General features: G+C 37.3%; 2 protein-coding genes across 4 annotated transcripts; one reads left to right on the top strand and one right to left on the bottom strand.

The window, feature by feature from the left end:
• Positions 1-31427: 31427 nt before the first annotated feature.
• ccdc85a (coiled-coil domain containing 85A) lies at positions 31428-57831 on the bottom strand. 2 transcript variants are annotated; one of them, XM_081350664.1, is made up of 4 exons: positions 57332-57831; positions 55845-56814; positions 34438-34495; positions 31428-33314 (listed from the first exon to the last, which is right to left on the bottom strand). In XM_081350664.1, the coding sequence occupies exons 1-4, from the start codon at positions 57569-57571 to the stop codon at positions 33299-33301; spliced, it is 1284 nt and encodes a 427-aa protein (XP_081206790.1). In that variant the 5' UTR covers positions 57572-57831; the 3' UTR covers positions 31428-33298. The 2 variants fall into 2 exon arrangements, with proteins under 2 accessions (XP_081206790.1, XP_081206791.1); XM_081350665.1 differs by having other exon boundaries at positions 55854-56814.
• Positions 57832-59513: 1682 nt separating this feature from the next.
• Positions 59514-61751, top strand: soul2 (heme-binding protein soul2). 2 transcript variants are annotated; one of them, XM_081350662.1, is made up of 5 exons: positions 59514-59615; positions 60617-60755; positions 60847-60973; positions 61062-61230; positions 61318-61751. In XM_081350662.1, the coding sequence occupies exons 1-5, from the start codon at positions 59569-59571 to the stop codon at positions 61490-61492; spliced, it is 657 nt and encodes a 218-aa protein (XP_081206788.1). In that variant the 5' UTR covers positions 59514-59568; the 3' UTR covers positions 61493-61751. The 2 variants fall into 2 exon arrangements, with proteins under 2 accessions (XP_081206788.1, XP_081206789.1); XM_081350663.1 differs by having other exon boundaries at positions 59563-59597.
• Positions 61752-72089: the final 10338 nt, after the last annotated feature.

Below are 72089 nucleotides of genomic sequence, written 5' to 3'. Positions count from 1 at the left end.
CCTACTCACCGCATTCGATTACAGAACCACAGAGATTAAATTCTTGGAAACAGTTTATGCTCTGTTTTTATCATTTGTTTCAGCCTAAATGATTTTTGATTGTTTTTTTATGTCATTTGAGATTCATAATTGGAAATCCATTGTCTATTCCATCCATTTAAACCTTGAGCACAGACCCCCTGCATAAGGAGAATGCCATTATCTCGCTCTGCAAACCCAGACAGTAATAGGGAAGAACATTTTTAAATGCCTGCACTAACACAATCTGATAGGACAGAGTTCCTCCGCTTCTCCTGCTCTCACCTCCTCTCCAGTGCTCAGCACAGCCCTTCATCGATGTGACAGAAATGTATCCTCCTCCCAGATTGATCTGACTTGGGCTCGAATCGGTGACATTTGCTGAGGCACGAAGCCCACTGGTAATGAAACGACTCCGACAGCAGTCACAGCTGGCTGGGTCCTGTGTGAGACGTAGAATTGCACATTATAGGAAAATAACATTATCTCTTCTCTAAGCTAGACATGATTATAAGGTTTTTCACAAATGTGGAATTCATGCAGCTCAAGTGCTGCTGTCCTTAAAGCCAAAATGGACCATGAGCTAATTCATGTTCAACTTTTCAGTTTAATCTTTGACTCATTGCTATTCCAGGGAAAAAAAAAAAAATAATAAAAAAAATAATATATATATATATATATATATATATATATATATATATATATATATATATATATATATATATATATATATATATATATATATATATATATTATTATTATTATTATTATTATTATTATTGTTATGTTCTAATATTTTTTAATGAATAAAATAGCTATATTACATAGTTCATATAAAGATCACAGTGAAATAGCATTTGTAGCATAATATAACGTAATATTTTCCAATATAACAATGTTTATATAGTTAAACCTTTCATTAACATTGTATCATTGTATAATAAAATATATCTGTAATGTATAGTGCATATACAATATATAGGCCTACTCTTTAGTGCAATGTATAATATATTTTGTAATGTTTTTATCTTTTTTCTTTTCTTTTTTTTTTTTTGTCTTATGCTTCTTTTAGTGTTGCTGGACCAAGAAACATGCTCATGAGATTATACAAAATTCATAGATGCTGGTTGGAAATCTATTTTTCTGAAACTATTGATCATGCATTATTTATCTGTAGTGTCAGAGGTTATTCAGCTTCTTTACAGTAATGATTACTCCACATTTTCCTTTCAGATTCAGCAAGAATAATGAATAAACTGGATTATGAAAGTTAAAGCTGTGGGTTCACATGTCAGAAGGGTCTCACTCTTCAGACCATGAGATGAAACTTTATCTGATGTGTCTTATTGGATTTGTGCAGTTTTCACTGGATTTATCTAATATGTTAGATGAGGGGAAACTCTGCTTGCTGTCTGCAGTGGGAAAGTCTCATGCTATAAAGCCTTAATTCATCGTTGTGGATTTTTTTGTGAATGTATTATTCATGCATCTCTATGATGGCCTCAGTAAAACAGTGTGACTATAGCTCTAACGAGCTGCTCTAGTCAATTAATGCTGCATATCCATAAAGCCGAGCCATACACTGGGGTGAGACATCCTATATGCCACAACAGCAATTATATCAACTCTCAAAATGCCACTGAAGGAAATATTGCCTGTTTTATTCTACTTGCAGATATGAACTTAATATATAACTTTTTTATCTCATAATACATACAATCAGTGAATTTTCCTTCTGTTTACCCATTAACATCAGTCTGTTAATGGCTAATTGCTCACCCTTGTAGGCCTTCTGAATCAATGAACTCTGAGATGAGGAACTGAAACACACCCGCACACACCAGCACAAGCCTGTAATGACGCCGAATTTGCTGTTTATTTTGATGGATTAGATTTAAAATCACATTCAAAAGCACACAAACTTAGCAGACAGGTGATAGATACCTTAATGAGGGCCGTTCAGGTCATGGCACTGTAGCAGTCATTAGATGTCCAACTAGTGACCAGACTCATTTGTATTCACTTTGTTGTCCATATCATGTGTGCAGAAAGACAAATGACTTTTTCCTTGGTTTATCTCAGAACTGACAGTGGTAAAACAAAGAACAAAAGACGGAACACTGACATTTAGTAGATATACTAACAGATCCCTGTAATAGAGTGGTGCAGGGATGACGTCAAAATCCCGAAGACTAATTCGCCATTGATTCCTTTGAGATTTTCCTAAGGGTATTTATAATGGGGATTTTTCAGTTTATGACTAAAATAAAGCTTGTGGTAAACATATCTTGATGATATTTTGACGTTCTGTTCTACATCGTAAGCTGCACAAGTATTTATTTTACAAATGAAAGAAAAAAAAAAAAACATTATAAAAACCCATATGACAATCTTGAAGGAACCAGTGGCGAATTAGACTTCCTGATTCTGACATCATCTCTGCACCACTCTATACCTTCCTTAAGCGTTTCACCCACATTTATACTCTCTCATGCTTAAATGATGTAAAGCAGTTAAAGAAAGGTGATCATTGTGGAAATGGGCTTTTGATTTACAGTATGCTCTCTCTGAAAATAAATTAAATTTACACATACAGTATATATTATGCACATGCATGCAAACACTGAATCACGGGAAATGAAGCTAGGTGAATGTTAGATCAAATAGGCCATTGGGTTCATGGTTTGGTCAGGGAAAATTATGTTAGCTGTACACACTTTTGGCGCTTTTTTTATGTCGCTCATTATTTTGCATATCTCATTATGCGTTATTACCATTTTCAAAACAAATTCACCTAATGAAGCCATAAAATGTCACGGCGATGCAGAATGTTATGGTAATGGTCCAGGCACATAATGCCTTTTCCACACATCTTCTCTGGGGTGACCTTAGAAGAAAGCTGTCCTGTTTTGAATTGCTAAACACAGCCATGAGAAACCCTGGCTCTGCTTTAGAAGAAATAAGAGTGGTACGGTGGAGAAAATGCAGAACATGTTTATATCATGACATTTCCCCTCCACCTGTCAGTCATCTATGTACTCGTGTGGTGGGTCATAGATGCAGGGTAAACCAAACATTTCACCTCTGATTGCCTAAAATGCACTGGGAGCAGTTGAGACTAAGCATATGGGTGTGATAACCTCAATAAAATATAATATAAAACCCATGATATCAGCGCTCTGTTTCAAATTGCCATATATAGGCATTGGTGTGATATCTGGTCAAATATTGATTTCAATAACTTCTTCTGGAATATACAAAGTGACTATGTAAATTCTAATCCAGAAAAAAAAAATGAACTGAGGATTTTGAATCTTTTCAACTGACTTAAAAAGAACCTGTTCATTAATTTAGCAAATTGGACATCACAGCTCATGCTGAGGAAAACGCACGTCAAACCTTAGCTGCCACACTGCAAATGCATGGCTGTGTATTTGAGGTTTTGCTTAAATGAGGGTCAGTTTAATCTGACCCATGATCAGATGAACCAGATTAGGTTGCCTAATGCACAATGTGGACTGCTGCTACATCATGAGCACACTGTAAAAAATTAAACCGTGATTTTTACAGCAAAAAAACGGCAGCTGTGGTTGCCAGTACTTTACCGTCAAAAATACGGTAGCAATGTTATTGGTTTTACAGACTTAACTTAAAATTTACAGTAATAAACCGTAATTCATTATCTGATATTATGTGAATTTGACGTCCTATTGAAGTATTAATATCTGTTTTGTACCATTGTAATACACTGATAACCAACAATCACAGCAGTGATGAGAGTCACATGATCAATCAAAGCTCATCACAAGCAGCTCTTCCACAATAATAGTAACATTAACATAATGGAAGCTGCACAGTGTCATTCACACAAACATTAAACACCATCATGGTAACACACATGAAATTTAAAAAATGCAATAAACATTAATTTAACAACATTAAATGTAACATAAAACCCTAATGTATGTAACTGATTAGAACAAACTAAGAAAACTATGAAGAAACATAGTTATTTTAACAAAAATAGATCAAATGTGAAGTGTCACGCAGGGAATTGTGGGAATGTCAATTTACGGTTTTTCACTGTAAATTATACAATGAGTTGTTCTTTTTCACTTTCAAAATCTGTAAATGTAATTAAAATTACATTAAATGTACCATTAGATCTATCACAGTTATTTACCGTATATAGTACGGAAACTTTCTGTTAACCAATTAACAGTTTTTCACTGTAGCATTTTTACAGTCTTTTACCGTTAAAATCACGATAATTTTTTATATGTAATCACAGCATCTTTTCTTGGCCCCATGTCACAATAGTACACCCTTGATCGCAGAGATTTAAGAACCAATTTTGAAAAGATATGATTTACACACTTTTCCCAGAATTAATGTCATATCATGTATTAATTGAGTGTCATTATGTCAAAATCTCAATATCTTCACTGCACTTTCTTGCACTTAACCTCTGTTGTCCACTTGTTGTAAACATTCTTTAATGCTTGTCTTGTTCATGGTTAATTAAATAGAGGAAGCATTGCCCTGCTTTTATGCCTGCTGAACAAATGCAATTAAATTCTCATTGGAACTTTATTTATATTTATGTCTCCTTGTCTGCCATTAGAATGTCTAGGCCTGACACGTCATTCTCATATTTAATCACTCCATTTAATCTCTGTATGTATTATCTATATTTAGCAATTTTGATCATTTGTTACATAAATTTATACAATTAGTTCTGTCCCGTCTGTGCCTTAGGATGTGTTCAGACTGCAGGCAAATCAGATTTTTTTTTCTTTTTAGGCTGACTGTCCGCACAATTAATTGCAAGTGATCAAATACGATTTGTGTGTCCAGACATAAGCAATCTATCTGAGTGGGTTGCTTTGATAATGACTTAGGCATACCCACGTATGACATACCATTTGAACACCGTATGAATACTTCCAGTATTTCCCTCACAAGTTTTGGAGTTATTGTTGTGTGTCGTGTTAAGAGTGATGCAAAAGACAATTTTAAATATGATTTGAGCAGCCAGAACGTCCAGACTGAGATGTATCTGTAAGAATCTGATTGGAATCGCATTTCAAACCACCTCCATATGTGATTTGAATCAGATTTGAAAAAATCAGATTGCGTGTGTTTTTTGCCATCCAGACCCATCTGGATAAAATCTGAACATGCAAAAAATCTGATTTACGCTGGCGGTCTCAACATGGCCTCAGTGGTGAGGATTCTTCAGTGACTCCTTCTGCAGGTTACATCGCTATGCCGTAACGTAGGTAGCGTCAAGTGACTTTCTTTAAAAGTGAGTCACAGACTTATCCATTCAACCGATTCAAACACTGATTCATTCAAAGACCAAAAGGGTGACTTGCTGAATTCGGAACCGCATATTAGTATACTACTCATTGTCACGAATGTTTGGAATGGTCAAGAATGGTCAAGGAGAGAGATCAGAATGATTTTATTAACAAAAAACTCAAAACAAAATACTAAACACTCAAACAGAATATTAAGCATGTACAAGCAACGAGAACAAACAATGAACTGAAAGAAACACAGAGCTTAAAGCAAACTAATCAATGAAATGAACATGTGCACATAATAATCAAATTGACAGGAAACCATAGAAACTAACCGAAAACAAGAAACTGAACTAAGACGTGTCAAACCCAAAACAAACGCATATTACACTTTACACTCATGCTACTTTTACCATATTTTTCTATGGCTGAAATAGTATTAGTATATGCGGTTCCAAATTCAGCAGCTGTTTTTATATACTGTATGAGTCAGAGATTCCTTATAGTTTAACCAATTTGTTCATAAAACACAAATTCTTTCAGGAACGTTTGGATCTATTTTCTTTTGCAGAGCAAATATAGATAAAGTATCTGCCAATAATTTGTCTAAAATGTGTGTTCCTCAATATTAACTTATCAGTTTTAACTTATAATAGAATATCACCCTCCATAATATTACATATTATATTGTGAGATGGTCCATATTTAGTGTTACTTTCTCAGTTCATCTGTTGAAATTAAAATTAAGTGAATTTTAGCTTATCAGAATTTAGTTGTTTACCTTGTACAGAATATTTCTGCAGATAATCAAAAACAATAGCTTAGATATTAAAAATATCTATGTTCATTTCTGTGTGCCAGTATTTCTCTTCAAGAGAAGCTTTTGCAAAGCCGCACAAAATAAACAAACTGTCAGATCTGCTTGAAATGAACGCTGATGGCTCTAAACCAACACACTGTAGGCCTATTCCTCTGCTAGCAGTTGCTCATTAATTTCAAAATCAGAATCCGTCTGTCTCTCGCTTCATGAATGGACAGGTTGTACTGATGTTTTACAGCAAGGGGCAGTAAACCTTGCTAGAACTGTCAGAACTGTGAGAAAACACTATGCCACAATTCTTCCTCTAAAACTCTGTTCGAAAATTTTATTGCATGGAGCTTTTCCTGCATTCAAATACCAGCTTTTTTTTTCATAAGGCTTTATGAGTGATGGTGCCCCAGTGCTTTCAACTTAATGGCATGTGTTAATGACATGCCACATGGGAAATCTGAAGCTTTACATGCTGATTAATCTTTAAACAGAGGTGGATAAAAGGGGTTATTAAGAGAACACCCATTTTAAGGATCTTCACAAAGTATTAATCATCTTCACGCTTATCTAATGGCCTGATTGCGAAGCAGGACGTACGTAAAGATAATGAAATGCTTATCGCGGGTCATGAGATTACTTTAAACCCATTATCTTCTCTGCACTCTATAACTTTAGTCTTAATGTGGTATAATGTGCTGGCTTTTATTTTGGAAAGTAGCTTTTATTCTGACAGGTTTAATTGACTTGTGAGTGAAGGAGTATCATCCCTCTCGATTCTTTCAAAGCCTTGCCAATCTTCGGATATTATCACATGTCTGAATGCCACAAAACAAGGCAAGTGGCTTCAAACGCATGTACTAAGATATAATTAGTGATTATTAATAATAATGATAATAATAAATGTATATTGTGTTTATACATGTATGCCCCTGCAACATATTTTAGATGAAAATTATATATAATATACTGTTCAAAAGTTTAAAAGAAGACTCTATAGCCCACCAAGGCTTTATTGATCAAAAATACTGTTAAAACAGTAATACTGTGAAATATTTATACAATCATTTTTAAATTAATTTATTTTAATATTCATCTGGCAAAGCTGAATTTTCAGCATCATTACTCCAGTCTTCAGTGTCACATGATGCTTCAGAAATCATTCTAATATGATGATTTGCTGCTTAAGAAACATTTCTTATTACTACCAATGTTCAAAATGTTTGTGCTGCTTAATATTTTTGTGAAAGCCTTGATCATTTTTTTTTCAAGATACTTTAATAAATTAAAGTTGAAAAGAACAAAATAAAAACTTTTTAACTGTACACTGTAAAAACTAAAGGAGCCTCAAATATCCTGTTGGATACTCAAGGAACTTCAAAATGTAATTTTGGTGCCTCAAAGCTCTTTCTCCTATAGTAGGGTTACTGGAGGAGCATTGACAATATTTGAGGTTCTTGCTGGAACTTATGGGATCCTTTAAGCACTTTGTATTTAGTTCAGAGGTTCTGGAGTCACCTTTTCATTACCATGAGACCTCGAAGTGCTTTGGGGGAAAATAGAGGAACTTGAATGCGATAAAAGGGTTATTGGAAGATCTTTTAACATTTAAGTGGTTCCTGGAAGATCTCTTATGTTAAAGCCAGCATCTGGAGGAACCCAATGGTTCAGTGAGGCCAGAATAAGATTATTATGATCCTATTATTATTACTATTATTATTGTTACAGGCTATACTTAAGTTTGATTCAGTATACATACCCAGATGAAAAAGACGTACTATTAAATGTATTAAAAATGTACTTGAGTGTGTTTTTAGTAGACCTACAATACAAATATACTTTTAATGCATTTTTAATAGGCTACATTTAACAGTAGCCTATACGTCTTTTTCACTTGGGTAGCATTTATTTAGTAGGCCTATAGGCCTACTTTATTAAATAATTTAAACCTTAAACAACAACACAAAATAATAATAATATTAATAATATGAAGAAGAAGAACCAGGAGGAGAGAGTTTTATTCTGTTTTATTTTATTCGAAACTGCTGCTATTCCTCTGCTGTCGTCACTTCAGTGATGCTCGCGCTGCTCGCGCGCAACAAAGATCGACGTCATCGGGTTTGAACTTTGAAAGTAACGGCTCTCCTCATCAAAGCTTCCGCCGTTTGTTCGGCTCTCCATTACAAGGTTTGTAAACTCGCCAAATATATATAAATACAGAGTATACTCACTATATATTCAAACACACATATATAAACTAAATCTATTATACATTACTACGTTTTTACAGTGTTTACCCCTCGTTTATGGCACACTATCTGGTATGAAGGTTTTAGCCGCGATGTTAAATACGTTGATCTAACGAACAAATGGAAATTATTGACTTATTGTCTTAGATTGATTTAGTCATTCAGTTCAACATATTCCTTACATCTGTGTCGTCAAATTGCTGATATAGCCTAACTAATTTAGCTGAATAACAAAAGCAGGTTAATATAGTTTGGTCTGTTTTTGTTTAGCCTTACTTTAACTTACTAGCAGCTAAGTTACATGTGCCCTCATTCTCTCAAATACCATTTTAAAGCCATTTATGGTCAATAAATATTTTGCTTTGTTCTTTTGTTTCCCCAGAACAACCATTCCATTTCTAAAATAATCTGAACATTTCAGTGGCAACACTGAATTACAGTAAGTTACCTGCACCACATGCAAGTACTTTATTACTATGAACTTTCTCTGTGTGAAATTGTATTGTTTGACTGTGTACTTGTGTTTTTTAATCAGTTATTCTCTGAAAATCTTCCCTCATGCTCTCAAATCTCATTAATGTTACTCAGAAAAATAATATCACATGTTTGGTTCACAAATAATGCTATATTTTTAGGATCTTTTCTGGGACATTTTTGGAGCTTAACCATTTTTACATAAATTGTTTCATTGAATTGAACCAGACAAGTGTACATAAGAATGGTTTCATGAATGATTTACACTATTTTCTGCTTGTGTTTCATGCAGTGTCAGCGATCGGTGACTGGGGTTGCATTATGCCTGAGATCTGCTTTTGGGTTCCACAGACAGAAAGTCAAACAGGTTTGGAACATCACAATGCTTAGGAAATTATTTAAATTTCACAACTATCAGTTTAATAACATTACTAACAGTACATTTTGTACTTTGCAGAGATCTCGGTAAGCTGAATACAAGTTTGATCAAGAATAAAAATCCTCCAGTAGACCTGAAAATCATTGAAGTGCCTGGACCATCCACCAGAAAAGAGGAAAAACAAACGGAAAACGAATCTGCTGTACCTTTTCACTTTTCTAACTCTTTAAGTACCTCACACCAACTTGGTCCCATAGTGACATTTTTGACCACAAACGAAATTACTGATCGTGTGAATTCTTATTGAAATGACTGAATTCACCAGTGAACATTCACAGAACAACAGATAATTTTACTGCACCTTAACTCTGTTTCCGGGTCGAAGCCTCTACTTCCTCTATCTTGTTTCATGAGAATACTCAACAACCATTTATGAACACTGTTGATTCAAGTCACACATTTAAGCTTTTCAAAAGCCACAGTGTACATTACAGTCTCACGGCATCCCGGACTTCAACATTTTATGAATCAAAACAGCTGAATAACTAACCATCTGAGATTTCGGTATAGAGATAAAGGTTAGGATCATAATTTTCAGGAATATTACGGCATAATGAGTGTATATTAGCACTGTTTGTTTGTTTGTTTGTTTGTTTTTGGCATCTGATAGAGCTTTTGGACTTGGAAACAGTGATGTCAGACTTACCATCGGCCTGAAACACAAATGTTTTAAAGTTAAGTGAAGATGGACATTTTTAATTAGTCAAAATGTATTTTTTTTTTTTTTACATTGTTTTATTTTGTGGAACATATGTGTTTCCATGCATTTTGTTGAGATGTCATTTCTTGTTTATCTATTGTATGGTTGATTATTCATGTTGCTTATGTATTATTCTATTTTTTGTGTATTCATTGATATTAATTGTTAGCTTTTTTTCCCATGTGCATGGAAGTGTATGTATAAAAATGAATATCAAATATGTAATAAACAATTCTTATTTTGTATTTGGTTCAATTTGTTTATTATAATAGAAGTTAAAGGTAACCATAGTAACAACATGAAATTAAATATTAAAAAAAATGAAATTTGGTTCCTGGAGGCACCCAAAGTGGTTCCACACAGTGCCTAATATAAGAGTTCCTCAGAGAACTGCCCCTTTTTAAAGGGTGCCTAGAGGATCTACAGACGGTTCCGCCGGTGTGGCGAAGTGAAGAACCCCAAAAGGTTCCTCCAGGCACCTTTTATTTTTACAGTGTAGTGTTTGTCTTTTTTTATTTTATTTGGTTTAACCTTACCATGACCCTTAACCCCACTACACAGTGATATAAATGTTTCATGTAATGATATAAATGTATAACCACAGCAATTTAAATTAAGTCAAACCCAACTTTGGTTGCCTGGCTGTAGTGAGATTTTGATTTAGATTTTAAGGATCTAACAACTTTTTTTTATTTTTTTATTCAACTTCATGCAGATTACCCAAATACTTAAGCCTAAAGGCCCGTTCACACCAAGGACGATAACTATAAAGATAACGATAAAGATATAATTCTAAAAATCGTTCTCCATATTAAAGAATAACAGAGTTCACAACTATAACGATAAAGATATGAGGAACTATATCGTTGGGATCACTTTCAGAACGATTTTTTTCCAGCTGTCGAACGATAAAACACTGACAGCCAATCAGAATCCATTCTAATTTAAAGGTCTCGCGCATTTAAAATGGATCTGGATCATCCGGGCGCGCGTGTGCTTAGAATAAAAAGACCGTTATCGGTCGTTGGTGTGGACGCATGTATAGTTATCTTTATCGTTATCTTTATAGTTATTGTGCTTGGTGTGAACGGGCCTTAATGTTGTCCTAGATGCACTTTGAGAAATTGTCCCTGTTAACTTTACCTACCATAGTTAGATTTCTTAATAATATATAACACATGCTCAAATTACCTGCTCAAATTACAGTTTTTCTTGATTGCTTAAGCACTATAACCAGGCTTTTGAACTAAAATTTCAAAACCATGACGCCATTTATCAAAAACCACACCCATTTCCCTAAACTATTAACACTCTTCCAGATTTGTTGAACTGTCACTGCAAAACTCTACACACAAATCCCTTCATTTCTTATTGCCTACACCATGTTGTAATTTAGAAAGCACTCGCATTCAATATTGTTCACTCAAGTCAGCACAGCTTCAGCTCAGTTAGCACACAATTACCCAAGTGGAAACTCTAAGAGTCAGAATTGATCACACACCATTCAGAACCTTCAATAGATTGATAAAAGGGCCAGAGTCAGTTCATTCAGTTTTGGAACAATGGATCCAGAAATACATGAAAGAAAAGGTTGAGGACACTGGAATGGAGGAGGAGGAGGAGGAGGAGGAAGGTGAAGGGCAAGGGCAAGGAGACAAGTCTCGGATGAAATCCGTGCCACTCTAGTTGTCCATGTCTTTGTCCATGGTATGACTATGAGGGAGGCTGGGCTACGAGGAAGGCCAAATTTGAGTCGCTTCACCGTCGCCTCGATCATAAGAACCTTGAAAACCAGGTAGATGTACTTCAGACTGCTCTCTACTGTATTTTTTGAGAGCTGTACTTACATGCACTGTGGCTGTTGCACTATACTACTGTAATAAAAAGAAATGCATCAAATTGCCTCACAGATAGAGTTTTCTGAATGCTTCCATTTTGTAAAAAGGATGTGTTACAGATACAGTAATACAGTTTTTACCAACTGCTTACACACAAAATCACGATCGTGTCACACGATTTTTGAAACCTCTCACTCAAAGTGCAAAACTACATGCCAAATCTTCAAAACCATAAGCTATTTCTCAGCCTTTGACTCACTTTTTGCAAAACACTACACACAATTCTCTACCTAAAACACAAAGATCTATCAGGAAGTGACTTGCTTTCCTTTTCCAAACACAACCAATCAAAATGCTACACTTATTCACCAGGTCACACAGACACACTCCTCACATGTGCAAACACTAATTGCTTAACTGATCACTAACCAATCACTGCTTTACTGTAGTATAGGCCTGGTCAGATGATCTGTTTTGAACAATGGATTCCTGGGACCCCCCGAGAAATGTGTTACAAGAAATGTGTTTAAGCAATCGAGAAAAACTGTAAACAGTGTATAAGCAATAAGTCCCTTTAAAGTTCAAGACAATTTGGTTTGTGCTGTTTTCTCTGTGGTCTGTGTCATTTTTAAAAGTCTTTTATACAAACATGTTCAATGTGAGACACACTAAATTATGCTTTTTGAAGAGTTGACAACCCTTCAAAAAGCACCATAAACATCTTCTGCAGTAATGCAAATCTTTATGTGTATTTCACTAAGATGTGCATGCTTGCCTGGTGCACTGCAACTCAGAAATCTTGATATCATATTTGGCATGGTGTTTTCTTCTGTTTTTCTAGCTATCTGCAAACTTTTTTTGAGGAAGAGAGCAAAATTTAAGTTGCTATTCATTGAAAATCATCTCCTTCACCATGGCTCTTAAAACTCATTCAGAGATAAACATTTGAAATTTGACACAACGTGTATAGCATTTTACAGCATTGATTTCAAACTGAGTGCAACTCATCTTGAGTTGACATGTTCAGTTTTGGTGGTGCAGGATAAAAGTCGGTAGAGAAGTCTCTACAGTTTAAGCGAACATGAACACTAAATGAATAAAATGACAAGTCTTCAGATGTGCAGTTTGATTTTTCAGGCACAAAGTGATGGTGTTGCTTAGAAACAGGAGTTCTGTTCTGCTTCTAATCAGGGCATGATTCCCACTGTGCTTTCCTGTCAAGTCTCGGCTCCCGTGGCGACACTGTGCCATTCTGTATGATCTCCCCTACTGGCACAACAAGAGTGCGAAGGGTGGGCAACTTCAGCTAGGACATTTCAGACACCGCTCTGTGGGTAAACAGCAGTGGTTGCATTACACTTTCTCTTTGTGCATCAATTTGACAGGCAGGGTCATATTCTGTTATACCCGTTGTAAGACTGAAAATACTGGTTGGGGTCTGAGACAAAGGGCCCTGCTAGCTAATTAACATTCGACCTCCCCCATACAGGAAGTGAGGGTCACTTCCTCTCAGAAACAACGAAGAACTCACACAAGAACATGGTTTAATGTAAATGTTTATCATTGACTGTTATGTTTTTGGTGTCATTTGAAATGTCTCAAAGTGAGTGGTACAGATATCTCATATCCAGATAGATAAAATAAAAGGAAATAAGGTTTATAGAAGTTTAGAGAAAACTGGTCCAGATAAAGTCACCCCCCTTTTGCTGAATAAGAAGCCATTTTGAGGGTGGCCTCCCCCATCCCCCCCCCCCTGTTACCTGGTCAAGGGGATAAAGGAAGGTGTGCTCTGGCTCTCGGGGTCTTCTTTGCTGGTCACGAATGGAATAGGTGGTCTCTTTCTTTCTCTCTCTCTCTTTCTTTCTCTCTCTCTCTCTCTCTCTCTCTCTCTCTCTCTCTTTCCCTTTTTCTCTCTCTATCCCAGGTGCAAACTGGGTAAGATTATTTGGTGTAACCAATGTATAACCATGTACTAGATATTTGCATTGATTGTGGAATTGATCTCTGATATCTGAAATATTAAATTGTTACATGAGACTATTCTAACTGATCTTGACATTGTTCTAAAAATGGTTAAAAGGAATAGTCAAACATTCGCTCACTTTTAGTGAGGCACAGATATTATTAAAACCTTTCATTTATGGAGTCAGATGAATTAACGAGAGAATACATAACTAAATGTATTGTATATTTAACCAACCAATACTTTGCATGAGTGAGGACAGAACACGTTAAGACCTTCCGCGCTGGTCGGACGCCGGACTTTGGGCCGATTTAGCGCAAGCTTACACCGTCATTTTAATTTTCATATTTTAATGATAAGATATTTAGGCAAGGCAAGTTTATTTATATAGCACATTTCATACACTATGGTAATTTAAAGTGCTTTACACAGAAAGGAATTAAAATATTCACAATATAAAAGGAATTAAAAGAGATATAAAGCTCTTGTTTTTATTCACATTTTAATCTTTAATCATGAAATTACAGGATGAGCATATAAGATAGATTATGCAGTTATTTATTTATGAAGAGAACAGATGAACAGAGTGTGCGTCACTTTTCATTTTCAGCACCACACGAGGATGGATTCTTTTTTTCCACAGTGACAGTGAAGGCCATTAAAGCCAGTAGCACCTCAATGCAGTACACAAGATCCGAGGGGGGGAGTCGGATCTTATATAAGGGGTGGAGATTGGTAGGTTTAGGGGTGGAGATGGGTAGGTTTAGGGGTGGGTTTAGGGATCAGGGGGTGGAGATTGGTAAGTTTAGGTATGTAAGGTGGGAGGAGTTGGATTTTATCCGACTCCTCCCCCCGGATTTTATGCTCTGCAGTGAGGACCATCTCATTAAAGCACTACCTTTGTACATGAACAGGTAAATATGAACAACGCAATATTGCAAAAATACAATTATGATTAGAATATGAACAAAACACGTAAAAAATGAACTGAACTAAACTCAATCGACTTTCTGTATCCGCCTGAACTCAAACCTTCCGCGTGGACTTATGGGTGATCGCCTGTGAGTAATCAAACACAGCAAGGGAGACTGATGCAGAGGCAGCGGTCTTTAGATTTTGTGTCTTTGCCTCGGACAGACGACTTCTCATGGTAGTTTTAATTTTGTTCTGGAGGCTGAACCCATGCTTTGCTGCCACACTGGAGTGAACTCACCATGAACTGCACAGTTACAAGTTACAATAGATCACCGTCAGTGTAATCTGTCAAAATGACAGACAGTCTTCAGATTTGTGACCTTCTATTGTGTAAGGAAACCCTTTTCTGCTATTTTATACCAAAATATGGTGTTCCTTGTTTCTTTTATTAGATTGAATTACAAAATACAATGTATATATGTATATGTGTGTACAATGTAATGAATAGCAATTTACATGGAGCATGAAGCCTCTTTAATATCCCATGATATGAGAATTTTGCTTATTGAACAGAATTGAGAACCACTGCTCTAGATAGACATTTCTCCACTAATGCTCTTTATTAAATGATGACAGCTATCCCATTATACTGTCAAACATGGAAGCCTTTCAGACTTTCCTCCTCTGTCTCTTCCACAAATACCCTTTTTTGATGGATTTTTTTTTTGTTTTTGTTTTTTTGTCATGTATCATGTGTTCACCCTGAATGGAAATGTTGTCATCATTCACTCACTCTCATGTTGTTCTTTTACTTTATTCTTTTTAACCAAAAATTTAATATTTTGAAGAATATTCTTGCAAGTCAATGGCAGTTCATAGTGGCCCTGGTTGTTAAGCTCCAAAAATGAACTATCCGTTTAATATATTAAATGTATATTGTTTGACATAAGCTAACACTTCAACCCCTGAGCTAATCTCACAAATTTCACAAACTGATAGTGTTAACATCAATTTAAAAGAACAGTTATCACATTCTGGTCATGTCTCTGTCTGCAGGATGTGTTTGTCTCTTAGTGTGATGAGGTAACGTTAAATGAAGGGTCTATTTCATCACAAGTAGTCCTTGAGCAACATCCACACCTTCTTCTGTCATCTTGTATTTGCTGACATGCTGGTGACAGTTCCTTGCTTGATAGTTGGCATGCACACTTGATAGTTTACTATGCATGCATTTAAATGAAAATATGTAAAGCCAGACTGAGGCATATTTTGGGTCTGTATAATATGTGTCTGTATTTCACATATTGCATTAAAATAACAATTCAGTAACAACGTTGTATAATATAATGTTCAGTAGTTACACAATTACACTCTTAATATTAACACTGTAATGTGACCGCTAATTACATCAAATTACCTGCATTTCTAAAAAATAATAGGATAAAGAAATTACATTTGATATATAATAAGAAGAGTAATAGCATACATTTTTTGTAAGCAAACATCAGTACAATTTTTGAGTACTATAACTCAAAAAGTACAATTAATTGTACTTTGAGTACAATTAAAAGTGAATCGGCTTGTTTTATTCATTTTGTCAAATATGAAATATGTTTTATGAAAATGTAATATCACACTATGATTATTATATTATCTTTAGGTATTTAATCATGTTTGTGCTAAATCAGAGTAGATAGGGTATCATTGTGCTATCCAGCCTGCAGTAAGACCGCATGAGCCCAGTGTGATATTTAATAAGGCTGTTTTTCAACACACTGGTCATTTTTCAGGGCATGAACACTGTCAGCTGGCAACAGTTTGTGATTAGTTTTGCCTCATACTGAATCAATCACAGTCCATTGTGAAGTCCAAAGAGAACTTCTCAATCTAATTTAGTGCCGTTTGGATCTCTGGTTTCAGGCTTTGTTCACACTGACAGCGAAGTGCAGTCACAAAATGGCCAGAAACTGTTGCTGATTTCCAGCAACATGAGAGTAAAATCAACCATTCTGTGCTTTTATGTGGTGGATTTCAGTGACTTTTTCTGCCGTTTCTGCGTCAAGTGACTCTATATATTGGTGAGTGTCAAATGATTTATTTGAATCATTCGTTCAATCATTCAGGAATGAATCAAGTGACTGTCAATAGATGTGTTCGATCTGAAGCGATGCTGTATAGACCAATCGGCGTATGACATCAAAGTACCCCGAGAACCATTATCCGGAGCCGCCTGCTCTCTAATCGCTCTCGCAGTATAGCCGCTTCAAGTCGAATCTTTAATCAAACTGATTTGTTCAAAAACACTGTTAAAGGTGCTCTAAGCAATGTCACACGTTTTTAGGCCACTTTTTTTTTGTCACATACAGCAAACATCTCCTCACTATCTGCTAGCTGCCTGTCCCCTGAACACACTGTAAAAAAGTGCGGTCTCTGTAGACAGCCCAGGCTCCACAAGCGGCAACAAAAACAAACTGGACCACGAAACATAACAAACAGTGTTCCAGCCAATAACCGACAATGACAACCGGGATGAGGAGGAGGGAGGGTCGAGCTAGCCTCCGTTTTGTTTGACAATACTTTGAACGTCAACAAGAAGTGACGTCACCCAACATCGCTTAGAGCACCTTTAAGTGTTAAAGGTGTCAGAATGACATTTCGGAGAAATTTCACGGGTAAAAAAGATCATTGGCCAATGTCAATAGTGTAGCAATGCGTTAAGCACAGAAGTCACTTTCAGACCAAGCAGCTTTCTGTTAGTCAGTGCAGGGAACTTGTGCAACCATCTTGAATAGGATAAAAACTCCTGATTGTGCGGATTCCTGTTTAATTGACTGCATATTGCTCGCCTAACAACGGTTTGTTTGAGAGCACATTAATTCTTCTGTGGCTTTGTTTGAGACTTAAAATCGACTGAAAATGTAAATTGCACAGCACTCTTACTCATATGACATGGCTTCTGCATGGCTGCAATTTATATACAAACACTCAGTTTCAAAATAGAATGACATATATTTACTGGCAGCTCTTTCTTTGAAAAGTTATGGTCAGCAGCTCACCAACGGTTTATAGTGACAGTATAGTGACCCAATGACCTGAGACTTCCAACCATCAGTCTAGCAGTGTGAGTGAAGCTTTAGTGGCAGCTTTAAAATGTGAGAATCTGTGGAAAATCAGGATCATTACAAAATGTTGCACCAGAGCTATTTCGCAAACATCAGTGCTAAGCACTGCAAAATTCCTTCCTTTTACCGCACTAGATTTCTAAAACATCAACAACCCTGTGATCCTCTTGCCGACTAGCTCAAAGCTTATTCGAGTGGAAAATTCTGTGTAGTTTTCTTTTATGTTTGATATTTTATTTCCGTCTTTGATCTCCGCTAAAGTAATGCAAGGTCACATCACCCCTTGTTTACAAAGCAACTTGCCATCTCCCTCTCTCTCCCCCTTTAATGAAGGCAGAATGTGTTCAAAGATTATGCCTGCCTGAGTTTGCCCAATTAGGACTGAGTTTGATTTATAACCCCGTCTCTATGGAAAGGTGGGAGACATTTTACACGCACCACTGACGTTGGGATAATGCGACAACGTAGTCCCAATTACCCATACACACCATTCCACATACAAACCACTACCCCCACTGATGTACTTCCATCACCTTTCCATTTGCATAAAGTCAACAGTGAGTTTAATACGCACTGAAATACTCTCTCATTACACTCAATCAAAGACGTAATTATGTTTTCCGCATTACCATCAGTTCCTGATGTCACTTAAAAATAACTTGGCTATTTCGTCATCACTCTCTGAGCGCCTCATTGCACCTGGACGGTCTTTCAAACGTGCGGGAGTGCGATCAAAGCCATGAATGTGTTGAATTGATAGAGACTATTAATAGCCAGCAGAGATAATATGTCTGCCATGGTCTGTGGTAAATGTATAAACACTTCCATTGTTTGTGTTGCTGTGCTCAGAGGAGTGGAAGAAACTGGAGGATGCTCCACTGCTCCACCAACAACTGAATATTCTTCCAAACGCACCACCCTGGGGGTGATGTCATCGCATCCGTGCGTTCCCTGCCCCCCCCATCCACTGCTTTGCCATCTACACAAATGCAGCCAATTTGTTGTTGAAAGGATGCAGTGCTGTTTTAATGTTATTTATATATTATTTATTATTTACTTATATTTTGAAATAGCAATTCATTTTTATTTCAGTTTCAGTCATTTTAGTACTTCAACATAATTTCAGTTCGTTGCCAAGGCAACATTTCTAATTGATAAGTTACTAATATTTATTTTATTTCAGCTTTGTTTAACTAACAAAAATATATTTTTTAATAGTTTTAGTCAACAATAACAACCCTGAAAGGATATTGTGCTTTTTGTGATTTTGTTTCCTGCAGTTGCAAGGTGGTTATTTTATATATTGCATTTTCTATAGGAATCTGGTTTCCTTGGTTGGTTAAAGTGTGTACATTCTGTCGTTTTTGAAGAATATTTATTTCTTTGCTTCACCAGTGGAAAGTATTGTCGGTGGGTATAGACATTGTACACCTGGTATTAGTTCATTTTTCATTTTCATTCCAAACATTTATGATATTAAGAAGATATTTGGATGCATGTCTATCTGGTTTTGATGTTGTAATTGATGTATGTAGTCCCAAAATCAAAGATCCTCCCCTCAATATCTGATCACAAGTAGTCACAGGATTTGAGATGCATGTTATGTGTAAATGGCAGTTTGTCTTAGTGGACTACATGTGATTGGTTACATTTTACAATACTACTACTATGTGTGTGTGTGTGTGTGTGTGTGTGTGTGTGTGTGTGTGTGTGTGTGTGTGTGTGTGTGTGTGTGTGTGTGTGTGTGTGTGTGTGTGTGTGTGTGTGTGTGTGTGTGTGTGTGTGTGTGTGTGTGTGTGTGTGTGTGTGTGTGTGTGTGTGTGTGTGTGTTTCTGCACATATGGAGGTTGATCTAGGCAGTGAATGCAGAGACAGTGCTGACGGGCAGATCCATCACTGGGTGAGGTGCTGAGGAAAACAGCACTGTGAAATTACACTGTTTACTGTGGCAGAAATAAAGACTTCTTCCTCTTAACCACACAGAATACAATTTAGTAACTGTCACCACACTCCATCACTCAACCAAAAGTGTGATTGGACACACAAACACAAGCTCTGACAGAAACAATGCTTATAGCAGCTTGTTTGTGTCAAAAAACAGATTAGGCAATATTTCTCTTAGGATTTGTCAGGTCTTGTCATTTGTCAATGGACAATCATGTAGTAAAGGTTAATGCTCAATTCATACCTTTCTTTTGTTTCTTATGCAGGACCAGACTGTGAGATTTGTCAACCTGAAATGCTGTTGGCAACCTTGCGTACACTGTAAAAACAGTAGTAGTTTCAAAGCAGTTTTACAGAAAATAATGGTATTCAATTCCCAATGTGTGAGCAAACCACAGATGACTTTGGCAATGACAAATATACACTATACAGTTCAAAAGGTTGGGGTCGAAGAGATCATTTTTTTATGTTTTTGAAAGAAGTCTTTTGTGCTCACCAATGCCTCATTTATTTTATGAAAAATACAGTAAAGCAGTAATAAAATATTCTTAACATTTAAAATAACTATCTATCTATCTATTTTGATCTAATTTAAAATGTTATTTATTCCTGTGACAGTGAAGCTGAATTAGTGAATAAATAGCCTTTACTGTCAATTGATCCTTCCAAAATAATATTTTTGTAAAAGTCCAAAAGAACATTTGTACATGAAGCTTGATATCAATTTTCAGTCAACACGAAAAAAATCCATTTGTAAATGGCGTTCACTGCTCACCCCCATCAATTTGTTTACAATCTTGTTGGCCATTGATTTCACTTTCAACTTGTCTTATTGATGATTAAATCATCAATTAAACCTGCATGCTACTCTAGGTATTATAGATTTGATAAAATGGCCCTGTTTTAGTCCATCTACTGCATATAAATATCAAACACTATATATTTGCATAATATGTATATGATATGTCTATTTTGGAAAATTTAGTTAATATAAACATAGGCATATACCTTTTAGCAAATAGCACGGGAATAGTGCTTTGAAAGTAAGCACACTTTTACATAAAACAGATAAAATAATTGTGTGCATGTGTGTGTGTGTGGGTGGCCCTTTGTTTTATTTCAGTAAAGTACAGCTTCATAAACATGAAATGAAGTGGGGACACATGGCCGCTGCTTTGCACATGAAACAGAACAGCAGACGCACAGAGCAGATCAAAGGGAGCTTTTGGTCCAGCAGGCTTTGTGTTGTCCCGTGTTTCCCCCCGAACTGAATGTGACACAGCTTGAGCCGGCTATTTCCTCTAGACACCGCATGAAGGGTTATTATAGTTAAACTATAACCATAAAAACATATTTTTTGTTACTTGAACTATAGTAAAAGTTAACTAACAACTAAAATATAATATAAAATATTAAAAACAAAACTTCAGGTAGTTGCAAAGGCAACATTTCTCGTTTCATTTAGTTAACTTGATGTGGTAAAATAACTAAAACTGAAATAAAAATTAATAAAACAAAAATATTAAATGACAAAAACAACAAAATTACTCAAAATCTGAAATGGAAAACGGAAAATAAAAAATTTAATTAAAACTAGAAAAGTGTCTCAATGATTCTAAAATAACACTGCTGCAGAGGGAGCATAACATCTCCTTTGCTGTAGAAAATCTGACATTATTATACATGAATGAATACAGGCAGCGTTATTGTATTTTATAGTATTGTTCATTTTTCCTAGGCTGCAGTTAGATAAGAGATCTGTGAGTTCTGGAAATGAGGGCAGCTGTCGTAATCACTGCAGGTGTTTCTCAGGTACGTCTGGAGATCAGGATGCCTGACTCATGATGTTACATCACTGAGGACATTTTACAAGGAGAAGGACAGCCAGCAGTTATAGAAGGCAAGAAAAGAAACACATTTACATCTCTCTGTGAAAAACATCTCACTCAGTTTTGTGTTTTTCAAGGCCCTGGATATTGTGTTCACTTGTGTTGCTTTAGTCCTTGAGCTTGACATCAAAAACTTTTAAATGTCAAGAAACCGACAATGCAAAGTTCTGGGAATGCAATACAAAGTTTGGACAAAGCAACGTTATATACTGCATTTGAAGAAGAACATTTTTTTTGCCACTGAAAAAGTAAAGTATCTTCTATAGCACTCCTGTGTCTACTGCACTCCAGACATACTGTCATGTTGGCATTGCCATGATCTACAATGCCATGTCACGGTTTCATGTCATTCATGAGACAGCTTTCCCTGGACATAGTAAAGTGTTTATATACCATCATAAGCACACTTAAGGATTTTGGCTGAAGGTTTTTTTTCACATATTTTATGAATACTTCACATTTATGGATTACAGCATGCAGACTTATTCAACATACTTTTTGCATGATGTTAGTTAAACATTAAGATGTGAGGTAACTAAAACGTATCGACTATTTGGAGTCCTGTGATATGCCTTTTTAATATCTTAAGAAATACAGTACTGTTACTGTATATATATATATATATATATATATATATATATATATATATATATATATATATATATATATATATTATAAATGGTGAAAAGAGTTATGCTGCTTAATATTTTTGAGGAAACCATTATTGTTTTTGTTTTTTGGGGATTGATTAATTGAATTGAATTGAAAAGAACAGAAGAACAGAATTTATTTAACATTAACATGTCTATACTGTCACTTTTGATCAAATTAATGCATTCATGCTGAATAAAAGTATGAATTTCTTTAAAAAAAATGTGTTACATTTTATTTTATAGTATGTGTACTTACAGTGTAGTTATCCAAGAAAGTACTGGTAATGTAAGGTAACTATGGGTTAAGGTTAGGTTTAGGGGTAGGTTTGGTGTTAGTACCTAGTTATTACCCAGTTAGTGTCATTACTAAGTACATAGTATGTTCATGTAAAAAAGAACTGTAAATTACCAAAAAATCGTATTGACCCTAAACTTTGGAACAGTAATATCTACACAGAAAAGGAAACTGCACCTGTCATTTGATGTCATTGGATCTGCACAGTAAAAAAATAAATAAATAGCATACTCATTAATCTGATGTATGCAAATGTGATCCCAGATCACAAAGCTGTCTGGTTATTCGAAAGAGAAAATTTTGTTGGTGGCCTGCTTTAAGAATCGTCAGAGGAAATGGTTTTTTTTTTTTCTAGCCGTCCTTCTCTGAGCCTGAAGTTACAATCACCCATTGGTGTTTTGTATTGCTTCTCATCCCTCCTTTTTGTCTTTCTTTTGTGTTCCCCCCATGAATCCTTTCATTTAAAGCCAACAGCATCAACAGTGGTGAATTCAGCTTGTACAGAAGGCAGAAAACACACACCCACCTTTGTCCTTGAGCTCCTCCTGCACAAATGAATTCCACCTGTCCCCACTCATACAGAGGCTTTCTCATCCCAGAGAAGAATCCGTCCCGGCCACTGTGACAAATTAGAAGTGTAATGAGAAAAATAAATAAATAAATAAAAAACGGTGGAACGGTGGCCCTGAATGAGTTCTGATTGAATGTTCTCATGAATACTCATGATTATATTTGTTCTTTACCTTTGTGAGTAACAGATTTATCTTAAGTTTTGCATGGCATGCAATGTAGCCTTAATGAAGAATATGAAATATCCCTAACCTTTGAGTTTTGCTTATGTAAAACTTTACACTGAATGATTCAATTAAGACCTCAAGTGACTTTCTTTCTAATCATGAGTGATTAATTACAGTGTTTAAATCATGGCTTGCAAGTAAAGATGAACAACGCCCACTTTTAGACAGGAAAGGTGGAGTTACGAGAGGAACGATGAAGGCTGATGGAGCCCTTCTCTCTCCTTGTCTTCTGACTTTTCTCTCTCTCCATCCTTCCACTCAATTTCTCATCCTTTGCCTCAACTCAGCTGTGACACAAATCTCATTTATCTCATTTCCTGTTTGTCTTACAATGCAAATGAATGCGGACCCGGTTACTGCGCTCTCTCCCAATCATTCTGCCTCACAGGAGGAGACGCTGGCAGAAATTGAAATCTTGCTCAAACATTTGTCTTCCACCCGCCAGAACGCCTGAATGGGTGTCAGATAGGATTTCTGATTCTTGAGGACTCAATTGTGGAGGCATTAAGATTAATTCCTCCTAAATCGTAAATGGATTAGATTAAGATTTACATTATCCTTGACTGGTATGTGTTTTTCAAATAGCTGGTTTCAATTAACCAAATGTCTTCTTAATCTAATCAGAGTTGTCAAAGAGAATATACAATACTGCTTCTGCAATAAGGAAGAAAAACAGCTTTTGGAAAAGTAAAGAGAATAATTTCTCATAAACTCAAATGTATTTATTTATTTAAAGCTGAATAATGTAGAAACAAAGTTATTTTCGCAAAAAGACACCTTCAGAATTGACCGGCTGACTGTACGTTATCCCGTGATGATGTATAGTATTTATGTAATACTTCATTAAAGTGTCCCAATTCCACATACTACATGTAAAATATAATGTGTCAAATGTTTCTATATTTTATTATCTGAATTCATATGATCAGCTCAGTCTGAGCCAATTGTATCATGAAGCAAACGGCTCATGAAACTGCGTTGGCCGTATTTAGGAAGCCCTTAAGCGCTGTGGGAAATGAAATAATCCAGTGACTCCACTTGAGTTTGCTGTAAAGTGAGAGTGCTTTTTTTCAATATGCCAGCTGCAAGGCTATTGATATCACAAAAAGTTCCCTCCAAACGTGAGTCGGGGGTGGGGACATGCCTTTAAATGTTTAAAGCATGTTAAATAGGCATCACATTAATTATGTACCAGCACTCCTGACAGGGGATTTAAAGGGTCGAGGCACAAAAGTGTTAAATATTCAGAAGAGTAAGATTTTGTGCAGCTATTATCTCAGTAAGATGTCTTCATAGAACAGCACTAACTAATGGTCCGACATGACAGAACAGAGATAGCTTGCTATGATCCTTTGCTCATGAACCAGTATGTTCATCTGACCCTCCCAAATGCAAATGTCTGTAACATGTTAAAACAGCCTTGTGTTAATAAAATGATATAGGTTTTGACATTCTAAAAATAAGCAGTGCATTTTACGTGCATTGACATTTATGTCACAATGTGGTGTTACAGCACAGCAGTTTATAATATTTTACCTTTTCTTCATGCTGTTTTTAATTTAATTTATCATAGACGTGTGCTTTTAATGTGGGTTTATTCCCTTCTTCTCTGTGTCTGCAGTACGAGTCCGTGGGGAGAATCAAGAATTAGACTTATTTTCTGCCTGGCATCATGGGAGTACAACCGTCCATCAAAACCACATATTCTCCACGCTATTTTCTATCCAATTCATCTCCAGTGTCTCTCAGCGGTGCTGCGGACCCTCTGTCCCTCATTGCAATGCATTTCTCCCTCTCTCTGGCTTGGTGTGTCTTTCTATGTTGGAGACAAATGAGATTTGCGGTGGTGTAGGGTGGTGGCAGTGCTCACACTGAGGGATGAGGAAGCAATACGAACATGCTCCGGTTCAACAGGCTCAAATCCATCTATCCAATGTCATCATGTTAATCTAAATGCTCTCTGGGAATTCTAGCTCCATGTGGAAAGATACGTAACCCAAATCAGCTGAGATAATGACATAGTTATATAATGTGATGGCAACAACAGTAGCTTTAAAAAACTATAACTGTGTTTAATAGTTCATGGACTCGTTGAAGTATAAATCAATTGCTGTTAGCCTTTGTGTGTGTTTTTGTGTTTTCATGGTTATTAGGAGATGTAAGCATTCAGTAGACAGGAGTTCAGCATAGTATATGAGTCTCAGGTGTGATACGGAGAGATGTAAGACAGGAGCAGTGAGTTTAATGCGTGCCATACAGCTGCAGTGTTTATGGGCCAACAGATGGTGAAAGGGGACAGATTATCCTTGCTAGGCCATATTTAGGAGGCCTTTTTCTGTAATGGAAAAGGCTGGATATGTATCTAAAAATTCACATTCAATGGGCCACTGCCACAAATGGAACACATAACAGATAAACCTGCATTTGATATATGGGTGAATCTCACAGGAAAAAAAAGAAGGAAAAAAAGCCTGTGCTCACCTGTTGTCTAATTTGTTTTCCCTGTTGTCCAAGCTGGATTCCCTTTCATTCAATGATGGATTATACTAATTGGACTGTCTGACTGAAGTTCATCGTCTACTTCCAGTCAACCTCATCATCTGTTATTTGGATTGTTCTTCATCCTCCAGGCCTGTTGTGAATTGTTTCTCTGTGGACTAAATATACGTATACATGATTCTCCTCTGCATTTGGGTTCTGCCTGTTTACGGTTGATGAATAGAAAGTTCAAAAAGAACCTTTGAACTCCTGTTCCTTATCCATCACTTCTCCCCTTTCACTCCTTCACCATGATTCTTTCACACCATCTTTTATTTCAGGGTCACAGTAATAATCTCCACCAGTACTTACAGGCTGGCTCAGCTCTCCACATGTCTTTGGCAACCGCCAAAGTGACGCAAACTTTCGTTCATCTTTCCAAGCCAAGGTGAACTCTGTTTCTGGCTCTAAGGACCAATCCGAAGCAGAGGGTGTCAATGAGTGAGCTGATGTCATAGTTATTGACAACAGGGATGAATGAGTTCTGTTGACTCCCCTCTGGCTTTCAGCATCCTTGTGTTCCGTTGGCCTGGAGCCCAGTCATGTCCACAGCCTCTCACTGTCCCAGCTGGGTGCCCTGTGAGGCGGGCACAGGATGGGAGACACAAGGCCACAGGTGCTCCAGGCTTCATCAATGCCATTCCAGTGGGCCTTCCGAATATAGTGCAGAGTGTTCATGCCTGCACACACACATATACACTCCCCTGTGGTGTAGCCTTATTCAGAATGTGCTCAGCTGTTTGTGTAGTTCACGTTACTAGCTTGTGTGGTTCTGTGCATATCCAACACAATCTCACAGCAATTCGTAACTAATGGAGGCTACTTTGTATGAATTCGTACAATCTCATCCGATCTGATTACGAACCCCATTGGTGGTTAGGTTTAGTGGAGGACCTTTACGCTTACTTTTTTCTAAAAATCCTATATTTTCATATCATGTATTGTACAAATTCATATGAAATTGCCACCTTGTAATATAGTTACGTTTTCCTTTTAGATTGGGTTGGTATACAGTATCATACAGTTTCGATTTCAACTTGAGCCTCTCTAATGCGATTTGTTAAATCGGATCAGTGGTCATTGTTTAGGATTCAGGAATAAGATTGTCCAGACGCTGTAGTGTGATCCTGCATGTTTGTTTTCTCAGGGTCTGTCTGCTTAAACAGCCTTTTAATCCTAAACCTCTCAATCCTTCAAGGTTCACGTTTTTCCTCATCTCTCTAACCTGCTGACAGGACGTATATGGATGTTCGCTTGTTCGATGCTAAATGCCTGTGAGCATGACCATCAATATTCTGTGGAGAGCTGTGTTGAGAGTCGTAACATCTCTCAGTTCTGTTATTATCATTCCCGGGTAATTACTGAGACTTGTGCTTGCTGATTGCTTCTGTCAAGCAGTTAATCTGAAAATGAGGAGGTAATGAGTGTCTGGGCTAATATGCGGCATATCTCTATCTGTCTGTCCAGAGGGGGACACAGAAAAAAAATAGACAAATTATAGTTTGGGTACAGATAGCAGAAAACATTAAAGGATAGAGGAATGAGAAGACTTATTAATACAGAAAATAATTCTCGAACACTCCCTGCATCATGCCATTCGTTGGTGGAATACATAGCTCTGCCCCAATCTCAACTTGGTTGAGCCATTGCTGTGTCAGGCTGGTCAAGACTTTAACAAACCACTGTGTATTAAAACTTGAAAATCCTTTTAGTTAGTGTAAACTTATTTCTGTCATGACAGCTCTCTGAGAGATTGGCATGGCAATGGCAATTATATATGGCAATGTTAATGGATATGGCAATGTGAATGTATTTGGTCTTGGCGGAATAGATCTGCTACGCTGCTGCTGCTGCAGAGCAAGTACAGAGACTTACTACAGCCAATACATTCACAGACATGCTGCTGTGAGCGTGTAGAAGCGTGTAGTGTGTAGTGCATGCTGCTGCTGCACATATAACATGCATGACATAACCGCCATAGCAGATCTATACAGGTGGAGCTGGGGAAGGTGTAGGGTTTCTGAAAGCGCGAATGCAAATGCCAAGTATTTGAATGTTGAACAGCAAGCTCATTGGCTGCTGATGCCACAGCGACCAATCAGCTGTGCAATGTAGATAACAATGTGAATGTCTAAAAAATGTAATTAAGGACCTATCAGCCTGTGCCATCTAGAATTTCATGACATAACTTTGCATGTAGTCAGGTTGATTTAGACAAGTTCAGGTTTTTTTTTTTACTGTTACATACAAAGCACATTTTTTGGGTACCCTATAAACTATTTTGTTTTACAGTGTATTAAGACAAAAACAGGGCTGATAAGTGACCGCCATTACAGTAGGGTGTTGTGTGTGATTACCAAGGCATTGCTAGGTAGTTCTGGGTGGTTGATACCATAGGTTGTCAATTTTGACAAATGTGCCACACACACCCCAAGTCTCTCCGATATGTGGTCCCTCAGGTCCTTCATTCAAAGTAAAGTTGCGGTCACATTAGGTTAATTGTCCATTGTCAATAGTGTTGCGATGAATGAAGCACAACTCATTTTCAAGCCAAACAGCGTTCCATTGGTCAACATGTAGAGTGTGCGTGACCAACTTGAACCCGTTGCAAAATCTGCTGTGGGGAATTTCCGATTGTGTGAATTCCTATTAAAATAACCAGATTTCACCCATAAATATTGACCAAATATGACTATACCTTAGTTTTTTTTTCATTTGTAAGTATAATTCATGTGTAGCACAAACGTAGGGCAAGTTATGTGCTGAAGTTTTATACTTGTTCAAATCCCTAGTTTGACCAATACCAAAAGTGGTGCTTGTATTCACAAGTACTGCTAATGATGTAGGCATTGCTTTTGATATTTAAGGATGCTACAGGGGTTTTGTAAAGCTGAGGGACAGGGAAAGGTGTTGAAACAAGAAAATAAATGGCTGTCCCTGTGGAATTTCTAAAAATCCCACCTCCAAAACCATGTTGAGTCTCTGTCCCATTCAAAAGTTGCTCTAATACTTGTATAAAAAAGATTATGACTTTTCTTTCCAGATGTGCTGCAGTTCTACCAGTTGAACGAGTACCAACATGATGAGTAATATCTGAGTCATTCTATATGATTATGGAACTTCAAGAAACCTTCACGAAAATGTGTGTCTGCTGTGGCTTAGCACCAATAAAAGTCTATTAAACTTCCTGAAGAAAGCACAACCCTTTTTTTTTCTAATCTTGTAAATGAGTTTAGGGATCAAGCACATTTCCATTTGTGTGTGCTCTGTTTAGTCAGCTTTCCATTTGTGTGACTTACGTATTTGTTAAAGGTGTGGTGAGAAGCACTTTGCTACAAGCGTTTTTGCACCAGGATCATGTTTTGGATTTATTAAATCTTCCTTTTTAAATCATTCATTTCATTCTAATCCCTAATAGGGGATTACAATGGCCTTTTCCATTGTATAACGTTCTATAACATTGCAGTGACCAAATAGAATATACAGTATATGAAGAGACAATTCAGTAAACAAAAATTTGAGGTTCTGTTATGGGATGTAAAAGATGTGGACGGTTGTCTTTGATGTCAGAATATAAGTGGCGCTCACATGTGTCACCATGGAGACGAGTCTCTGAGGAGGTGATTGTGTCCCCTTGTATGAGTCCCTCTCCTCTCACACTCACTCTCTCGTAATGCCTAGTGACAATCAGCTTCTGACACACACACAAACACACATGCAAATACTGTTCATACCAATATACAGTATATCGTATATTATTTGATTTGCAAAGCATTTTTATTATAGAGAATATTAGATCGGATAAATATTTATGGTGCAAGATGGCTCCCTGATCATTTCATTTTTAACAAAATTTTGGAATTTTATGAATTCTTTGACATCTGCAATACTGGCATCATTAAATACTAGCCAAAACAACTTTCTTTTGCCTCATTCTGCAAAAAAATCCCTCCGGCAGAGCTCGCTTGAAGCCATAGGCAGAACGCCAGCGCAGAATTGCTGCATTTCTCCAGCTCAGCATTTCATAACTATTTATTTGTCTTTGAACAGCGCTGCATTTTTAAGTCTTCATTTTCCATCACCTCATTCTAGGTTTGAGGGGGTGGGAGCCACATCCACTATGAAACCTTATTGTATTGATTGGTATAATATGAAGATGTGGTTTTAATGAAAATGTGTGCGTGTGAATCAGAGAGAGAAAGAGAGAGAGAGGCAGAAGAGTATTTATAGGGCTTTTGGTTCCTCTCGGTCTGATGTTTGTGTTGATGGATTGGGTGTTTTTTGGTCAGGTAGGCATTCGGGCCGCTCTCAGCAGGATCCCAATGAGTGCTGCATTGCAGTGAAAAGCAAAGAGCAGACATTAGGACTCAGTGTTTGTGTGTGTGAGAGAGAGTGTGTCGTGCTCCCTTGACAATAATACATCTTAATCAGAGCACACAGTTCTGCTCTTTGCCCCTTACCTTCTGGCTGATATACTTCCCGTACCATAGCAGAGTAGGGCACGCATATTTATTTTAATAGTATTTACCATACTTAAACATGCACAGTGAGATACAGTTAAAAAACAGAAGACTAATAAACAAAAATAGTGATGATAACAGATTTGAATAATGCTTATTTGCAAACATCCCATATTTTCTCATGATATTTGAAATATTAAAACACTAATACCAGGTGTTGCCTGATTCTTGATGTTAATGGGACAGTTCACCCAGAAATGAACATTCTATCATCATTTACACATCCTCTGTCCTTTTGTCCATACAATGAAAGTCAATGGGGACAAATGTAGTTTTGGACAACCATTTTCAACATTGTTAATAATAAGAAATGTTTCTTGAGCAGCAAATTCGTGTAAGGATCATGTGACACTGAAGACTGGAGTAATGATGCTGAAAATTCAGCTTTGCTGTTACAGGAATAAACTATATTTTAAAATATATTAACACTGAGAACAGTTATTTTAAATAGTATTAATATTCCACAATTTTACTGTTTATTACAGCATTTTCAATCAAATAAATGCAGCCTTTAATAAGCATAAGAGCAAAAATATCTCCTTTTCTGTTCCATATAGATGAAAGAAAATCATACAGGTTTAGAAAGACGGGTGAGGGTGAGTAAATGATGACAGAATTTTCATTTTTGGGTGAATTATCTCTTTAAGCAACAAGTTATATTGAAAACATGTTAACATCAGGAATCTTATCTCTGGTGTCGTGGCAAACCGTGAACAAAACAGGCAAAATAAGAGCCAAATCAAGTGTTTTACATAAAGAAGACTTTATTGTCTTTTACATACATCTCTTAGTATAATATTTATAGATTCAATAATACCAGTACGTCAAAAATAATAATTATAGTTATTATATATAAAAAACTAAGCCTTAAACTACTCTCTTTACTTTTTAAAAACATAAATGTTTTTATATATTAATATTTGTTCTGTTTTATAATCTGTCAACAAAAATAAAAAAAGTCACAGGTTAATGAGCTTATCAAGTAGCTTTTGCTGTTTTTAACACTGACGGTATACAGGAGGATTGATGGTTTGCGATGTGTGCTACGTTCAGTGAGGGAACAAATATAAACTATGAAGTCCTCTCAAATGAAACGCAACAATACAGGGAACGTGTGTGTGTGGTTTGTACTTTCAGCAAGTAGAGGTTCAGTGTGAAATACCTGGTAAGAAGAGAGGCATGATGGTTTATATAGTCCAGTGGTTTTACCTCTCAGTCATGGCCCAAAAACAGAGAATGTGAGGGCATGCTTTGCTTTTTCTACTGAAACCAAGCAATTGTGGGCTCTAACAGAGCCATAGGGCCTTTTGAATCAACAGATAGACATTGAAAAGAAATCCCATTTTATTGGTGAACAATAAAATGGGTTTGGCAATTGCAAAAAGCATTGAAATGGTCAGGATATGTGTAGCTTGGAAAAGCTTCGTGATTGGGCCGCTTGATTTCGGCAGCAGTGAGGGCAGAAACACCAGACGCGACAGAACTCGACACAATGGAAGCCTAAAGCGTCTGGCTACACAAGTCTCAGGTGCAGCAGCAGCTTTCTATGTGCTTCTTTCACATCACACAACACCGCATCTATACGAAAAGATCAGTAATGGGATACTGAGAGACACGAGGGGCTCCCGCTTTGACTTTAGCGACTATATAGATAGTTATGCATTTAACTACCATACTTTACACTTGGCCATAGTCAACATAATAAATAAACGGTCATCACGCAGGTCTTATTGAAAGCCAGGCAGTGATCGATATGACGTGACGTCATTATCATTCAAATTTCGGCTAAAACTTGAAATCTGCCAGCCACTGACATTCAGTATTGCTCTTTACCTTAACACATCTTGAGAAATGCCCTTGTTCTTAGAGGCATAAGACCAACTTGGTAATAGGTGTTTGCCTGCTTGTGCAAGATTTTGGCACACTGCAAAATATCATTTTAATCACTATTTTTATCTGATTGTTTTTTAGTAAAAAATATATCTAGACATCCTTAAATGAGCAGAACTGCATAAGACTTGTTTTGAGAGATTATATCTTTAATTAAGTTTTCTCCCCTATAATCTCTTCTATCAGAATCCCTTAAAACAAGTTGTATAATATCTGGTGTAATTTAGGCAAATTTTTTGTACAATTATATATATACTATTTTGTACTGTTTAATTTTAATATTTTATGATGTTTTAAGCATATATGTAATATCATTTAGTGAGGTTTGTGCTTAAAATAAATTTCTGAAAGGAGAAAGAAAACCAAAAATTTACAACAACAAAAAAATAGGTACAGTATATTCTCTGAATCCCATCTAAATATCTAATGCCGTTTTGTTTAAAGGATGTTTAGATTCTTTACTGGAAAACAATACAAAATAATGAATTTTCTTTCTTTTTTTTGCAGTGAAGATTGATTGTGTGTTTTGTGATGACTGTAAACAATTTGTGTCATAGCGTCTCAGTCCCATTTCAAATTTTTTTTTCACCTGCTTTCGTTCAAAGGAGGTAGGTCTATTTTGTTGGCAAAAGATAGATGATTAAATCTCCCATTTGAGAAATCCTTTTGGCAATCGTGTTATTCCCAGCTGTTTGTATCCCAAGGAATCCCTCCTCCAGACCTCGGTTGTGCAGGGCTGCAAGTTGTATTGGGAGACCAGCAGGAACCAGCGTGGTGAGGGAGGGGGACGAGAGACACTGGCTGCTCTAAAAAAGTTATTGTCCTTCAATCACACTTTTTCGTCCTCGCCTTCCATTTCTGTCAGTGCAAGTTAAATGAAAGCATCAGGGATCCTTTTTCATGGCCCGGGTCCCAGCGCTGTATCCAGATCCAGTCGAGGTCAGGAGGCATCAAAACTATGGGGTAAAATGAACAGTTGATTAGGATGGAATATGAGTTTGCATATTTATATATAAAATGGCAACATGAAGTGTTTTAGTATGCATTCATGTTTTTTTGTTTTTTTATGTGTGTGTGTGTGTGTGTGTGTGTGTGTTTAAACTTTTGTGTGCTCAGCAAAATGAAGAGGGCAAATTATTCTAATGCTTTCCCTCAGGTTGAATTATTCTGCCATTAAATCTGCTGCCTCATTAAATATTAACTTCTCTGCTAGTTTCTGTTAGATGGAGCATCTGGATCAAGGGTCAGTTACCCCACATACCTTGCAGAACACAGCCAGTACAACTGCCTCATACTAACATAAAACCACACTACTATTCAAAAGACACAAATACTTTTAACGTTTTTGAAAGAAGTCTCACATGCTCACTAAGGCTTTGTTTATTTGATCGGAAATACAGTAAAAACAGTAATATTGCGAAATATCATTACAATTTAAAATAACTGTTTTAAAATGTAATTCATTACATTTTCTTGTGATAGCAAAGCTGAATTTCCAGCATCATTACTCCAGTCTTCAGTAGCCGCATTTCCATTACCCTTCAAATTTAACATTGAAATTGCGAATTGAAAATACAACCAATGGAAACACGTCCGATATGTAAAAACTATATCGCACAAAAAGTTTTTGCGCTCGAATGAGGTGGTTTTTCAGGCAATTTGAAAAAGGAATATTTCGCAAAACTCCAATGGAAATTTTTTTTTTTTCGCATTTACAGGTCACCTGGCATATGTAAAAGTCGATCATAAAGAAGGCGCGGTATGTTTGGACAGATGATGAGAATATTACGGGAATACTGGATTCTAAAAACAACAAAGAAATGCCACAATTGATCAAGACCTTGAAGCAGATATGAGGGAGAAACACCTCAAATGTGCCGCTCTCAAGTATAAAGGGCTTTCCTTGCCATTCATGCTTGGATAACACTCCTATACTTTTAAACAGTAGTGATACTACACTAACCTAAGAGTAAACACAAACACAAATGTATAACCATGTGAATCTTCAGCATATGCCATGATAATCCTCTTTTGAGCATTAGTAACATGCAAACTGTACAGTACAGATGTGAACCTTACCTGTCCCAAAGCCTGACACTTCTACAGGAGCTGCTGCAACAGCCAGCCGATATCAGGGCTGCAGAGGAAAAGGATATATTGAGCATTTAGATGGTTCATTTAATATTGATGTTTAAAATGTGCTATTAACAAAATAACAGCTCCTTTAATAACAATACATGAATAATTGCTTTCCAGGCTACACTGGGTTCCTCAGAAAAATAGTGGGCTGACTCACTGACTCAGATATAATGGTAATTATTATTCATTTGTTTATAGACCAAATAACCACCAAAATGACTGTTTTACATAGCTTTTTTGGTGAAGATGGCATGAGACAACATATAATTTTCAGTTATACCTTGTATTTAAATTTTTTGTGTTTGGTTAAATGGGCAGCACCAGGACATTTATTGTAAAAGGGAAAATACAATGTTTCAATGTGTCAAATGAGGTTAGCAGCACTGTTTTAACCCACACACATGGTCTTGACGTTAATGAATCAGACCAAAACTGAGTCAAACTGGGATGTTTTAAAGCTTTGTTTTAGACAAAATGTGTGGAAAGTCTGGTAACACTTTATTTTACAGTGTGCTTGTTATAGCATGTATTTACTATGGTAATAACAGTAAATTAAGCACAATTACATGCAACTAACCAAACCCTAACCCTATAGTAAATACATGATGTTAATTATTGTTACTCAGTATTTAAATGTATAATTACACTGGAACAAGGACAACATAATAAAGTGTAAGGAAAGTTATCATTGCAGTTTAGTTTTTGTATTTTTATGTTTTGATGCATTTTGAGAAATATAGAGTGTGTGAGCACTGTTTCTTTCAGAGAAAGAAATATTTATCTGTCCTGTGTCTTTATACAAATATCAACGTGCAGTGTAATTTTAGTGTTATTTATATACAATTATAGTGTTTATTAATATGTGGATGCTTTTCGTATTCATATTTTATTTTTCTGTCAGCTTTGTTTCAATGAATGAACACCATTTTTAATAGTTTCAGTTAGCAATAACAACACTGGTTACATGTCATCCAAATTAACACTTTATTTTGTTTCCCTTCTTTAAAAAGGAACTGGATGTGTTAACTATAAAACAATGAGGTTAACCATGAATTACTATCATTATTGACACTGAATTATCGAATGCTTTGACGGCCCTAGTTTCCTTTGATCAGTTGGCCGAGTCTGTTTATTTGTTGCCTAAGATATTGATTTAACATTGATGCTGAGGCTAGTATCTTACCAATGCCTAAGTTTGGTATCGATCCACTCTTAGCTTAAAGTCACTTTGCATCAAAGCATTAGCTGGATGCATAAATGTATACATAGAGCCAAATTAATATATGGGTTTGTGGAAGTATTTGATAGCATTTTTCAGAAATAAATAAGGAGATAAAATGATAGGCTTGATAGCATGAATGTTTTGTCTTGTTAACAAACTGCTATTTAATGTTCAAACAGACATGCACACGTAAGAGAGAGGATAAAAAGATAGGGGGAGAGAAAGAGAAACAATGTGAAAGAGAGAATAGCCTGCTCTAATCCGTGTTACGTACAGTGTGATTGAACCAGCAGGAGGTGTGACCCTGAGTGTCTGCTGATGAAAAGTACCTTCTGTCTAAGTCAAGTGTCACTTCTGTAGTGGAAGGACTCTCTCTGTCCCTCATACAAAAACACACACACACACACACACACACACACACACACACACACACACACACACACACACACACACACACACACACACACACACACACACACACAAAGCTTTAAGGAACCTCATTCTTGCATCCATGTGAACTCCATATTCACATACAGACTTCACACATAGAAATAGGTTAAGAGCTTCTTCAGAGTCAAACCAAAAAGCTATTTGGTTTTCTCTATTGATTTACTTTTCTTATTACAGTAATACTTCACTGAATCCCAAGAGACATGTCTTTCTGTCTGTCTCTATCAATCTCTGTATGTCTGTCAGTCAGTCAGTCAGTCAGTCTGTCTGTCTGTCTGTCTGTCTGTATCTATCTATCTATCTATCTATCTATCTATCTATCTATCTATCTATCTATCTATCTATCTATCTATCTATCTATCTATCTATCTATCTATCTATCTATCTATCTATCTGTCTGTCTGTCTGTCTGTCTGTCTGTCTGTCTGTCTGTCGGTCTATCTGTCTGTCTGACTGTCTATCTGTAGTAGTTTTTGAGTAATGAAAAGAAATGTAAATGATGTTACTGGTTTTCCCTGCTGAATGTGTTCTTAAATACATGCCCTTGAGGTTTTTTTTTTCCATTTTGAAGCTAACCTAATGCCATATCTCACTGAACACTGACCGCTAATGCCGGGGACACACTTAACGACTAGCTGAAACATTCTAAGACTGAACTGAACACACTTACAGACAGACTGTTTCCAACGACTGCAGCATTTTAAATACCGACTGAATGCAACTGTCTTTGACTCGGCGCTTTTGGGCATGATCAGTCATAAGTATCAAATTACATTCATAATCGGCCTTACAGTCGTTAAGTGTGTCCTCGGCTTAAGGGGTGATTTAAAATGAAAGCAGAGTTTTGTGTTCGTTTTAATGTTCTTTTGAAAAATAACAGGTTTCTCCAGGCCAGTTATGTATACCCGCTTTAAAAGTGTATTTCATATATCTTTGCTGGGTAGCCATAACCATAAACATCAAATCATTTCCAAGCCTGCAGTGAGAATCAATAAGTATAATCAAATCAAGGAGCTAACATTGCCTCAAAAATACAGCTTTCAGTTCAATACAATGTTATAGAATTAGTATGACAATATAGAAGAAAAGTAATTTTTAGTGTGATCGGTTTCTGAAACATTGAGAACTACAGAGGACCTAAACAAGTATTTATTTGGGAACAAACTGAGAAAGTTAATTATTTTACTGCAGAAAGATGCAGTTATGTGCCCAAATCATGCCTAAACCGAGTACTGCTGAGCAAAAACTCCCATTTGATGAAAATACCTGATCTATTTAAAGCCTAATAGTTTGCAGGGCTCCATCAGTGTAAAGTAATAACATTATAATGGTGCGTAAGGGAGCAGAACAGCGGCGCATTAGATGAATGAAGGTGCTTAAACCTCTGACCCTCTTCTGCACATGTTGAATTTGTCAATATCTATACAAAAACACCTCTTAGTTCAAACTGACTCTGCCCTCTGGTGCTTCAAATGACTGCAATAAATTGTACACTTACAAACACATAAACACACCCTACCCTGAGACACACACACAAATACTGGTAGTAAGCAGAGATGTTTTATGGTACAATTGTTATTTGTGAATGTAAAACATTATGTCTATAATAAGCACAGAAGCTTGAAGATGTTAAAGGTCTAAAGAAAAGAAAAAGTCCTTAAAACACATAAGCACACACTTCAGTTCGGTGTGTTTGGAGTAGAAACTTTTCCTCAGGCAGCAATGAATTTGTTTTATTGACAGAACTGCCTTTTTAGCTTGTTTGTGACCTTGCTCTTCAATTAAGGCATTAAGATGTAAACATAAACTAAAAAAAATTCTCGGGTATGCCGCTTGCATATAAATTGTATTTGCATTTCCTGAAGGAAATACTAGTGCATTTAAGACAGCAAAAAATAATGTTTTTAAGTTAGCTTAAGTTTAAGGCTTTGGATCTGCATCAAAGACTGTAAAAAAATATGGGCGATATTTTTTCTATTTTTTCTACATCTTTTCTATATTCTATTTACAATTTCTATTGTAGAAAAGTGAAGCCGCCAATGTCCAAATATGGCACTGCATCTTGGAGCCGCGGTATCACTCCCGCAGAATCGGTTAGCACACTTTACTGCAGAACAACTCATTATGTTGGTGTGAAATAAATAGTTATCGGAAACTAAAGTTGAAGCTCAAAACTCCTCCCGAAAATCCTGAAAAAATACAGTTGGTGCCTTAGTGATTACTTCACTCGGAGAAGCTGTGAATCTCAGCAATCAATCATGACGTCACACTCATATTTTTATAGCATCAAATAACAAACTAAAACCAAACTTTTTTAAAAAACGAAGACATGAACTTACATCTGGACTTGTGCGGCACACTTGATCTGCATAAATTAAATGCCACATCAGCTTTAAAGTAAAAATCCATCCAGTGTTTTTTTTTTATCTTCTTATGTTTTCCCCCATCTCAAATCAAGCCGTTCCGACGCCCCTCCCACGATTGTTGATTGACAGCAGCGTTTCAACACAGACCTCGCTCGTGAGAGAGCTGTCAATCATAGTCCGCACGGACCGGCGCGGTCATTGTTGACACGCTGGAGAACTGTCTATGAGCAGAATGGCGTCTAAGCGGTTGTGGTGTTCTGTTCTTGGGTGTAATAAGGAACACAGCAGTCATTTTGATGTTCCTAAATCCGAACCACTGAAGACGCAGTGGCTGAGTTTGTTTTCGAAGGGAATATTCACCACGATGAACGTCAATGCTTTCATGTTTGCGTGAATCATTTCACACACCAGACTGCTTTACAAACGAGGGTCAGTATAAAGCTGGTTTTGCTAAGAAGCTGCTCCTGAAAAAAGGATCGGTACCAACTATTCGTGTTCCTGCTGCACCTCCAAAAGAAGAAGTGAGTGTAACGTTTTATTAACCTTTATATTAATATTTATATTAATCTTTGCAAATCGCTTGCTGCACGCTTCACGATGAATGCGGCTGTTTACACTCAGGGTACATTACGGCATGTTTTCTATGTACGACGTTCTATAATTCATAATCCCACGTTTATAATGAACAACACGTTATGGTTATTGTGTTATTGTGTTACGGTGTACGCACAGAACAGAGGGGCGGGGTGAGCAGAGCTCATTATCATTTAAAGACACGTGCACTTAAACGGCGTGCTGAAAACAGAGCTGTTTTTGACCAGGTAAAATGAGTGTTTTCTTACAATACTAATGAGAATTTTTAATTAAAGTATATAACAAACTTTTAATTTAGACCCTAAAGAATCATATTAGCTTGTACAAAAATGGCATTATATGACCCCTTTAAACTAAACCGTTATGATGTGTTGTTTACTGTCAGGTACATGAGAAGCAACACGTGACGCAAATCACAAATATATATTTGTAAATATATATATATTTAATATATATTTAGTTAAGTATAAAGTTTATAACAATCATAAATAGAAAGACTGAAATCTACAACAGTGTAGATCCCATCCCATTTGTGGATAGAGAGACAACTGATGTATAAAATGTACTTTAATTTATATACTGTATATATAATTTTTAACTTCTTTTATGTTATACAAGATTCAACTCATTTTTTTTAAGTATGTTTAATGTAATTTAAGTTGAAACTTTTGACTTAAACGTTCAAGTTGATTGTACTTAAAAATTGAAGGCAACAACTTTTTTATTTGTTTTTGTCCACTGTGAACAAGACTCCTGAACTACAAAAAGATAAAGGACAATACAATACAATACAATACAATACAATTTCAATACAATGGCTCCTTGCAAGCACAGTAATGAGCAGCGCAGTGTTGGTCTGGGAATGTATTTGCGATGTCTGAGCAGCACTACGGTAGAATCTTCATTAAAATGGGAGGAGCAGGTGTGCTCCAGCAGGAGATGCAGACAGAACATTGATACTCACTTTTAAAGGTCCCGTTCTATGCCCCTTTTCACAAGATGTAAAATAAGTCTCTGATGTCCCCAGAGTGTGTATGTGAAGTTTGAGCTCAAAATACCTAACAGATAATTTTTTACAGCATGTTTAAATTGACATTTTTTGGGGCTCAGAAAAACGAGACGTTTCAGTGTGTGCCCTTTAAATGCAAATGAGCTGCTGCTGGACGACACAGGGGGCGGAGCTTCATGAGCTCGCACTCAGTCTGTCAGGAAAAATTCATCTCACGGAATGATGATAATATCAGAAACTCTCAGTAACGGTGTTCAGTTCGACCCGGAGTCGGACAATAATGCCTACAGAGTCAGATTGCTGTATAGAGATGAAACAGGTATAGTTTAGTAGTTTAATTACGGTTATTATAACGTATTTGTCATCTGCTTGTAAGCTATGTATCCATTATTTATTAATAGCCTAAAAGTCTGCTGTCTGAATGATGATCAAACATGTACTGATGAGTTTAATAAAGTTTATTGTACATCACACAAAAGATGAAGCGTCAGTTTTACTTCAGAAAATCACCGTAAGAGCTGAGTAAACACAGTAGGCTAAGTTATAAGAAGTGCGCAAGTAGCCAGTAGAGTTGAGGGAGCATTCCTGTGGGCGGAGGTTAGTCAAGAAACGGTTCTGGTGATGTCACTAATGCAGGAAGTAGAGGGGTGTAGTCGAATCAAGCCGTTTTTTGTAGTCAACTTCTGTTAAATAAAATATCTCGCTTGGCATTGAACTTTGAGCTTTATAATTTTACAGATATTATTTATGCTCTAACAGCAACATTACACACTAACTAAAGTTTGAAACATGGAATCGCATGCAACGGGACCTTTAACTGACTGTACATGTGCCCAGTTACACGTGTGTGCATCTACAATATGTACAGTACTTGCATGTTAAATTGAGGCTGATTCAGTGATGTGTATTGTCATCTTAAGCAATCAATTATTGATTCAGTTTCTTTCTAGATTTCTTTCTTTCCTCTTCTTGTTTTTCTCCTCATTTCTAGTGTAATCAGTCAGAACAAGGCTTCCCTGCTGCCCTTCACAAGGTCAGCTGCTGGGCCTCTCATTAAACAATCCCATCAGCCATCTCTCTAACTCTCTTATCATCAGCGCTAGTCCACTGCTGTCTGGCCTTTGAGTTTAAAATGAGAACAGAATGAATATTCCCATGAGAGGCAGTGTAGCAAACACAAATCAATATCTCCCAGTCTCTTAGAAAGAAGTATGGGACGTATAGTTTGCTCATATTTTAGGCCGACATGTATATATTTTCTCGCATTTCTTGACAGCTAGATGCTTCGAGTTTAAGATGAGATTGTCTAGTGGCATACCGTATAATTTTATTATCTCTCCAGAGTCATATTGGTTGGACTCAAGGCTTATGCTCTCTGCTGACAAAGAAAAGCCTAAACCTTTCAGACCAGTGAACGGAGGCAGAGCGGAGAGTGTCAGAAAGGATAAAGTAGCCTTTTGACAATAAGCATACAGGAACAATATGCTTCACATCAGTCCACTGGACCTTTGGCCTGTTTGTTACTGGTTGAATGGAGAAATGATGAAACGGAAGCAAAAGGAGAAGTGACTGTCTTTGATGTCCTCAGAGCAGACACGCTATTCTGTTGTTCAAAGAACTCTCTCTCTCTCTCACACACACACACACACACACCATAGTCATCATTCATTACCAATCATGGAAGCAATTTTCTTTGTAGAGACCATACGGCGATTTCAAGGAGACAGCAGACAATACGACTACGTCTGAATTGATCAACACACACACTCAGTACTCTGCATATTATGTGCAGTATCATTATCGAGCCGAGCAACTGTATTCCAAAAAAATAGCCCAAGGTGACTTTCAGGACACATTTATCAATATAGTTAAGCTTATAAAAGGGGTTCTCAGTAAACCATAGCCTATACTGTACCATAGTAGGTAATACTTTGTGAACAAGAGTCATTTTTATGTTAGATGCAATGGAAACAGTCAGGAGTTCAGAATCAGGTTTGAGGAGCACATAAATATTAATGCATTAAACACTCTTAAAAAAAAAAACATAATAGGAGTGGATTGACTTCAAAGTGAAAAGCTAATGAGAGGAGGAGGAATAGCCTGTTGGCCTACTTTACAGGATGTTCTGGGAGAAAAACCTGATCGCTATCTTAAACGCACTGTGATCCATACTGCCCTTTACGAGAGATGAATGACAATGAGCCACAACTTCCCACCTCTGCCGGGATCGTCCGGTCACCCTATACTCCCCACTGGACAAGGTCAATCTTTAATGAGCTTTTTTGCAAATAAATCTGAAATCCGGACCTCGCTGACCTCACCAATTTCCTACAGGCAAAAGAGGACAATTTTTATAAGCGCATCTGCGTGACTCTTTTTTAATATTGTGATGCCCTCCGCACAGTGTTTGTGCCTGAATATGAGACAATGGGAAGCCATCAAGGAAATCAGGTCAGTTAAGAGATTAAATCACAATTTGGAGAGGGAGGGGGGTGTACTTTCCCTAGATGTACTTTCCCTAATAATAACAATTTAGAGTGAAGACAGTCGGTGTCTGCACCACACAGGAACACACTCTCCTAATAAGAGAGCATCTTCCCTGAGGAGAACCTTTTCTCATAGTTGTTCAAAATCCCTTTTAAGGTCTAAAATTGCCCTACAAATGGCAAACAGAGGTTTGAAATACAACACATTTTCTGACACATACACACTCACACACTGGTGGGGGGGTGGGCTTGATCTACTGACCCAGCTTCTAGAAGCAATTTCCCTGAAGCACCAGTGTTCATCACAAAACACAGCAGCAATTCAAATTTTCCATAAATACTGTGTGTGTCCCCAATAGAGCTTAAGCACATACTGTACTTAAAAAAATGACACCTCAGATAACCAAAAACCTGTTACTCTTCATCCCCTAAAGACCATCTGCACAGTCTAAAATCACACAAAATGACATATTTCTCTGTACATTTTCAAGTGCTTCATTTTCTCAATGAATTTTATGGTTAATTTGAGGCACTCTGAAATCAAGTGGAAGCCATTTTAAACTAGCCATTTTACCTTCTCTGGGCTTTTGTGAGGAGAATGTTGAAAGCGTATTAGTTAATCTGATCTGTCGAGCAAAGACGGATAACAGTAATATTAAATGAATTGATTGTTCTCCCAAAAACCCATCAGTCAAAAATTTTCACTTCAAGACCATTTTGGTAACTGCATCAAGCAATTCACTAAAAAAATCTAACTCAAAAATGATTCAAAAGACAAGTCATATTATGGACATTATTTTTATTTTGAATGCTCAAGTCATTATTCATATCAATTGCATGAAATGTTTGTATTCCACAAAAAAATAAAGTAATGTGGGTCTGAAACAAGCGAGTAAGTGATGACAGAATTTTAATTTTTCCTTAAGCATGTAAAACATTTTGCCTGTGCTTATGGATTATGTTTAGAGTTAGAAAGGTAGGTAGATGAGTGTGAAGAAGCTTGTGTTGTCACCATGGGTGTTTATTGTACTACATGCGCCGAGAGTGTTCAAATAGTGGTTTGCTGGTCTCCCAGCCTGGTCAGGCTTGTCTGAACTGGTTTTAGAGGGGTTTTGCACGTTTCAGCATGGCTAGGATGAAAGACCATCTACTTTTTTTTTAGCACGGACAGGGAGTAAAGAGCCATTGGATTTGAAAAGTTGAGTTCATTGTGGTTCCATTGTACTTGTTTATTATTATTGTGGTTATTAGTTTGTCATAAGTCAAAGGACAATACTAATATGGCGATCAATGTAGTATGTAATGGAATGTCTTTATACTACACACCTGTAAGCATTAGGAACATAATTCATCAGGCGGTCAAGAAATAAGTTCTTAATTGAATTCAGTACATACTCAGAAAGTGTGTACACTCATGAGAATTTGGATATATCCATGTGTTGTTGTTTTTTTGAGTGTTTTATTTATTTATTTTTATTCAGTTTCTTGCCTAGGACTAGCCTGGAAATCCAGACCTAAATCTGAAAGATTAATGGTCTGGCGTCGACTAATGAAAATCGGCCAGCTCGAGGGGCGGCACCAAGCGTGCTTTTGAAAATCTCACTGCACGCAATTGGATAACACTACGACCAATCACAACAATAAACCCCATACGCTTAGCTACCAGCGGAGCTAACTGGTAGATTATACTTTTACCGTATCTGGTCGGCAAAACAGCAAAAACGTCCTTCTTGCAAAGGAACGATTCGAGCGGCGCCTTCTGTTCCTCTTTTAGATAAAAAGCCAAGTATAACTCGGTCATTGTAGCGGCCAAAGCCGTTTCAAACAACTGGTATTCATCCATAGCCATCTTGCAATGATTACTAATGACTTCGACGTCACAGCGCTGTCGTCATCTGTTTAGCTTGCCTCTGGCCCGCCTATATCAGATAACCCGATGTGATTGGTGCAGCTCAGATCGAGGGGCATGTTTAATGAGCATCATTACTCGACACCAGAGTAACTCGCTGAGCAAATTCAACTTGTGCTCTCGCGAGAACTCTGGATTACCAGGGTAGCCTAGGACTGCCTCTTAACCATCAATAAACATAATAAGTGACTGATTTGAAAAGCACTAGCAGCAACATTGACATTAGCTTGTTGCTAAAATAATGACATAATACTCTAAAAAGCATAATAATACATAGCAATATTGGGTAAAATAATTAAACTAAACTATTTGAATCTACATTTCTAAGAATTGAATGAAATATATGTTCATATTCAAATTCTCTTGAATCGTCAGCCATCTTTTTTCCTCTCTGACTTGTTGCAGTGCATTCTGGGATTCCACTAATGATGCCTTATAATGCTGCACATGTCGTCACCTCGCAAGGTTTTGAAATAGAGTCCAAATAACCCTTCAACACTTCTCACACAGGGCTGTTTTGTATGTATATCTCCATCCATCCATCCATCTCTTCCTCTGGTTTTGAAGATTGTAATTCCCTGATATGATGAAATATTTATGAGCATAAATTGAAAAAGGGGTCATTTAGTGTGGCTGTATTTTCCAAACTCCGTCAGCACATTATGAATTTCAAAATGCATGTCAGGTCATGCATTCAGATGATTTATAAAGCGCGCAATAGCACACTGTTTACGCTGAAGGGAGTCCATAAATACCCACAGTTAGCTGCCTGCACACACTGCCCTCCTCCCACAGAGAGCACTGCATGGTTTGAGGTTCCTCCCTGAGTATTACCTCTCTCATCTGCATATAAATTTCATTAATTTTAATGGCCTTACCAATTACCTGGCTCTGTTGGCCAATTTCATTTTGTCTAAAGGCTCTTTTATTGTCTGTGTGTGGATGGAGAGATGGAAAGCAATGGCCTGTCGCCTTACTGTGCCTCTGAGCTGTGTTTTTCTGTGAAAGCCAGTCTCTTCCAGCTTCCATTGCTTCTGTTAAAGTTACCTGCATGTGTGTGCACTGTTGAATCACAGTGATTGATTTAATCTGAGTGGATTTTCTAAAGATTGGAAACAAAGTGTAGCCTTGCCACACTGCAGTATCCTAGGAGGAGAAGAAAAAAGAAAATACAGTATACTAATTTATTTGCACACATAACTCAGGATGGTTGCGTAATATGACTCACAAGCTGAAATGAACTGCTGCCTTGCGTCACATTGAATACAGAGACCTTAAATAAGGCTGAAAGACCTTTAGTTTAGTCTTTTATTACACTGAAACCCCACATTAGCGGCAAAGTTGTGCAAAGTTGTCATCATTTCCTCACAAACAACATTGGACCCTATTGACTTTCACTGTATGTACAACAAAACAAAAAAAATCACAGAGACAATCTTTCTTTTTTTTAAATATAGGTTGTGTTCCACATAAGAAAGAAAGTCTTACAGGTTTGGAATGTCTAAAGACAATTAAAAAAAATTTGGATGAACTATCACTTTAGGCCTTGTACTGTATAGCCCTATTTGCACGGGATAAGTATCACCTGGTGACCTCTTGTCATTTGTAATAATTGCGGAGGTTGTCTGTAATCTTAATCCTGTGCGAATCGGCCATGTCTGTAATTTGTAAAGTAAAAATTCCCCCGCAAATGACCTACCATATTTCGCCAAACAACGAGGTCCTGTGATAATATTAGTCCCGTGCGAATTGGCATCTCTGTGATTTGGCGGGGTCGTTTATAATTTTTTCAAGGTTTTTGTTTCCTGTGCGGTTTTTTATCCATCTTTCGCGAAGAATGGAGGCTGCTTGTTGGAGTTGGAGTGGTTTGATAGTATTTTGGGTGCTGGGTCATATCGCTCACACCACACAACTATACAATTTAAAGAAAGAGAAAGCTGAAAACCATCAGAAGAGCAAAAACAAAAAGAATGATTAGATGGAGATGAATGACTAGCAGCATGCGGTAAGGAACATTCTTCTGTTTTTATGATATATCATACAGCTAGACCTATAATAAAGACAAGACATTTCCAAGCAATAGCCTGTTGATATCATATCCGGGAGATAAGTCAGTAAATTTGAATAAAATCACAGGCTTCGCTTATCCCGTGCGAATGCGCCACACGAAATTCAGAAGTGGGGGGGTAATTTCTAAATCACACGAGGTCCCCAGATAATACTAATCCAGTGCGAATAGGGCTTAAGTCAAAGTTGTTCTTGTCATTGTGTCGATCTATTCTGTGATTCAGTTGTTGAACATCAAGTTGCACATGTCCTGTATTTACACAGTCAGCCCAAAGGAAAAAAATATGTAATAGCTTCAAGAGGTTAAAGTTGGTGTTCTTTCACCACTGAAAGCATAAGCAGCATGCTGCTTTCTGAAGCTGATACATGAGTGTCCTACAGTCTTTTTCTGCCTATGCTTAGAAATGTGACACGGCTGTACGAGCCAAGAGCAAAAGTGCAGCGCTTTCACCATGAAAAAGAGTTTCACCTCTCTCCCTGATTCTCTGTCTCAATCCATCTCTCACTTTTCACTTATATAGCACAGCAGTCTGTTCTTGCCCATAACACAGTACACAAAACCTCCAGTCAGCATTAAAACATAAACGTGCATACTAAAACTCATGCTAGATATCCGTGATAAAGTCCATATATTTCCCACATTGACAGTGGTTGACTTACTAACAAACCTAGCTGCTACAAATGCTAATGTTAGCATACGTACTAAAAAGTTTGTATTATTACTTCAGGCAGGTTAATGCTGGTCAACTAAATGTAATCAACCAGAATGGTTAAACTAATAAGCTTGGTTCCAGGTTTTGGACTCCAAAAAGCATCTTTCTTTAGTGACAGATATTCTAAAGAATTCTTACAGAATATTTTTTTTTTATATAAATCACAAATATTACATATTAGAGTGGATGTTTTCTTGAAAGGGCTTACATTTTGCCATGTCTGCTATATTTCATGTCACAGTTCTGGATAGTTGCTATCAGCACCGCATTAATGCACAGGCGTACCTGAGCTTAAGCCCAGAGCCAGGCTGAGGAATGACCTATAGTGCTGTTGGAGATATGTGTGACATATTAAAATTGAATGTGTTGCTGTGCTTCGCTTAGAGTGTGTGACTGTGAGAAGGTTGAGATTTGTAAAGTTGAGCATTTGCCTCTTGCCTGACCGAGCTATTGTGCTCATCCTGAGCAGTGTGAGACGAGAGCCATGAGATATAATGAGAGTAAAGTGGAACAGAGTTAATACAGTGACACACAAAGTAGATATTCAGCATGTAGCTGGTCACTGACATAAATGGGAATGTTAACAAATAGCTTTCTCCATGGTATTTTAGACTTCATTGTCATGTACCTTGAGTATTCATGCTAACACTAAAATTTTAAAAGGTTTTATCCATTAGCAGGTCATCATATATCATGCAGTTTCGAGTTGACAGTTAGTCTGACCCAGCTTGCTAATACATTACTACTAATGTTTATTTTATATCATACTGTCCTTCCCTTCCTGAGCATTTCTTTTATATAGCTACAGCAAAACCATGGATTTAGTTCCCAAAGACTGCCTGGACTAATAAAAATGTATGTACATTACCGTTCAAAAGTTTGGGGTCGAATTTTTTATATATTTTTTACATTTCTTATTTTCACCATAATTTATTTGATCAAAATGCAGTAAAAACTGTAATATTGTAAAATTTAAAATAACTATTTCTATTTCAAGATATATTACTATCTCTATTTTCAGTATCCATTACGCCAGTCTTCAGAGTCAACTGATCCTTCAGGAATCACTCTGATATACTGATTTGGTGCTCCAGAAACATCTCTTATTATCATCAATGTTTATAACAGTTGTGCTGTATTATTGTGGAAACTATGATGTATTTTTTATCCATTGACTTTTTGATAAATATAAAGTTCAAAAAAACATCATATTAATTTTTTATTTTATGTTTTTATTCAAAAACATGAAAAAAAAAGCTTTTACTGACCCAAACTTTTGAACTGCTTAAATGCATTAAATGTGTAAGTATACTCACCACCATTACAAAAAAAATTCCAGTAAAACTATCAAAGCATTCTAAAAACAAGATGAGTTAACAAAGTAAATTATATTGCATAAATTGAAGGACAAAATGAATAAATCTTTTTTTATTTTATAATTTATAGATACTTTTTTCAGTATAATAATAATATGAATTAATTTATTCATTCCCCATATTGAAAGTCAATGGGGTCCATTGTTGTTTTGGATTACACTTGGATTACTACATACCTAAACTCGCAGTGACTTGAACTACTAATTCACACCTACACACAAACAACAGCCACTAGTACACTCTTATGTCACTCCCAAAGGTCAACAGACCATCATAAAGACGTGTGTGAACACCTTCCCATTAACCTGATATTGATTTCTCCTAGAATGATATCCCATTTCTGCAGCATTTCCAATGAAAGTAAACCTCTCCCTGTCTGCATGTATTTTTCTTCTACTTCTTTAGAGAACATAATGCTAGGTTAAATATGGCTATGAGCCCATGAAAGAGATCTGTAGATTGGGTAAATGCTCTGCAGGGACCCTGACCGCTGCAAGCCCTCATGTTCCCTCTTTCTGAGGTAGCAATCAATGGTTTCTCACTTACGCCTTGAGCCAGCAGGAAAATAAACAGGGGTTCTAGGTAGAAAGCGGGCTGAATGTGGCCCTCTCAGCATGAATTCCTAATATCTTACATAATCCGTCCATGTTACCGGGCAGCACAGAGGCTAGTATTGGTAGAGATGGCACTGGGATCATTTAGGAACACAAGGCTTTTGTAGGAAAACTTGAATATCTTCCAGAGAATGAGAAAGATCAAGGGCTATAATTTGAGATGAATAATGTATATAATTTTCACAGAGATTAATTAAACTATTGTTGTAAGATATGGGCAGCAATAGCCAAGAATTGAAGCTGACAAAGTGTCCTGAACAAAGACACTCACTGTCTTATACAGTCTTAGTTTTTTTTTACAGAGGCCTCTGTTAGGATAGCACAATAGATGTAAATGGTAACTACATATGCTATGTAAGGTGGCATTGAGTTTAATACTCATTTACATTTTTCTTTCAGATCTAAAGATTAATGCATAAGTAAGATCTCAGGGAAATGGACAAAAAAGTTGCTTTAGCAGCCTGTCTGAAGGACATTGTGGAAGTAAACAATACTCTACTGATGCAAAAAAATGAATATTGTCAAAATGATTAATCTAGCAGCAAATACCAGACTATTAGAAACCGAGAAGGTATTTTAAACTGTAGGAGGTAACAAATGCAGTATGTATTGTTCTGTGCATTGTGTTTTTTAAAAAAAAGGAGAAGTTCAGCACTCATTTCAGTTTCAATTATACATTTGGCAGACACTTTTATCCAAAGCGAGTTACTTTCATTCAAGGTAAGGTATTTTAACAGTTTATACAGTACATTTCAAACCCATTAACTTAGCATTGTTAGCGTCAAGCTCGACTGTTTGAGTTTGCATGTGGATTACATATGATAGTGTGAATATAAGGGTCAGACAATGTCATATCAGATCAGACAGTCGCTAAAGCTGATTTTGACCCAATTTTGATCATAGCTTGCTTATTTGCTGTTGATACCCTAAAAATAAGGTCTGTAAAATGTTTCTTGCAGATTGTAAAATTTTCATATTTTTAGCCCCCTAGAAGTATTCAATATTTCCAGGACAAAATACAGCGGTTTCAAAATACAAGTCCAAATGGTTCAGAGACTCCTCGGGGTAAAAATATAAAAACATTACCACTTATTTTAGAAAAGAGTTTAAAAATTCTAGACATGGGTAATATTGGGGCACTAAAAAAAGACCCAAGATACTAATAAATTATCTTAAACCATTAACTCTGATTGACTTTTTGAAAAAAAATGCCCCTATCCTGAACAAAAAAAAAATCACTGGCAATCAATACCGTGACCTATAGACTGACCTATACCGTGTTTAATATATCAAGTTAATGGCTATGTGGTATTATAGAGTCTAGTGTTTATTCACATGCTGTGAAAAATGCAGTTATTTTAGTGACTTACTTTGACAGATATCATTTTTAAACCTTGCACCTGTTCTACAATGTAATCCGTTTATCTTAAATGCAATGTTTTTTCCCCCACGTTGCAGTAGCAGAAAGCCTGAATCAATTGCTCACTCGTGCACTAATGAGGGATCGATAAACACTGTAGCTCTCCACTTCTACAAGTGTGTTCACCTATTTACCCCAAGAACTCGTCTCATCAGCTTAATTTTCTACACAGCGTACAGTACATAGGAATTACTGTGTGCCGAAGTCTGCATGACAACGAATAGATTATGGAATTAGCAACCGCACACGGTGATCACAGGGGGTCTAAATTGCTGTGTTTAGAACGCAGCTTAGCGGGATTAGAATTTTTCATTAAACTATAAAACAAGCAGACAGTCATTAATTATGGCTGAGCATTCAAGATCAGTCATTGGCCAGGTCACAAAGAGCTGAGTAGATTTAATTTAGTACCAGGCTTCTGAGAACTGTTTCCTAACTGTTATACAACCTCTGGCTCCCCAGCAAGAGAGCAGAAAACAGCCGTCTGATGCCAGCCGCAATCGCCAGGGCCTTTATCTCTTGAGAAATGAAAGGCAAATAAATTAAATTCAACTTAAATGTCAAGGCAAGCAATTAGAAATGTATTCCTCAGATTGCAAATTAAATTACTGCAAAGAGCCAAAGCCTTGTACCACCACATCAGCCTGGAACTACGACGAAAGCCCGCAAAGCGTGAACAGCCAGCAGTGCTTGTTCTGTGTCACATTACAAATGCAAATGCAGCTGAGCTACAGCATTATTCATTATTTACACATAGCATCAACGGACGGTCTGATTGATGGACAGTATGATTTCTCAACATCGGGCCCTGAGGAACACTTGGGCAGAAACCCCAAATGAAGCAGATTTATAGGATAACTACAGGTTGTAGAGCTCCGGAGAGGTCAATCAAGGTCAAATGCAGTGTCCTATGTTTGAGAGATCACCGGGTCGGGCCGTTTTAAAATGTACTTCACTGTGGTGGCTCAACAAATTATGCAGAAATGAAGCAAGCGGAGAAGAAAGTGCTCAGAAAACGAACTTAAAAGATAGTTCACCCAAAAATGAAAATTCTGTCATCATTTATTCATGTCATTCCAAGACATTTATGACTTTCTTTCTTCAGTGGAAAACAAAGAAAAAAATCTACGTTCAATAAAACTTATTAGGGTCCAATGTGCATTTTGGACTCTGACTCTGTTGTCTAAATTACATTCTTTAAAATATTTTCTATTTGTGTTCTGCAAAATAATTAAATGTTCGGAACGTCATGACGGTGAGTACAGTAAATTATGACTGACTTTCATTTTTGGATGAACTGTGCCTTTAAACCTTGTTTGTAACTTTCTCTGAAATTAAAGTAACTTCTGTAATCCAAGTAAGTTTATAAATAAAAAGGCAATTATGGTTCTTATGAGATTGTATTGTTTGTCAAGCAACTGTCAAAGTGCTGCTGCTGCACTGCCTTTACATGTAAGTGTTAAAACCTGAATACTTTGCTTGAAGTTCTAAGTTTTCAATTTTTAGGCATTTAAAGGCAAATAACTTAAGTCCTTCCCAGAACACCTAAAGTTTCTCTTTAAACTCTTAAATCAGACTGCTTGCAGCTGTCATGTTACTGATACAAGTTTAATATGTCTAGTAATCAAAAAATCATTAGAAATTAACCTAAGGGAGATAACATTGTTTAATTTCTGCTTTTATCCCAGCTCTTGACAGAATGACAAACCAGACTTTGCATTTACATGAAAAGAGTTTCCTTCATAAATCTGAAAACAGAATGGCAGCGTTTTATGTTGCACTGGGTTTGAACTGCACCAGGAGAAATAAAATATGCTTTTTAAACATTCACAAACCTATTTTTAAATTAGATTTGTTGTGTAATTCACTGAATATCATGATGCCAACAAGTGGCCTACACCAGAACCTCTCTGAATGTATAGATACAGACCACCTCATGTCAGCTAGAGAGGCTGGTTCAGTCAAAGCCAAAAACATCAGAGTTACTGTTGACTGCAGGACGCACCCCAGAAAGGGAGGAGAAAAGAGAAATCTGACCGTCAAAACCTTCTTAAGGGATAATCCAGGCTGACTGGCCACGGCCAACAGGGATAAACTGTAATTCCCTGCTCAGAATGTGAGCATGTGGTTTTGGTAAAGAACGCAGCTCCATGAAGAGTGTACATTATTTTATTTTTTTATTCACTAACCAAATGCTTTTTTTTTTTTTTTAAATGTGTATTTATGACTAATTAGACACACTGGGGATTGTGAATCTCTACTGAAATGCAAGTTCTAAAGGATCTGGACCAGTAAGCAAAACTGAGGGTATGCACCAACCCAGAGCATCAGTGGAAAAATTTAATTGGATCTGCATTATTAGGAAAAGAGAGTTTTGGTCTGAAGAAATAACTAAAGAGCACAAGAACAGTGAATGATTGAAAGGAAAGAAAGAGAAAGAGAGATAATACAATAGCTTATTCTCTCTCTGTTAGTTAGTGGTGTCAAAAGAGGTAAATCAGCAGCAGGATGGATCTCAGTACAGGCTGTCCGGTACCAAGCTTGTATACAAGGCCTTTGTGCGCTCAGAGTGGAAACAAACCACAGGAAATAAGGTAAATGTAGCTTCTAAAATAAATCAACCATCCATCTGCCAGGAAGAATACTTAAATAATTCTATTGCCAAGCTTTTGTACAATCTATAAATCAAAATGTCACATTCCGAACCATCCTTTGTGAGTATAGCAGTGCTGTTTCTAGTTTGAGATCCTCAGAGCATCCATTTAGGTCAGTGAACTCAGGTGTTAATTAGCAGCTGTTATTTTCCTATTAAATGCAGTGCAAGGTAAACAGCAAACAGCTTCAGGTAGTGTCCCATGGCCTTGGCAAGCTGCACAGCTCAGCACTTCTCCTCCAAGAAATCATTAGCAGAATAAGGTTGGAGAGAATGCTACACATCAGGAGGAGAGTCTGATATTCCCCTCTTTTATTCTGCACACATTAACATGGTTTGTCCTCCAATAATGTACACTGCAGCTTTTGTGATATGTCAGCATCTGCTCACAAAGCTACCAACTATCTATTTAATGCAAATTTGTATTAAATTTTTAATTCACACCATGAGGATTCACAACATTTTTTCTTTGTATCTCAGTAATGTAGTAAAGTGTAATTCTAATAGGATGCAATAACTTCGATTAGCATAAGGTAGCTCAAACAGAAAAGCAAGACACTAGCTATGTTTCTATCCAAAGTTAGGAATTTAACTTGTGCGCATATTTGGAATATCGCATAAAACATTTGCGAATAAAGCACTGTTTCCATCCAGCGAGTCGAAGAGAACAAAATAGTCAATTTCTGATAAACTGGCGCTAAATATCACTAAGAAAAATGGAAGTTGCTGCAGTAGAAGCCACTGTATATAATAATTTTAGTATTACTTATGGCTCAGAGCGCGCAAATGAAACACAATAAATGCTGTCATGTTAACTTGCATTCAGATGCCTGGTGTTTGTGAATGCAATCGTGTGAGGTGTTTCTGGGAGGGAATTATACAGAACAACTTTAACAACAGACTTTGCTCAAGCATTACAGAATGATCAAAGCAGCATTTTAGATGCTGTGCAACGAGATCGATCTGCTGGTTGGTCCAGTTATGTGCATCAAGGAATTTATTCTAGAAAAGTGTTGCCATCGTAGGTCATGCTCATGTTTTCGAATCGCATTAAAAACATTATTGAGTGCATATTTTAGAATTTATGTGCATCTTTGCATTTCCCTCCAGTGGTTTTTTTATGCGATATGCCAAAATGCGCTTAAAAATAGTTGGATGGATAGCTACTAACGGCACCAACACCATGGGTTGAATTAACAAGGACTGCACAAGTGCATATTTTTTTCTGTAAAACAAACTTCACTGTTCACATACTGCATACAAATTTTGAATTTTCAGAACGCGAAAATAAATCCAACAGAAACTACGAGCAACATCACCAAGTTGATGCTACAAAAATTAACAAGAGTGACAAGAGCCAGCTGAGATCTGTACCAGCAGCATGTGGTGTGTGTGTGTGTGTGTGTGTGTGTGTGTGTGTGTGTGTGTGTGTGTGTGTGTGTGTGTGTGTGTGTGTGTGTGTGTGTGTGTGTGTGTGTGTGTGTGTGTGTGTGCAAGAATATGTGGTGTTTATAAGCCTTCCGCTGGGTGCATGTAGCTGTATAAAACTTACTGTCGGAGATGAAAAACTGTATTCTGGGTGAGTAAGATGTACGTGTGTGTGTGTGTGTGTGTGTGTGTGTGGGTGTGGGTGTAATTCTGTAATTCAAGAGCATTTGTGGGTTGCAGCATTCAGCTTAAGCACCTGGGTGGGCACCATTCAGAATTTAATTGAGAATGCATTTAAAATCGCAATTCAAATCCTGAATTTGAATTAAGACAGCAAACAGGATGCAGAATTGCAATTCGAATCTGGATGCAAGAAAGTAGAATTAAAACAAATTGAAACTAAAATCATTTCTAGTTAATAAAATAAGAATTTAAAAAGAGAGATGTACTCATGGTAACATAAAAACAATGGGCCTTTCCTCAACACTGCTCCTCCTCAAGTGCTGCTGACTCATACACTATGCCACTCCACTCACCTGCGTGCATATGGCAAGTACAATGGTGTCCACTCCTGGTCCTGCTGGGCAGCAGTGTCTTCTGGCTTTTGTTGGGCCTCTGAGTATTTTGGTCTTTGATTGATTGATTACAGTGTTCCCTCAGCTGGGTTCCAGAGCATAAAAAAATGGCTTCGGAGGCACAGGTACAGAGGCTGATTGATAGGAGGTAGCTAAAGCCTGTTAAAATCATGGCCCAAGAGGACCAAGACTGGACACCACCGACCTTTACCAGAGATGAGATGTTCTGCTCTAGCCAGACACTAAAGCCCCCGTTCTATCTGGCCATTGCCTTTCCTGAACTGAGCAAAGTAAAACTAGACTAAATGCAGATCATGGCTGGCTGAATGGGATGGTTTAGTGCCTGGCTGGGAATTGGGGCTTTGTGTGCTCCAGAATGAAGGATGACTATCCCCTCTGCATGTGCATTCAATTGGCACTCCATATCTCTCTGTGGGTGCTAGAGCAGGCTCCAGTCGGACCCACCGTTCATACCGCTATAGATGCTCCGGTGATGAGGGGACATCTCTTCTACGCCCGGCCTCTTCTGTGCCACCTCTCGGCCGGGGCTGCCAAACTTGCTGTGCTGATGCCTCGACAACTCTGGGCTCCCAGATATGACACGTCCCTTCTGTAGGTGTTCCGGTGTCCCTGATAGAATCTGTTTGGGCTCTGGACTCCCACACATACTTCCCATGCTAGCCCTGTGCTTCTGGAAAAGGTCCGGGCTGCCAGGCGGCTGAGAGGACACCAGCAAGTGTTTCGAGAACTGCTCTGGACTGCCTCTCGACAGGCTCTTGCCAAGTTTCTCTGGACTGAAACCCCGTAGGCCCTTATGATCCGGACTGGAGAAGGATCCACAGCGAGAGCGGCACACTTGGGGATAGGTGTGTGCAGCGTACTCCTGGCTGGTGCTATGTCTGCGGCTTGCATGCTCAGGACCCGGTGCCTCCTCCCCTGAGCCTGGCTTATGTAGGTGGTCAGGACTGCCTCCAACCGGGCCGCCCAACAGCTGCTGCTTATGCGTGAGATGGTCAGGGCTGTCGGTGCTGCCCGCGCTGGAGGTACTGCTCCCGTCACCCACATCTCTTAATAGGCCAGGCCCAGGACCGCTGGCGTGAGACAGGCTGCTCTGGCTATCGATTGAATTCCTACAGCCGGCTGGTCCCCCAGTACCTGCTGACCTGCCGGTACCTCCAGAGCCCTTCTCCTCATCCAGCATAAGGCACAGCTCTCTCAGTTCAAGGTTCTCCCTCACTACTTCCTCCTGCCTCTGCTCCAGCTCTTTCAGCTTCTGCAGGTACAGTGTCACCTCCTTACGCATGATCCCTGCGCTGTAGCGGCCCAAGCGTTGCCACTCCCTCGACACCTTCTTTCCTTTCTGCCGGTCATCATCCAGAAAGCAGCAGAGGTCCCGCAGCTCCTGGTTGTCCTCTTGAAGCTTCTGATTCACCTCCTGAAAAAAAAAATCTATGACTCAACACTGATGTCTAAGCAGAGCAAGTCTGACTGGTGAAAGTGAAGTTAAACAACGCTAATGTATATTCAACATATACTTTTGTGACTTGAGTTGTCAAAATGGGCCTTACTTGATTGTTTTTTTGTTTATTTTTGCATACTACAAAAATATTACTGTAGTGGTTTTGTTGCCATGTAGCATAATGTTCTTCTATGAGAACATTACATGCAAGAGGCATTTTACCCCGGTGGACCTTTATGCCCATCACAGAGAATGCATGTACCAGGAGATGAATCTTAGAAGAAAAAAATATTTAAAGCTGCACAACATGCTGAAAGGTCATGTGTAAACGTGTAAGATTGACGCTTTTTAAAAAATAAAAATATTTTATACAAAAACACAATTTTTTTTTTTTAAATAAATAATTAAAATAAAACTATCTTTTTGTTTGATTAGTACCAAAACGATGTGGCTTTTATTTATTTCGTCAACATAAGATGCAAGCTAGCCTTACCTTCAGCCCTCGTATCTCGTTGAGGTGCTGCTGAAGCCTGCGGTTCACCTCTCGGATGAGATTGCTGTGGTCCACTATAACGCTCATCTTCTCGGTTTCGGATCTGCGGAGCCGGCGAACCAGCTCCTCCTTGCTCCATTTCAGAAGCTCCTCGTCCGTGAGTTTGGAGAGATCCTCTGAGGGACCTTCTGCGCTCTTAGATATGCTCGACTGCAGCTGAGGCTGGATGGGCTTTTCCATTCTCCCGAGCAACTTATCGAAGTGCAAGGCTGTAAAACAAATCACCGAAAAGCAGATCAAATCCTTCGTTGGTACTTTCCCGCGAATTCCCCCTTGTTAGTATCGAATTTTTGTGACTACCATTTTAAGGATAACTGTTCTGCCCATGCTGTCCCCTCTGAAGACAGGGATGCAGCCCTAAAGTGCCGGCGAATACTTCTCCCCTTTATGCACTTGCTGTTCGGGTGGACCCTCTGTCTCTATGTTTCCATCTGTCCGTCAGCATCCTGTCAAGCCCAGTGCCGTGCTGAACCCCTGCCTTCTGTCCGCGCGCATAAGGAAGACGCACGGCCGGTCGCTTCTGTGCTCGGGGTGCGTGACAGCAGCCTCTCAAATTGCTCGACTGGCTGAGTTGTGATTCTCTCTCTCTCTCTCTCTCTCTCTCTCTCTCTCTCTCTCTCTCTCTCTCTCTGTTCTGTTACACGCCCCCTTCTTTTGGAGACAACTAACTTTTTGTTATTGAGCGCCACCTGGTGGTGATAATTCAAGTCTACATCAAGTTGACCATTTTGAAGTCATGGTTTAGATCTGCAAATTTAACATAATAATAATAATAATAATAATAATAATAATAATAATAATAATAATAATAATAATAGATTTAAAATAATTTATTGACTGGTTTGATGGTCTTAAAGACTGTATTTATTTATTTATTCATTCATTTATTTACCTCTTACAGGTGAAGATATCACTGAGAAACTTCTCCAGTTTATTACTGGCATAAACATAAGAAAAAAATTGATTAGAAGTTTTGTGTAAATGAATGTTTTAACGTGCAAATGAGGCCTTATATACTTAAATATATGCTCATTTCCATACATTTCCAAAAACAAAATCTGGAAACTGGAAAGGACCAGGTTTACAATTCTTTGTTCTATTTGTTGATGACATATTAGATTAAAGGGCTTCTACAGAGGGGATTATGGTTATCTTATTTTGTGTTTTAGTAGGCCTAAATTAGAGAATACTGACAATAGCCTTAAAAAAAAGGGGGGGGGGGGTGTAAAATGAAAAACCTGTAACTCAGGATAGGAATGATATATCAACAAATCCATCAGTAAAAGCCTTCAGAATATAGTTAAGCATAAGGCTGGAAAAGTTGGTGCATGCAGGTGCTACTGAAGTGGATATATCTGACTGAGTATAACATCAACAGTCACAAAAACTGCAAACGAACTGTCCATATTGTTGTATGTCCATCTATGACTAATTTAATCAAATAAACAGCTCCCTGTCTGTTTACAGTCTAAATATCCATGCCTGACGGGAATTGTCGTCTTTTATGTGAACGTTTTTGAGCTGATTTCGGCGTTTGTCGGCATTTTCTCTCAGGCGGAGAATAAACAAGGAAGCAGCAGCGCGTATCACGTAGTAGGAAATTCACATCGACCAATCAGATGTGGTTTTCGGCTGTACATTTCCCGGTAAATGCCCATATTTGGATTACATAGCGCTGTGTAGGAGACTTGAGAGCTTTACAATGATAACCATAGACATCATCTATGATGATAACAGGCAGGCATAACATGTTTCCGTGAATGGAGACGGCACGGGAGCTCGCGTAGAATGCTAACTTTTGGTGATTTCCGGTGTCGTGCCGAAAAGTGATGGTTTGCCGAAAATTGATTGCATTATTTATTGCAATAAGTAGAGGCTTCAATCATTTTGTTGTAAGAAACTAGGAGCAAGTTGACAAAATATAATGAAATAACCACCTTAATGTGTAATGTTGACATTTTTTTTATTGACGTGAAAGCTTACATGTTGCAAACTGGCCCAAAATCTCAAAATTAACCACTGCATGAAAAAATATACAGACTTTCATATGCTCACGAGAAACTTTCGCGTGCGCAGTTTTTTTTTTTTTTTTTTTTTTTTTTGCAAAGGTCCCTTTAGGGGCTCCGTAGGTTTGTGTTCATAAGCAGGTCAAAAAAACTTAGCACAGTTTGGATGGCATGGATTTACGAAGATCTGTAGACTATAGGTTTGTCACAACACAGAGGTCAGTTTACAAAACAAAACAAAACACAGTTTTGGAAAATGACTTGCTTTAGGTTTTGCGAGGGCCAGAGGGCATCTTAAATTGTTCAGATGAATTGGTTCTGGATGGACAGGTGTCCATGTAAGGGCAATTTCTGATGCCTTATTATTATACCGCAAACTTTTATAACCTAGTTAATAAATTGCTCATTTTGAACATCAATTTCTTGTAAAGCTTCCTCTAACAGTGAAAATAAAAGAGATTTAGATATCTCACCTGAGCCGCAGCAGCCACCACCATTTAACGTCATTAAAGCTTATGATTAACCACCTTAAACTGATACATTTATGGAGGGATATGTGGTCTTAAATGTGCTGAGCTATTTCCTTTATGATTCTGCTTTTGTTTTAGGATTAGTGCTAGAAGAACTCTGCATGGATCACTTTCAAGTGAATTAAGGCTCGCACCGGTTGAGCTGCTTTTCATCTTACCACTTTTATTTTGAATTAAAGAGGCAAATTATTTATGAGGAAACGTTCCACTTTTTTCCCCTTCATTTATATTCTGGTGATTCCAGCTGACACTATTAAGCGAGCTTTGCCAGCTTAGTCAATTTAATAATTACTCGTTTCTAGTAATATAATTGACACTTTTATTCAAAGCAATTTACAGTACACTTATTACTGGACTTACTAATGATGAAGTGCCTTGCTCAAGGACACAATGCTGCTGAGTTTGTCATTATTCACTTAATCTGTCATTGTGCTTTAATGCTTTTCTGGTGAGTTTATATAATTTGTTGTTGAATCCTTTTTAAATGCATGGGAAATATCTACAGTTTTTTTCCTCATTTTTCAGAAGAATGAAGTAGCAGGTCAGTTGTTTCCTTGGTGTCATTCTAGATGGTTTAGTGGGGACGGAAGGGGAGGGAGAATTCTATGAAATGTTGAGGGGTGTGTCCTACTTGATGACACAAGAGTGCAGTACACAAACAACCTGTGACAATATTTGCCATCTTGCAGTGCAATGGCGAGGACTCTACCTGCAGCTCTGTGTCTCCTGGTTGGACTTATAGGTCTCCCATATACAGAATGTTGGGAAGCGCCCTGGTTTTGTCATGGACATGAGTGTCCCATGTACACCCTGGTAAATGAGTATCAGGTAGGCCTACGACTTTTGTTTCTTTTAGTTTGGAATATTTAAAATTTGGTTTATTATAAAATGTTGTATCATTGTGTTAATAAACAAAAAGGGATTTGAGGAGCGCAGCTACGACGTGAGCTATTGGATTTCCACTGATATTGCAAGTACCAGCCAGAGTGATATAAAGGATGGATTTTGGAAACTGTATTATTTTAATCAAGGACAAAACAGTGAGAGTAAGTAAGCTTCACGGTTTTGATGGAGAAAATAATCCATTGTTAATTTGGATCACTCATCTTATTTCACTGTAATTTTACTTCTCAGGTAAGGAGATTGCTATGACCAGGCCTGTGCTTGTGTCGGTGAAGGAAGCTGATAGAATGGGGGAGAGACAGGTGTCCATTTCCTTCTTTCAATCTGACTCAGACATCCCTGAACCCACCGATACGACCATCAGAAAAACTGTTGTACCAGGCGGTACTGTCTATGTCAGGTTAGTAATTTCAGTAAAGAACGACAGTCAAAAACTGTTAATTTACTGTTTCTCATTTTAACATTCTCTCATTGCTGGGCATTACAGGTCATTTAGTGGTTTGGCTTCTGATCAAGATGCCTTAGAGAATGTGCAGAAGCTTAAAGAAGACCTCAGGGCTGCAGGAAAGGAGTTTATTGAAAACAAGTTTGATGCAGCTGGCTATGACGCACCCTGGGATTTGATCAACAGGCACAATGAAGTTTGGGTTCGTGCACCCTGAGGATCCAGATAGTTCTGTTCCTTATTCCTACTTTTAAGTTCTTGTCTGTTCAAGATTTTCTTACATATATATGGGGAAAACATTTATATCGTGTTCACGTTACAGTCTTAATCATTGTATGTTATTTGGTGCAATCTATTGTGCAATCTAAGTGTAGAACCACATTTGAGTTGTATGACGGGATTATAAAGTGCAATGTCTTCTACCTCTGTAGGTTCACACTGAAAATGATTCGAAAATAAAACTTTTGACTTTCTTCAAAACATTTTTGTTCTTTTTTTATTATACATTTTATGTAAGGCATTCTGTTTTTCTTCAAATTAATTCACCTACTGACTGATAGAGGTATCAAATGTATGAAAACTGCATAAGTGCATTTCAATAAGCAGAAGATAAATGGCCTATTTAGAAAAAACACAGATAGATACACAAAATACTGAAAGTTTCTAAAATACAAGAGAAACAGGTTTAGGAATGATCAGAATGGGGTTATCCTGTTTCTCCTCGGCTATTGTTCATATTATAAGAAACTGCACCCACTTAAACCAGTCCAACTGGTGATCCACAACTTTCTTTAGGCTGTTAATGAAACTATGCGATTGTAATTGTCATTGATAGACAGTAAAGAAATGTAATGTGAATCTTCCAGCTTGTGAGTTAGTATAAAACTATGCATTCAATGTAAAAAAGCATGTGACTTCTGACAACATTTTTGTTTTATGCAGCCATGTGCATATTAAGTGTCCTAACATAAAATAGTGAGAGTTGTTTTGCGTCCATGGTAGTGTGATCTGGGATTCTTAGGCCTACAACATTGTGTTTTTGTGATTGTTGATGGGGTTTCCCCTCATGTGTATAGTGTACTTGCTGGAAGGAAAACTGGGTCAGCCCACCTGAGACGTTTTGTCACGGTGACTGATCTGGAGTCAGTTTAATTAGTCGCATCTTCTCTAGCAGAACAGGGAAATGTGATGAGGCTGCATTTTCCCACCTCTGCAGTTCCACTCCGCAATTCTTCCACAAAATGTGCCAGCAACCTCACCTGAGAGAGAGCAAACTTTGTAGTTGTGTCTCTCTGAAAACTTGCTCTCTCTGGCTGGTTAAATGTCATACAGTCGTTAGCATACCAATATTGAAACCAAGTTAAAAATGAGCTTACCTTACATAAAACTTTTCATTATAAGCAACTTACAAAACACAATGACAGACTGGCTTACTATTTTCATCACATTGAAACATTGACATAAAATAGGCCCTGTTTACACGTTTTGGTCGATCGGATCAGAAGTGGACAACAGGTGTAAATAGGGTCTAAAAACGTTTTGATTTTGTCCACTTTCGACCACTTCCAGAGGTAGTCGAAAACGCATTCAACCGGATTGCTTTCGTAGTGTAAATGCTCATGTGGTCGAATGTGTTTCCAACAGCTGCAAAAGACCACATAGGCCTACTCTCTGCCTGACCTAATGCAAACATTATGGGAAGCACGCTAGCCAGTACGGGATTTAAACTTTGTCGGCTGGAGAGTGGAGACCCAAGTTTGGTTTGAAGACGAAAAACGTAAGCACAATGTTCTCTCACACTATTCCTGATGTCTAATACCCACTCACTGCATTTGGTGAAAGCTACTGCTCTCTGTATGTTTTTTCGTTGTCTCCGTGCGCGTTCATATGTAAATTGCATGAGCTTATTTTGTCCATTAGATCGAAAGATCTGAAAAAGGCCATACATTTACCCGCCCATAAACCCTCCACTTCGAATAAATTAGGACAGAAGTGTTCGAAAGTGGACAAAAGAGACTAAAAGTTTAAAACACCAGGAGTAAACAGGTAGGCTATGTGTCTCCCATCTACTTGTGATCCGATTGACCAAAACGCACCGTAATACCCGGTGTAAACAGGGCTGACTCAATGACCACTGAAAGCAAATACAGTACACTCCTGTATTTAACAGCTAAACATGTCAAGATGCATGCAGGTTTATATTATTTGTACACTAGGTGGCAGCACTGACTTGATCTTTCTCTAATCTCTTCTGTATCACATAGCTAGTATAGCACAACACATAGCCTACGGTATTAAATTAATCTACTCAATTTGTGCATGTCCAGTTTTCATAAAAAATTCCTTACTCATATGCATTATTGCTAAATATGCTGTTGTTTCTAGAAGAAGTTTGAGTAAGAAGAACGTGTGGGCAGTTCCTAGCAATGTCAGAACAAAATCCACTACCCAGCATGCATCAGCTCTCACCATGGGAAGCTGGACACTCAATGCCCCTCAACACACATTCACTCAGTTTCCATGGCTACATTTCTATAGCAAGAAGTCAGCCATGTTCGTCAAAAAACATAATTATGCTTCAGTGAAGTCAGATCTGTAATAACCCTAGATGTGTTTTTATGAGTCATAGAGAACTTGGCGTGACTACTTACTTATAGAGTGGTATTTTCATCAGCAGGCCTAATGACTGTTGTGTTCTGCAGTTCATTTACACTAGCTTATTCGGGTATTAGATCGTATGCTTGGAAATCAGTGCATACTCATCTAGCGTATATGGAGGATGGGAGATGTTTGGCCGCTCACAATAAATAAGAGACTGTGTAGTTATGATACATTGGAAAAACAGCTTAATTATCGAATTTATCGGCACATTTTTATTTTAAAATTCTGTCTGGGCTTGTGTGTGCCACTTGAATGTGTCCAATAAAAGCCTGTCTGACTTGGAAGGTTATGTCAGCATATGTTTGCAGGCTTGTGAATTTTAATCTGCCCTGTTTTGGATGATGTTCTTGGAGTGGAGGCTCAAGCCAAAAGCCTGTTTGGACTGGCTCATGGGAATTAATCTTATCAGAGACGGGCCAGTTTCCTGAGAAAATGGTTGGAGCTCTATGCTGTCAGATAAGGCAATGTAGGAATGCAAGAGCAGTTGTGCATTTCAAGAGAGTTTTAACCAAATAGTATCATCATGCTTATGCCAGCCGTGTGATATGTCTGTGTAACTGGTCCTACTCGACCAGGCGGGATTCCAACCGGGGTCTCTGGCGTAGGAGGCGGGCGCGCTAACAAAGACACTAAAGACCGCAGCCCCTAGCACCAGGTTTACACTCGCAGCTCTTATTGGCCTACGTCCATTACACATAATCTGTTTTTACACCCATCTGTTGATTGGCTTATGTCTCTTTCTCTCTCTCTCTTCATTCATTTTGAGGTCCAAAACACGTTGTCAATGCTCTCTGCTTTTCCCATGAGTTGGTTTCATCTTTTACATAACAGATGATTAAAAATACAGTAACTTTCAGCCAAGAACAACGTTTTTTTTTTTTTTTTCTCGTTGTTTCGTATTAAAATGTCCCTCATGATTACCCCACTCTGTTTATAATTGATGATGTGCTAAACACGAGGCCACCAAACCACAAAAAGAGCTGAAACTCATGGCTGTCACTGGAGCTCAGATGCTAAGGCAGCAAATCTCGACTAAAGTTTGGCCCCAATGGATTCTCATTTCTATTAATTATTTTTTAACCATCTGCGACATACATAACAATTGGACCGTGATACATAACGAGATTGACTGTCATACATAGAGTGTATATACATGTGAATATAGAGTATTTAAATGCTGTGATGTCCAAAAGCCTGAGACCATATTGAAATCTGAATTAAATGTGAAACATGGTGAAAAATAATTATTTTTAATTGTATTATTATACTTATTTAATGTATACAGTTCTGCACTATTTCTAAGTCACTAATCAAATAAGCATATTTGTAACACTGAGCATGTGATCTGTTTTGTTCAAAAGGTCAAATGTTCTTGCTTCTTGCAAGTGGTGTCAGACTATTGTGATATAGTGACCACTAGGCTCACACTTCCTCCATTACAGTGCTTAAGAGGAAGTGCTATTATGTCTGTTGTGTTCCTACAGCATAATGTATGTCAGCATGTAGAACAGCAGAGCTCATAACCCTTGGATTTCTGGAGGGTCAGCGCTATCCCTTCCCATCCCTTTACCTTGATCGCTCAGCCAATTTGGAAGCTTCCCCATTTGTGAATCTCTGAGTTTAGAGTTATGAATTATAGATTAGAGTTTTTCCAAAAGACATGTTGGGGATTTTATCATAACATTTTTTTGTCATAAGCATTCACTCAGCTTTCATTAAAATTTAAGGACAATATCTCTGCTTGACTTGAACCTAAAATGTTTAGAGGCTTTTCTCACAATACAAGAGCGTTGAAATCCCAGTCACAATTAAAATTCTACTTTGTTGACAATTTAAGTATAATGAATCATATCTTTAAATTATAAATATTTTGTCTACAGCATGTTCCCACTAGTGTTGAATACTCTTGAGTCATGACCAAAAAAACAGTGAGTAGCTGCAAAAAGATTGGCTGATATCACTATGTGCCTATAAGACGAAAAGAAAGACTGTCCAAGATTGCACATGCATTTACTCTAATTATCAGGAATGCTTGAATAAAATCTGCACAGGGACTGATTCATTATGTCTATGGAATGTCCCCATAAAACATGATATACATGATACACACATACACACACGGTGGGGTTTCATGTATGTGTATGTATGTATTTTTTCTAACAAAAAATACATTTTGCATCTCACTAGGTCCTATGCATTAATAATGTTTACTGTGACATCACATTATTGTCTGACTGCACACCCAGTTTGCACGCATCATAAACAGACCTCGTATGATGGCACATTTTCTCTCTCTCTCTCTCTCTCTCTCTCTCTCTCTCTCTCTCTCTCTCTCTCTCTCTCTCTCTCTCTCTCTCTCTCTCTCTCTCTCCCTCTTCCTCTTCCTCTCTTTCTTTCTTTCCACCCAATGCAACAGCAGGGTACAGTGATTTTCTTAGAGGACAGAGGACTGTCCAAACACATACAATCTCATTGTCTGCCTGCAGGGCTTCTACTTGTCCAGTCAGGTTTGGTTTTTAGAGAACAGTGGAAGTGGTGGAAGAGAGGTATTCATTGGATTTATCAGCACCCAGCTTTGCTTTTCCTTCTGATTGGTTGGACTCTGGCTGTATCTAAGACCAGGGTTTAAAAAAATCCACAGCCAATGGGGAATTTATTAAAGGGAAATTGCATTTTCTTATAGATGCACTGGTGCAGATTTTAATGAGTATAATTCAGTTTCAGATTTTCAACCAGCCCAAAACCCAGAGAGGCACTTCAAATGTAAAATTTAAAGTCCCCATGTAATCAATAATTGTATCCCTTAAAACTCATCTTTGATCACCAAAATTACATATTTAAAAAAAAAAAAAATCCTGTGAAAAAAAACATTTATTCATGCCTTAAAATAGCTTGAATGCAACTCTACACCCTTGCTTCATTTAGTATAAGCGGATTCATGAATATGCAAATTAGCCCCGCCTCCCCTCACTCACACCAGCTCAGAGATCCACTCTGTCAACTTTTACTCAAGTAACTATTGTAAACGCTGCACCAAGGTATCTCTCTGTACAACGTGGGACACATAACGGTAATTAATATTAGCCTTTTGCTTGACGATCAAACAGCTCATAATGTGTTGCTGATGTTACACAAACCATGTTCCCATTGCCATCTCAGTCTGCCTTTTAAAATTTAGCTTCCTTAGAAAAGCTTTAAACATAGTTCATCATGACATAACATCATAATATACATCATATACATAATTCACCCGCTATATTTACGTTTACATTTATTCATTTAGCAGACGCTTTTGTCCAAAGCGACTTACAAATTGGGACTAAATTAAGCAAGTCATCGTGAAGAGGCAAAAACAACGCAAGAAGTGCTCAAAATACGAAGGTCAGGCATTATTCAGAGTAGCATAAGCCCGATAAGCGAGAATTTACAGGAAAAGGAATTTTTTTTTTTTTTTTTTTATGAGGTTAAGTGCTCACGGAAGAGATGAGTTTTCAGTTCTTTTTTGAATGTTGTCAAGGATTCTGCATTTCCGGATCCTATATTGCTAAATATACCCAATTTTTCATATCAACAGAAAAATATACCAGTATGGCTTCTCTTGAGACTCCCCAGCTTCGAATCACAGTATATGCTAAAGCCCGCCGGCATGTTGACGTGATTGGTTACAAGGTAGTTTGTGATGTCAGAAACACCAGCGATTTCAAAAATACTTTTACAGCATTTACTACTCTTAGTCAATGTTCATTTTACATACATTTTTAACATTTAATTTTAATAAGTTGTATAAATAAACAGTAGTAATAATGAAAAAATATAAATGAACAGTGAACAAATAAAGTGTAAATGTAAATGTTACCAATAGAATGAAACAGAAGCATCAAACCAATAGAATGCATCAAAACTGTATATCCTGCAATTTATTAAAACAACCTAAAAATTTGACATACGTGATTGTAAAGATGCAGCATCCTCTTAAGATGCAAGTCAGACTTCCACAAATGCTACATTTTCACAACCAGAAGCCACTTCTCTGAAAACCAGATAATGCAAGGTTCTGCTGCAGTGAGGTCATAGTTATTTCCAGCAGCAGGGATTAAATGATGAGTTTTCTCGTGTGACTTGGTTGAGGATTAGAGAGACTTTGGGACAAATGTCAGAAGACTCCAGACTCAGCTTTCAGTATCTCACCAGGCTCCATCATCACTAACACTCATGCTGTGCTCCAGTGTGCCACTTTTATTAAAGACTTATGATAGATTGGATTGGTTGATACAGGGATTTTAGATTTGTAGCAGAGTAAACAAAACGCGGTAAACCTGTGTAGTCGGTGTGGTAACATGGTGTGCAAACCGCCTCCTGACTCAGCTGTAAATGAATTTTAATGCCACGCCCATGCAGAAGAAATATATATTATAAATATGAATACTGAATAGGTTACTAGATTACTAGTAAGTATCTATAAAAAATACGCAATGAACTAATAGTATTATAAATTGTAAATAGATTGCTGTCTCAGAGCATGTGATCGTAACATTCGGCAATTCAATATTACATATCCACTGCTTACTTTTTTTTATTGTATCAGAATAAGAGATTAACAATTCTCAGAAAATTTCGACTAGATCAGCCCAAATGTTACATTTGGTCCAGTTCATCCCACTCTTTTTCTCTGATCTTTTAGTTTGACATGAACAGGGTGCTGGCCAAACATGTAATAACATAAACAGATTGTGCAGATTGAAAATTGTAGGCATATTAAGATTTTCATACATTACTTCCTCCATGATTTTATAACAGCAGTTATTAATACAAATAAACATAAATGAACATTGTGTTTCTTTGAATGTTTTGTTCTATATCAGGAATTCTCCTTAGGCAAGCGCTTTGTATTCTACAAAGAGCATATGCAATTGAGTAATAGGGGTATTGGTTTGTGTGAGACTGAAAAACACTGTTGCATAACATGTTTCATCATTCATTGTTATTTTGATAAATGGACCATTATTTTTATTTTTATTTTCTGCAAGATAATGTGATGATGAAAACTATTATGGAAGTTTTTAGCTGGCAAAAAAGTAGATTTTTATTTTGTGTATTTTTATGATTATTTTAAGACTAAAACTTACATTGAATTTATTTATTTATTTATTTATTTTTGTTAGTTGTCTATGTAAAGTCTGTGCAATGATTCTGGTCAGGTTTTTCATTGTGGTTCCTATTACAGTCATGTAAATTGCTCAATAAAAATATAAAATAATGTCGCCAAAAGGTTTCTATGGGGCTTGGTTTTAGAGTTAGGTTAGAAAATATTATTAGCTCATGCAAACAATAAAAGTCATTGGAAGGTGATGGGGGAAAAAATGTGTGTTTGTAATTGAGACTTCTTGTAGTGTTCGTCATTCTGGGGAAAAGCATGAAAACACTGCATCAGGCTCTTCATTTATTAATCATAATCTTTTGAGGTGCTATATTAAGACAGAGTGCTTGCTGTACAATGTACCACACTTTAATTGAATATGCTGGACTTGTCCTTCCCCAGCATCCTTTCCTTCAGGGCTGTTTGTCCTCTATCTGAACCTTTGGCAAAGTTTAAGGGTCCACAAGTGTCTCAATCCGCCTGCTACAAGATATAATGATAGAAATATACACTAAAACATACACTTTTAAAGATCACTACAGCACAGGTCTGTATGTAAAAAAAGCAGAAGTAGGTCACGTGATATTAGAAATATCTGATCTTTTGTATCATCAGCAAATTAATGAACAGCAGATTAAAAAACACAGTGGACCTTTTTAGTTTTTTGCAAATGTCACATTTGAATTTAGATATTGAAAATGGTTCACTCAACAGTTGACAAGAGCATTCTTAGAGGCATGTCCTGATTTTGCTGAATTAGTTGCGATATATTTTGTTGATCCTGGAGCAACATTCCTGTCCAAAAATTTTATCCTAACCATATCCCTTCCCCTAAACCTAACCTAACCAATAAGTTATCCCTAAAATCAGAGGGAATAACACTGATGTAAAAGCACCTAACCCCTAAACTTGACAAACTGTAACTTGTCCCTAAAATCTGATTGGTTGATTGGAATGGTGTTCCAGGATCAACAAAAAATGTTGATCCAGGAACATGTTGCACTCTGTGAAATCAGGTTCTGCTTCTTAGAGATATGTCGTCAGAAAAATGTGGGAATGCTATTGATTGTGTTCTCAGTGCTCTACACAGACACCTTCACTTGCCGATCAGTGTTGTATTTCCCCCAAACAGGTCACCTATTCGACTCTAGTAAGTGACATCACCCCTGTGCATGTCCCTTACCTTTCTATTTCCATCTGTCTGTCCTACTTGTCTTTCCTCCTGGTGAACTGTCTAATTGAGAGCCGTCAAGGGGCAGCTCCCCCACCGTCCCTTTCTTTTCTGGGGGCAAATTCTAGTTTATGTTCCTCTGCCACCCGCTGTCTGTCCTTGGCTTGACTTTGGTTAGAGGTAATGTATCCTTTCCTAATATAGAGAAACCAAAGACAATAATACATTCTTAGAATAGAGCCTGGATTGTGGCGTCCCCATGGATGACTGTCGGTGCTGGTTTGTGGAAAAGCACATCAGTGGCAGCAGCATACTCCTCTCCAAATCAAAATCTCTTGTAACTCTTGTGCAGAATAACTTTACATGTTCTCAAAAAATGTGCTGTTTACATGTATGTGAATTAAGGGTGTGCAGAGAAGCGGTTGTATTTATTCAAATGCCCAAAATAATCTGTCTATTAGAACCAGCTTTGGAGGCTAAACCAGATGTGTTTCAAAGTTAAATTATCATTTGGGTTGATTTCCATATGACAAAAATGATCCATTCTTTTTCAACAACTTTTACGTAAAAAAAAAAAAAAAAAAGATTGAATAAAAAATATGATGCAGAATGACTTCTTAGCGGCACAACAATCTGAACTTTTTCTTTGAAGGTGACATATTATGTCCCTTTTCACAAGATGTAATATAAATCGATGGTGTCCCCAGAATGTGTCCATAAAATATCAGCTCAAAATACCACCCAGTTCATTTATTATAGCTGGTCAAAGTTGCCCCTTTTTGGGTGTGAGCAAAAACACACCGTTTTTGTGTGTCCCTTTAAATGCAAATGAGCTGCTGCTTCCACTTCAGAACAGGGCTTTACACAGTCAAATCTCAGAATTAACCAGTAGCAGAGTGCAGCCTTATATGGAGAGACTCAGGAAGAGGTTGCAACTTTTAGACGCACATGGACGTTTCTGAATGGTTAGATACATTTATGTAGTTGTTGTGGAAAATACATTGATTCATCTCCTTGTCTGTACCATCATGCTTAACTTTTACACGTGTTGACAGTTCCCTGAGGTCTTTATAAGACAGCAGTGACATGTTTTGGTCAAATAGTGCTCGTCTGTGCAGCCATGCATGCATGCTTTGCACGAATTTTTGCCATAGAGTTAGAACTGGTTACACTGTTGTTGTTGTTGTTGCAAAAACCAAATGGCGGCCGTGGGTGGAAACGTGCAGATTAAGGGGCGGTAATATTATAATAAGATCAAATCTGATCAGCTTGTTTTTTGACATGCTTGCAGAGAAAGACTTACCAAAACAAAGTTTCTGGGTTGTCATTGAAAATGGAAAAAGTCAGATTTTCATGTTATGTCCCCTTTAAAGATGTTTCTTTGTTTTAGAAAAAGACCACAAACAATAAAAGAAGACTATAACATAACTGTCCAATTGGAAGTTTCACAATGCACATATTTTCTATATTATTTGCAATAATTCATTGTTTGTTTTTAAATCACTATTTGTGTCTAGATTAGGTATATGTTGTTAGGCTTGCTTATCCCTAAAACAAATCCTGATTCTTTGGACAAATGTTGAAAGAAAATTCGATAAAAAAAAAAATAATAATTGTATAATTACTCTATACTGTTTAATTGTTTGGGGTCTGTAAGATTTTATTAAAAAAGTCTCTTCTGCTCACCAAGGCTGCATTTGATCAAAAATACAGTGAAACCAGTAATGTTGTGAAATATTAGAAATTAAAATATTTTCTATTTTAAATATTTTTTTATGTAATATATTCCTACTATGACAACGCAGCCATTAGTCTTCAGTGTCACATGATCCTTCAGAAATCATT

This window comes from Scardinius erythrophthalmus (assembly GCF_964197995.2).
Source record: "Scardinius erythrophthalmus genome assembly, chromosome: 21".
Classification (NCBI taxonomy): domain Eukaryota; kingdom Metazoa; phylum Chordata; class Actinopteri; order Cypriniformes; family Leuciscidae; genus Scardinius; species Scardinius erythrophthalmus.
This window is presented reverse-complemented; position numbering and strand designations above follow the sequence as displayed.

Bases quoted from the DNA above. Each gene is read 5' to 3' on its own strand.
- ccdc85a (XM_081350664.1), bottom strand. From the start codon at position 57,571: ATGGAAAAGCCCATCCAGCCTCAGCTGCAGTCGAGCATATCTAAGAGC. The intron at 56,815-57,331 runs GTAAGGCTAGCT...TTTTTTTTTCAG, and splicing joins ACGAGATACGAGGGCTGAAG to GAGGTGAATCAGAAGCTTCA. The intron at 34,496-55,844 runs GTGGGTCCGACT...TTTCCTCTGCAG, and splicing joins CATCTATAGCGGTATGAACG to CCCTGATATCGGCTGGCTGT.
- soul2 (XM_081350662.1), top strand. From the start codon at position 59,569: ATGGATTTACGAAGATCTGTAGACTATAGGTTTGTCACAACACAGAG. The intron at 60,756-60,846 runs GTAGGCCTACGA...ATAAACAAAAAG, and splicing joins CCCTGGTAAATGAGTATCAG to GGATTTGAGGAGCGCAGCTA. The intron at 61,231-61,317 runs GTTAGTAATTTC...TGGGCATTACAG, and splicing joins GGCGGTACTGTCTATGTCAG to GTCATTTAGTGGTTTGGCTT.